The sequence below is a fragment of the Leopardus geoffroyi genome, chromosome X (assembly GCF_018350155.1).
Source record: "Leopardus geoffroyi isolate Oge1 chromosome X, O.geoffroyi_Oge1_pat1.0, whole genome shotgun sequence".
Classification (NCBI taxonomy): domain Eukaryota; kingdom Metazoa; phylum Chordata; class Mammalia; order Carnivora; family Felidae; genus Leopardus; species Leopardus geoffroyi.
Window position 1 is genome coordinate 83,261,343 of NC_059343.1, and position 72,089 is coordinate 83,333,431.

At 38.7% G+C, this 72,089-nt stretch overlaps 2 protein-coding genes and 1 long non-coding RNA gene across 8 annotated transcripts; 2 read left to right on the forward strand and 1 right to left on the reverse strand.

The window, feature by feature from the left end:
- Window positions 1-12,975: 12,975 nt before the first annotated feature.
- LOC123595466 lies at window positions 12,976-30,786 on the reverse strand. Its single transcript, XR_006711173.1, has 4 exons — window positions 30,775-30,786; window positions 25,745-25,749; window positions 18,373-18,380; window positions 12,976-13,069 (listed from the first exon to the last, which is right to left on the reverse strand). It is a non-coding gene; the product is annotated as an uncharacterized LOC123595466 (long non-coding RNA).
- Window positions 30,787-37,799: 7,013 nt separating this feature from the next.
- LOC123595465 (G-protein coupled receptor-associated sorting protein 2-like) lies at window positions 37,800-42,586 on the forward strand. Of its 2 annotated transcripts, XM_045473297.1 has the most exons (4): window positions 37,800-37,979; window positions 38,552-38,619; window positions 38,957-39,034; window positions 39,339-42,586. In XM_045473297.1, exon 4 carries the CDS (start codon window positions 39,660-39,662, stop codon window positions 42,234-42,236), a length of 2,577 nt encoding a protein of 858 aa, XP_045329253.1. In that variant the 5' UTR covers window positions 37,800-37,979; window positions 38,552-38,619; window positions 38,957-39,034; window positions 39,339-39,659; the 3' UTR covers window positions 42,237-42,586. The 2 variants fall into 2 exon arrangements, with proteins under 2 accessions (XP_045329253.1, XP_045329254.1); XM_045473298.1 differs by lacking the exon at window positions 38,957-39,034.
- A 2,289-nt stretch (window positions 42,587-44,875) lies between these two features.
- LOC123594521 (protein BHLHb9-like) lies at window positions 44,876-57,550 on the forward strand. 5 transcript variants are annotated; one of them, XM_045471274.1, is made up of 5 exons: window positions 44,876-45,156; window positions 47,828-47,989; window positions 53,551-53,651; window positions 54,033-54,124; window positions 54,865-57,550. In XM_045471274.1, exon 5 carries the CDS (start codon window positions 55,159-55,161, stop codon window positions 56,809-56,811), a length of 1,653 nt encoding a protein of 550 aa, XP_045327230.1. In that variant the 5' UTR covers window positions 44,876-45,156; window positions 47,828-47,989; window positions 53,551-53,651; window positions 54,033-54,124; window positions 54,865-55,158; the 3' UTR covers window positions 56,812-57,550. The 5 variants fall into 5 exon arrangements, with proteins under 5 accessions (XP_045327230.1, XP_045327231.1, XP_045327234.1 ...); XM_045471275.1 differs by having other exon boundaries at window positions 54,048-54,124; XM_045471278.1 differs by lacking the exon at window positions 54,033-54,124.
- Window positions 57,551-72,089: the final 14,539 nt, after the last annotated feature.

Below are 72,089 nucleotides of genomic sequence, written 5' to 3' on the forward strand. Positions count from 1 at the left end.
AAAGTAGCTATGAGCACATTTACATTTTGATGAAAGCTCCTATGTCTTTGAATATTGGTAACATAATTTGCAACTTATGGAAAAACAGTCCATATATTTACTGTGTTAAGAGCATTGCCATGGAATATTTAATTATAGGATATTTGGACAAAGATCTGATTTCTTCAGAGGAAAGCAAGTAACTCCATTTAGAAGTCCACCAGCTCTGATATTCTTAATTTATTAATTAGAAAACTTGTTATCAATATATGGAATAAAGAATTTAAATACAGAAGTCACAAAAATACAGGCTTATTGCTGAAACAGTAAATAAAGGTAGCATTTTGTTTTGTTTTGTTTATTCAAGTTTTACTTAAATTCTACTTAGTTAAAATAGAGTGTAATATTAGTGTCAGGTGTAAAATTTAGTGATTCATCATTTATGTACAACATCCAGTGCTCATCACAAGTGCCCTCCTTAGTACCCATATCTATTTAACCCATCGCCCTTGTCCATCTCCCCTCTATTAACCCTCAGTTTGTTCTATATAGTTAAGGATCTATTTCCCGATTTGCCTTTTTTTTTAATTTCCCTGTGTTCATCTGTTTTGTTTCTTAAATTCTACGTATGAGTGAAATCATACCATATTTTTCTTTCTATAACTGACTTATTTCACTCAACATAATACACTCTAGCTCCATCCAAGTCGTTGCAAATAGCAAGATTCTATTCTTTTTTATGGCTGAGTAATATTCCAACGTGTGTGTGTGTGTGTGTGTGTGTGTGTGTGTGACATCTTTTTTTTACCTATTCATCAGCCGATGGACATTTACACTCTTTCTATAACTTGACTATTTTAGATAATGCTGCTATAAATGTCAGGATGCATGTATCCCTTTGAATTAGTATTTTTGTATCCTTTGGGTAAATACCTAGTAGTGTATTTGCTTTGTTATAGGGCAGTTCTATTTTTAACTTTCTGAGGAATCTCCATACTATTTTCCAGAGTGGCTGCACCAGTTTGCATTCCCACCAACAGTGTAAGAGTGTTCCTCTTTTTCTGTATCCTTGCCAATACCTTTTGTTTCCTGTGTTGTTAATTGTAGCCATTCTGACTGGTGTGAGGTGGTATCATGGTTTTGATGTGTATTTCCTTGATGATAAGTGATGTTGATCATGTTTTCATGTGTCTGTTAGCCATATGTATGTCTTCTTTAAAAAATGTCTATACATGTCTTCTGCCAATTTTTTAATTGGATTATTTGGGTATTGGGTGTTGAGTTTGATAAGTTATTTTTACATTTTGGATACTAACACTTTATCAGATCTGTCATTTGCAAGTATCTTCTCTCATACCAAAGGTTGCCTTTTAGTTTTGTTGATTGCTTCCTTTGCTGTGCAGCTTTTAATCTTGATGAAGTCCAAATAGCTTATTTTTGCTTTTGTTTCTCTTGCCTCAGGAAACATATTTAGTAAGAAGTTGCTCTGGCCCATATCAAACAGGTTACTGCCTGTATTATTCTCTAGATTTTTATGGTTACCTGTCTCACATTTAGGTCTTTCATCCATTTTGAATTTATTTTTGTGTATCATATAATAACATGGTCCATTTTCATTCTTCATGTTGCTGTCCAGTTTTCCCAACATTTGTTGAAGAGATTGTCTTTTCCATTGGATATTCTTTCCTGCTTTGTCCAAGGTAAGTTGACCACATAGGTAACATTTGTAATGAGAGGAGAATGGAATAAAATAGCCTAGACATATTGTGACAATGGATTAACTGTTTAAAGTAAATAAACTCAGGTTTCCATTCAAAGCATACACCTAGAATAATCAGAGAAATTTTTTTCAAACCCTTTCTCCTTTGCTACAAAAGAAAACCATGATCTGTGTACAAAAAGTTATATATCATGGCCAAGTGGGATTTTACTCAGGTATAAAGGGCTGGTTCAATATTCAAAAATCAATTAATGTAGTCCATCACATCAACAGGCTAAAAAAGAAACACCACATAATCATACCAATAGATACAGAAAAAGCATTTGGTAAAAATACAACACCCATTTTTGATAAAAACTTTCAAACTAAGAAGAGGGGAAACTTCTCAACATGATAAAGAAAATCTACAAAAGCTTACATCTAGCATCATACATAATGGTGAGAAGTCAGAACCTTTCCCACAATGATCATCAACAAGACAAGAAGTCTTTTCTCACTATTACTTTTCAACTTTGTATTGGAAGTTCTTGTTAATGCATTAATGCAAGATAAAGAAATAAAAGGGATGTAGATTTAGAACAAAAAGCAATAATAAAACTTTGTTCAAAGGTGACATCATTGCCTATGTAGAAAATCTGAAATAGTTGACAAAAAACAAACAAAAAACCCTCTGGAGCTAAATGAATATAACAAAATTGTAGGATATAAGGTTAATATAATGTAAAATGGCCAGGGGTGCCTGTGTGGCTCATTAAGTGTCTGACTTTGGCTTAGGTCATGATCTCACAGCTTATATGTTCGAGCCCCACATTGGGCTCTGTGCTGACAGCTCAGAGCCTGGAGCCTGCTTCGGATTCTGTGTCTCCCTATCTCTCTCTGCTCCTCCCCCACTCACACTCTGTCTTTCTTGCTCAAAAAATAAATACATTAATTTTTTTTTAAATGGCCATTGCTTTCCTGTATACCAACAATGAGTAACTGGAATTTGAAATTAAAAACACAATGCCATTTACGTTTGCCACCATTTACATAAGTCACCCCCAAAATGAAATACTTGTGTAAAATCTACAAAATGTGTATAAGATCCATATAAGGAAAATTACAAAACTCTGGTGAAAGAATTCAAACGAGATAAATAAATGGAGAGGTGTTCCATGTTTGTGGATAGGAAGAATCAGTATTGTGTAAATGCCAGTTCTTCCCAACTTTATCTATAGATTCAATGCAGTCCCAATCAAAATCCCAGCAAGACATGTAGACATTGACACGCTGATTCTCAAGTTTATGTGGCAAGGAAAAAGACACAAAATATCCAACACCATATTTAAAGAGAAGAACAGGGCGCCTGGGTGGCTCAGTTGGTTAAGCGTCCAATTTTGGCTCAGGTCATGATCTCAGGGTTTGTGAGTTCAAGCCCTGTGTTGGGTTTTGTGCTGACAGCTCAGAGCCTGGAGCCTGCATTGGATTCTCTCCCACTCTCTCTGCTCCTCACCTGTTCTCTCTCTCTCTCTCTCTCTCTGTTCCTCCCCTGTTCTCTCTGTCTCTCTCTCTTTTTCTCAAAAATAAATCTTTAAAAAATATATTAAAAAATAAAGAGAAGAACAAAGCTGGAGAATTTTCACTATTTGACCTTAAGACTTATTATAAAGCTACAATAATCTAGACATTATGATACTGGTGAAAGAATGACAAATAGATCTATGGAATAGAATTGAGAGTCTGGAAATAGACCCATATAAAAATAGTGAACTGATCTTTGATAAAGGAGTAAAGGCAATAAAATGGAGACAAGTTAGTCTTTTCAGTATATAGTGTTGGAATAACTGGACATCCATAGGCAAAAAAAAAAAAATAGGCACAGACTTTATATTCTTCACAAAAATTAACTCAAAATGCATCACAGAGCTAACTGTAAAATGCAAAACTATAAAACACCTAGAACCTGACATAAAAGAAAATCTTGATGACCTTGGGATTGGTGATGACATTTTAGTACAACACCAAAGGCACAGTCTATGAAGACAAAAAAAAAAAAAACTTGGTAGGCTGGACTTCATTAAACTGAAAAATTCTGCTTTGAGGGGCACCTGGGTGGCTCTGTCAGTTAAGCATCCAACTTCAACTCAGGTCATGATCTCATGGTTTGTGAGTTCCAGCCCTGCATCAGGCTCTGTGCTGACAACTCAGAGCCTGGAGCCTGCTTTGGATTCTGTGTCTCCCTCTCTCTCTTCCCCTCCCCCATTCACGCTCTCTCCGTCTCTCTCTCAAAAATAAATAAACATTAAAAAAAACTAAGGCTGTAACGAGAGAAAGAAGGACATTACATCATAATTAATGGATCTATCCAAGAAGATCTAACAATTGTAAATATTTGCATCCAAATTGGGAGCACACAAATATATCATTCAATTAATAATAAACATAAAGAAACTCATTGATAATAATACCATAATAGTAAACTTTAATACCCCACTTACAGCATGGGCAGATCGTCTGAGCAGAAAATCAACAAGGAAACAGTGGGTTTGAATGACACACTTGACCAGGTGTACTTAAGAGATAAATTCAGACCATTTCATCCTAAAGCAGAAAAATACACATTCTTCCTAAGTGCATATAGATCGTTTCCAAAACAGAACACATACTAGGTCACAAATCAGCCCTCGACTGGTACAGAAAGATTGAAATCATACCATGCATATTTTCAGATCACAACACTATGAAGCCTGAAATTAACTACAGGAAAAAATGTGGAAAGCCCTCAAATACATGGAAGTTAAAACTCATCCTACTAAAGAATGGATGGGTTAACCAGGAAATTAAAGAAGAAATGAAAAAAATACGTGCAAACCAATGAAAATACACAAGAGTCCAAACCCTTTGTGGTGCAGCAAAAGCAATCCTAAGAGGAAATTACATTGCAATTCCAGCCTATCTAAAGAAGCAAGAAAGGTCCCAAATACACAACCCCACCTTAAACCTAAAGAAGCTACAAAAGGAGCAGCAAATAAAGCCTAAAGCCAGCAGATGAAGGGTAATAATAGAGGTTACAGTAGAAATAAAAGATATAGAAACAAACAAACAAAACCCAGTAGAACAGATCAATGAAACTGACAGCTGGTACTTAGAAAAAAATTAATGAATTGATAACCTCCAAGCCAGATTTATCAAAAAGAAAAGAGAAAGGATCCAAATACATAAAACAATACATAATAAAGGAGAGATCACAAACACCAGAGAAATACAAACAATTATAAGAATACTATGAAAATTATATGCTAAAAAATTGGGCAATATGGAAGGAATGGACAAATTCCTAGAAACACACTACCAAAACTGAAAAAGAAGAAATAGATAATTTGAACATACCCATAACAAGCAAAGAAATTGAATTGGTTATAAAAAAAAATCCCCCACCAAACCAGAGTCCTGGGCGAGTTGGCTTCCCAGAGAAATTCTACCAGACATTTAAAGAAGAATTAATGCCAATTCTCCTCAAACTGTTCCAAAAAATAGAAATGGAAGGAAAACTTCCAAACTCATTCTACGAGGCCAGCATTACCTTGATTCCAAAACCAAAGACCCCACTAAAAAGGAAAATTACAGGACAATATCCCTGATGAAACTGGATGCAAAAATTCTCAACAAGATACTAGCAATTTGAATTCAACAGTGCATTAAGAGAATTATTCACCTGTATCAAATGGGATATATTCCTGGGATGCAGGGGTGGTTGGATATTCACAAATCAATCAATGTGATACCCCACATTAATGAAAGAAATGATATGATCCTGTAAATAGAAATGCAGAAAAAGCATTTGACAAAATACAGCATCCGCTCTTGGTAAAAATCCTGAAGAAAATGGCAATAGAAGGAACATATCTCAACATCATCAAAACATCCACAGCTAATATCATCCTCAATGGGTAAAAACTGAAAGCTTTCCCCCTAAGATCAGACAGGGATCATGACAGGGATATCCACTCTCACCACTTTTGTTCAACATAGTACTGTAAGTCCTAGCCTCAGCAATCAGACAACAAAACAAAATAAAAGGCATCCTAAATGGCAAGGAAGAACTCAAACTTTTGCTCTTCACAGATGACATAATACTCCACATGGAAAGCCCAAAAGACTCCACCAAAAAACTTCTAGAGCTGATACATGAAGTCAGTGAAGTCACAGGATATAAAATCAATGTACAGAAATTGGTTGCATTTCTATATGCCAGTAATGAAGCAGCAGAAAGAGATATCAAGGAATCAATCCCATTTGCAATGTCACCAAAAACCATAAGATACCTGGGAATAGACCTAACCAAAGTGGTAAAATATCTGTATGCTGAAAACTATAGAGCTTATGAAAGAAGTTGAAGAAGACACAAAGAAATAGAAAAGCATCTCATGCTCATGGATTGGAAGAATATTATTAACATATCAATATGACCCAAAGCAATCTATACATTCAATGCAATCTCTATCAAAGTAACACCAATATTCTTCACAGAGCTAGGACAAACAATCCTAAAATTTGTATGGAACCATGTAAAATCCCAAATAGCCAAAGTAATGTTGAAAAAGAAAACCGAAGTTGGAGGCATCACAATCCCAGACTCTAATCTGTATTACAAAGCTGTAATCATCAAGACACTATGGAACGGGCACAAAAACACAGACACATAGATAAATGGAATAGAATACAGAGCCCAGATATGGACACACATATGTATAGCCAACTAATCTTAGAGCAGAAAAGAGTATCCAAAGGAAAAAACTCTCTTCAACAAATGGTGATGGGAAAACTGGACAGCAACATGCAGAAGAATGAAACTGGACTGTTTCTTACACCATACACAAAAATAAACTCACAATGGATGATAGACCTACATATGAGACAAGAAACCATCAAAATCCTACAGGAGAAAACAGGCAGCAAACTCTTTGACCTTGGCCACAGCAACTTCTTGACATGTCTCCAAAGGCAAGGTAATAAAAGCAAAAATAAACTATTGGAGCATCATAAAGATAAAAAGATTATTCACAGTGAAGGAAACAATCAACAAAACTTAAAGGCAACTGATGGAATGGTAGACAATATTTGCAAATGACATTCGGATAAAGAGTTAGTATCAAAAATCTATGAAGACTTACCAAACTCAACATCCAAAAAAATAGACAACCCAGTGAATAAGTGGGCAGAAGACATGAACAGACACTTTTGCAAAGACATCAGATGGCTGACACATAAAAAGATGCTGAACATCGCTCATCATCAGACAAAATACAAATCAAAACCACAATGAGATACCACCTCACACCTGTCAGAATGACTAAAATTAATAACTCCAGAAACAACACATAATGGTGAGGATGTGGAGAAAGGGGAGCCCTATTGCACTTTTGGTGGGAATTCAAATTTGTGCAGCCACCCTGGTAAACAGTATGGAGGTTCCTCAAAAAAATTAAAAATAGAACTATGCTATGACCCAGAAATTGTACTACTAGGTATTTATCCAAAGGACACAAAAATGCTGATTAGAAGGGGCACCTTCACTGCAATGTTTGTATCAGCGTTAATAATAATAGCCAAATTACGGAAAGAGCCCAAATGTTCATTGACTGATGAATGGATAAAGATGTGGGACACACACACACACACACACACACACACACACAGTGGAATACTATTCGGCAATGAAAAAAAATGATATCTTGTCAACAACATGGATGGAACTTGAGGGTATTATGCTAAGCAAAATAAGTTAGAGAAGGACAGATATTATATGATTTCACTCATGTGGAATTCGAGAAACACAACAGATTAACATAGGGGAAGGGAAGAAAAAATAAGATAAAATAGGGAGGCAAACCAGAGAACAAACTGAGCGTTGCTAGAGGGGAGGTGGGTGGGGGATGGATTAAAAGGGTGATGAGTATTAAGGAGGGTACTTTTTGGGGTGAGAACACAGTGTCATGTGTGATAGAGGAATCTCTGGATTCTACTCCTGAAACCAAGACTACACTGTGTTTTAACTAACTTGAATGTGTGTGTGTGTGTGTGTGTGTGTGTGTGTGTATGTGTGTGTTAATTATGAAACTACAATAATTAGATAATTTGGTGATGAGTTAAAAGTAGAACTATAGAACAGACTTGAAGTCAGAAACTGGCCAAAATAGATACAGAGAGTTTATATATAATAAAGATGGCAAGACAACTCTGTGGGAAAAAGATGGATTGTTCAAAAACAGTATTTGGGGAGTAGTGTCAGGAAAGATTGTGTTGTAGAAAGGGCCATGAAACCATCTCTCCACTTAGAAAATAGCTTTACTGGTAAAAATTATCTGAAGTGACTAGATTAGAACCATGGATTCTATTTGAACTTTTGCTACTTTCAGGGGAAAGCTTAACTGACAAATGATGGATATTATCAGTCAATTTCAGCTTTCAGTGTGGTAGCAGCTACTAATTCTCCAATCTCCAGGCCCATGGCAGGAAGCTATGGGACAGCAACATGCATTTGAAGCATGACTCGCTGGAGCCAGGGTGGACAATAAGGACATTGTCCTCTAAGGATTGGGGTTTGTGTTCTGATTTTTGATAGTTTCTGCTGACTGAGGTGTAGGCACCAAGGCTGGTAATTTTTTCACACCTACCAGCTAAGGTGGGTTCCAAAGTATGTAGAGGAGATGGACCTGCAGCTTTTTTTGGTGGGGGGAGGCATTAAAAAACAAATGCATGTACAGGATAATTTAGAAAGCCATAGTGCATGCCCAAGGAAAGACATAGTCTCAGAAAAGCCCCAAGATCTCAAATTTCACCTCAGCCTGATTTCCAGCAAAGAGACACCCTGCAATAATAACATAAAAACCAGTAAAATCCTGGATATTGGAAAGAGATTGTGATTTCCAGAGTTACCACATCATAAGATTCAAGTGTTCGGCTTTCAGCAAAAGATCATAAGGCATACAAAGAAACATGAGAATGTGACTCATTCAACAGAACAAAATAAATCTACAGGAAACATACCTGAGGAAGCACAAGTGTCACACATAATAGACAAAGACTTTAAAGCTAACAGAAGACATAGACAAAGAAAGAGAAATAATGGATGAATGAAATGAGGATATCAGTTAAGGGAAATAATACAAAGGAACCAAAAGGGAATTTTGGACTTGAAAGTTAAAATGACTGAAGTGAAAAATACTCTTGAGAGGTTCAGCAGATTTGAGCAAGCAGTAAAATGAATCAATTAATTTGAAGTAAGGTCAATGGAAGTTATTGAGTCTGATAAATAGGAAGAAAAAATGAAAAGTGAACACAGCCTGAAAGACCTGTGGGGCACCACAAAGCTAAACAATAGACCAACATAGACAATTGTGGGAATTCCATGAGAAGAGAGATAGAAAGGAGCAGAAATTTGTTTGTTTTTTTTTTTTTTGGGGGGGGTGTTGAGTTTAATAAGTTCTTTATATATTTGGGGCACTGGCCATTCATTAGATATGTCATTTGCAAACATCTTCTCCCATTCCAAAGGTTGCCTTTTAGTTTTGTTTTTTTTTTTAATTTACTTTGCTACTAAGTGAAATAAGTGTTGTCAGAGAAAGACAAATACCGCATGATTTTACTTATATGTGGAATTTAAGAAACAAAATAGATGAATATAGGGGGAAAGAAGAGAGAGACAAACCAGAAAACAAACTGTATACTATAGAGAAAAAACTGAGGGTTGCTGGAGAAGAGATGGGCCAGGGAATGGGTTAAATGGGTGATGAGTATTAAGGAGGGCAGTAGTTGTGATGAGCACTGGGTGTTGTATGCAAATGATGAATTACTAACTTCTGCACCTGAAACTAATATTACATTTTATATTAACCAACTTGAACTTAAATACAAGAGTATAAAAAAAGCAATCATTGAGCTATGCTTTTGGGTACAGAATGTATAAAGATATGATCTGTGATAACAATAGCAGAAAGAGGGGCAATGGAAGTGTATGGAAGTAACTTTTGTAGACTACTAGAGTTCAGTTGGGATGAATTCAGATATTGTTATGACTTTACAATATTAAATGTAATTCCCATAGTCATAAAGAAAATATCTATACGATATATCCAGAGGAAAATGAGAAGGTAATTAAGTATTTTTAAAAAATTAATTAAATAGAAAAGAAGGCAATAATGAAGGAAATGAGGGATGCAAAAGCTATAAGGCTTATAATAAATAACAACGGCAAAAGTAAGTCTATCCTATCAATAATTACTTTAAGTGTAAATGGATAAAATATTTCAATCAAAATAAATAGATTTGCAGAAGAGATTTAAAAAACATGATGCAACTATACACTCTACGCAAGAGACTCATTTTAGCTCCAAAGAGAAGATTAAAAAGTAAAGGATGGAAAAAAAATTCTATATAAATAGTAAACAATAGAAAACTGTGTTGGCTATACCAATACCAGAAACAATAGACTGAGATTTTAAAAGGTTATAGACAACAGAGAAGGACATTTTATATTAATAAAGTGTCAATACAGAAAGAGGACATAACACGTATAAACATTTACATACCTAGTAGACACTTTATGAAGCAAACATTGACAGAATTGTAGGGAGAAATAGTTGTACAATAACAGTTGAAGACTTTAATACATCATTTTCCATAATGTGTGGATAAAGCAGGCAGAAGATGAGTAAGGAAATAAAAAAAAACCTTGAAAAACATAATAAACCAACTAGACCTAATCAATGTTTACAGAACACTCAACCCAACAAAAAAGAATACACATTATTCTCAAGTACACATAGGACATTCTCCAAGAAAGACCACATGTTAAGACATAAAACAAGTCTTTGTAGATTTAAAAAGATACATATACAAAATAACTTCTTCAACAATATGGCATGAATTTAGAAATCAGATAAAGAAAACTGGAAAATTCACAAATTGCAGAAATTAAACAACATTAAACAAATCGGTCAAAAAAGAAATTACAAAGAAAATTAGAAAATATTTAAATATGAATGAAAACAAAAACACTGGACCACTTTCTCACTCCATACACAAGAATAAATTCAAAACGGTTTAAAGACCTAAGTGTGAAACTTGAAACCATAAAAATCCTAGAGGAGGACACAGGCAGTAACCTCTTTGACATCTCCCATAGCAACTTCTTTCTGGATATGTCTCCTGATGCAAGGGAAACAAAACCAAAAATAAACTACTGGGACTTATTCAACACAAAAAGCTTATGCACAGCAAACAGTCAACAAAAGTAAAAGACAACCTACTGAATGGGAGAATATATTTGGAAAGGACATACCTAATAAAGGGTTAGTATCCAAAATATATAAACAATGTATAAAACTCAACACCCCAAAAATGAATAATCCAAGTTAAAAAATGGGTAGAAGACATAAATAGACATTTTTCCAAAGATTACATACAGATGGCCAATAGGCACATGAAAAGATGCTGAACATCACTAATCATCAGGGATACAAATCAAAACTACAATGAGATATCACCTCATATTTTTAAAATGGCTAAAATCAACAACACAAGAACAACAGGTTTTGGTGAGTATGTGAAGAAAGGGAAACCCTCCTGCCCTGTTGGTGGGAATACAAACTAGTGCAGCCAGTGTAGAAGACAGTATAGAGGTTCCTCAAAAAGTTAAAAATAGAACTATCCTAAGATCCAGCAATTGTATTATGAGGTATTTACCCAAAAAACAAAAACACTAATTCCAAGGGATACATGCACCCCTATGTTTATAGCAGCATTATATTCTCTACAATAGCCAAATTATTGAAAGAGCCCAAATGCCCATCAACTGATGAATGGATAAGAAAATGTGATATATGTATACACTAGAATATTATTCAGCCATAAAAAGAATGAAATCTTGCCATTTGTAAGGACATGGATGGAGCTAGTGAGCCAAATGAGCAAAGAGAAAAAAAAGGGGAGAGAGAGGCAAACCAAGAAACAATCTTAGCTATAGAGAACAAACTGATGGTTACCAGAGGGGAGGTGGGGGGAGATGAGTTAAATAGGTAATGGGGATTAAGGAGTACACTTATGATGAGCACTGGGTGTTGTATGGAAGTGTTGAATCACTATGTTGTCCACCTTAAACTAATATTACACTGTATGTTAACTAACTGGAATTTAAATAAAAACTTTAAGAAATAAGTAAAATTATCTGTTTGCAAATTATTTGATTTTATATGTAGAAAATGCTAAAGATTTTGTGTACACACACACACACACTGATAGAACCAAAGAATGAATTCAGGAAAGTTGAAGGATGCAAAATCAAAAATTAAATATCAGTTGTGTTCCTGTAAATGAACTGTGGACAATCCAAAAAAGAAATTAAGAAAACGATTTCATTTACAATAGCATCAAAGCCATACAATACTTAGCAATAAACCTAACTATGGAAGTGAAAGACTTGTACACTGAAAACAAGAAAATATTGCTGAAAGAAGTTTTGTGGGGTTTTTTTGCTGAAAAAAAGTTTTAGAAGACACAAATAAAGGGAAAGACATCCTATGTTTATGGATTTGAAGGTTTAATATTATTAAGATGACCATACTACCCAAAGTGCTCTCTCTACTGATTCAACACAATCCCTATCACAGTCCCAACATACCTTTTTCAGAAATGAAGAAAACATCCCAAAATTCATATAGAATCTTAATGGACCTCAGATAGCCAAAACAATTTTGAAAAAGAACCAGTTTGGAGGCCTGACTTTAAAATATTACAAAGTTACAGTTATCCAAAGAGTGTACTGTCATAAAGACAGACAAATAGACCAGTGGAATAGAATAAAGATCCTAGCAATATATCTTTGTATATATGGTTAAATTATATTTAACAAAGGTGCCAAGACCATTTAATGGGGAAAGGGCTGTCTTGTAAACAAATGGTGATGGGAGCTTTTCCACCTGCTCCCCCTCCCACTAGTGCCACTCCTGCTATACCACCAGCTCAGAGCTCCCAGTTCCTGTAAAGCTAGCGCCAACCTCATCTTTCTCCAGCCAGAGTCGTAATCATCTACTGGAACCTCATTAGCCATGATGAGATGTTCTCTGACATCTATAAGATCTGGAGATCATAGATGGGCTGTGCCTGGAGGTGGAGGGGAGGACGGTCAGTAGGACAGAGGGTAACATTGGTGACTTGCTAATCAGTGGAAATGCCTCTGATAACGGCACCAAATGCAAATGTACCAAAAGCACAGTGAGACATAACTTTCAGGAACACAGCTTCACAAAAGAAGCCTACAAGAAGTAAATTGAAGATTACATGAAATCAACAAAGGCAAACTTGAAGAACAGAGGCCAGAAAGAATAAAACCTTTTATAACAAGGGCCGCAGAACAAATCAAGCACATCCTTGCTAATTTCTTTTTTTTTTTAAGTTTTATTTTTTTAATTTTTAATTAATTTTTAAAATATGAAATTTATTGTCAAATTGGTTTCCATGCAACACCCAGTGCTCATCCCAACAGGTGCCCTCCTCAATACCCATCACCCACCCTCATTTCAAAACTACCAGTTCTTTATTGGTGATTCAATTTCAAAAACTACCAGTTCTTTATTGGTGAAAATACGAATCCAGATGGCATGGTTGCTCTGCTGGACTATTTTGAGGATGGTGTAACCACAAATATGATTTTATTTAAGGATGGTTTAGAAATGGAAAAATGTTAAGGAATTTGGCTATTGCTTTGGATGTATCACCTGTTGTCATAACTGGCTGCTGCTCTTCATCCACACAACACTGGGATTTAAACAAATAGGATTGATGGCATCTTGAGCTCTTCATTTATTTTGACCTTGATTTACTTAGAGAAGCATTGTTTTTAAGAAAAAAGAAAGCCATGTAGGTTTATAATAATGAAATGCATTTAAACTCATTTGAAAGAATTCCTCTTAGTTTAATACATATTTAAATCCATCCTGTGTAGTGTCTTGGAGAAGCTAGAGCCTGGTTGTAGACTATTGCTAGAAAGCACAAGACTGCCTGCAGATAATTTCTACAGTGAAAACTACTTCTGGGACTGGAATATAAAAAACAAGAACAAAAAGTCTTACTTCTGAGTTCAAGTAAAGGGAAAGGCCATAAGTATAGCTGTGCCAACATTTGAAGTGGGTTCCTTACACATTTCATCACCTTCAAATGGAAGTATTTAATTATGGAAGCGATTACCAAAAGAAATAAAAAGAGACCAATACAAATGGAAGAAAATACAAAAAAGAAATATAAAACAAAACAAACATAAAACCAGATATGATGATGGGAAAGCTGGGTATCTATATCCAAAAGAAATTGGGGCCCTTCTCTTGTACCATATACAAAAAATAACTCAAAATAGATTAAAGACCTAAATGTAAGAACCCAAATTATAGAACTCTTACATAAAACAGAAGGAAAAATCTTTATAAATTGGACTTGGCAATTATTTCTTCAATATAACACCAAAAGTACAAGGAACAAAAGATAAAGTAGACAAATGGGACTACATCAAACATTAAAAAACTTTTGTGAATCAAAGAGCATGATCAACAGAATGAAAGGTACCCTATGAAGGGGAGAAGATAATTGAAAATTATTATGTGCCTAATAATGGATAAATATTTATAACTTTTTAATTTTAATTTTTAAAAATGTACATCCAAATTAGTTAGCATGTAGTGAAACAATGATTTCAGGAGTAGATTCCTTAATGCCCCTTACCCATTTAGCCCATCCCCCCTCCCACAACCCCTCCAGTAACCCTCAGTTTATTCTCCGTATTTATGAGTCTCTTCTGTTTTGTCCCCCTCCCTGTTTTTATATTATTTTTGTTTCCCTCCCCTTATGTTCATCTGTTTTGTCTCTGAAGGTCCTCATATTATTGAAGTCATATGATTTTTGTCTTTCTCTGACTAACTTCACTTAGCATAATACCCTCCAGTTCCATCCATGTAGTTGCAAATGGCAAGATTTCATTATTTTTGATTGCTGAGTATACTCCATAGTATATATATATATATATATACCACACCTTCTTTATCCATTCATCCATCGATGGACATTTGGGCTCTTTCTATACTTTGGTTGTTGTTGATAGTGCTGCTATAAACATGGGGGTTCATGTGTCCCTTCAAAACAGCACACCTGTATCCCTTGGATAAATGCCTAGTAGTGCAATTGCTGGGTCATAGGGTAGTTCTATTTTTAGTTTTTTGAGGAATTCCATACTGCTTTCCAGAGTGGCTGCACCAGCTTGCATTCCCAGATAAATGTTTAGAATTTATAAAGAACTGTAAGTCAATAACAAAAAGTCAAACAACTTGATTTAAAAATGGGCAATGAACTTGAATATACTTTTCGCCAAAGAAGATAGACAAATGACCAACAAGCACATGCAAAGATGGTCCACATTACTAATCATCAGAAAAATGTAAATCAAAACCACAATGTGATACTACCTTACACCTATTAGGATGGCTATTATAAAATAAAAATCAGATAACAACAAGTTTTGGCAAGGATATGGAAAATTTGGAGCACTTAAGATCTGTTAGTGGTATTGAAATAGTGAAACCATTGTGGAAAACAGTAGGGAGGGTCCTCAAAAATTTTAAAATAGAATGACCATATTATCTAACAATCTTACTGCTGGGTATATATCTGAAATAATTGACAGCAAAGTTTTGAAGAGCTATCTGCATGCTCATGTTCATGGCAGCACTAGTCACAATAACCAAGAGGTAGCAGCAATTAAAATGTCTACTGAAGGATGAATGGATAAACAAAATGTGTGTGTGCATACAATGGAATATTATTCAACATTAAATAGGAGAGAAATCCTGTCATATGCTTCAACATAAAAGTAACATTGATGACATTATGCTAAGTAAAATTAGCCAGTTACATTAAAAATAAATACGTATGATTCTGCCCACATAATGTATCTAAAGTAGTCAAGTCATAGCTACAGAAAGTAGAATGGTGGTTTCCATGGGCTGGGGAGAGGGGGAGAGGGGAATTATTTAATCAGTATAGAGTTTCAGATTTGCAAGATGAAAATTTTCTGGAGATCTCTTCACAATAATGTGAATATATTTAACCCTACTGAACTGTACACTTAAAAATAGTTAAGATGCTAAATTTTATGTTATGTATTTTTACCATAATAAAAAATTCTCAAAAGACCTAAAACAAAGATTGAATCAGTAATCAAAAGTCTCCCAAAAAGAAAGTCCTGGAGCAAATACTTTCACCAGTGAATTCTATTAAGTATTCGATGAAATATTAACACCAAGAATTCTCAAATTCTTCCAAGAAATTGGAGAAGTGCTTTCTAAAACTCTTTCTGTGAGGCCAGCACTACCCTGATATCAAATTCAGATAAAGATATTACAAGAAAAAATAAAAACTAATACATTTTATAAATATAACACAAATATCCTCAACACAAAAGCAAATAAAATCCAACAGCATATTAAACAGATTTTTCAGCATAACTATATGGGATTTGTCCTGGGAATTTAAGGATGTTTCAACATAAGAAAATCAATCAATGTAATACATTACATTCATAGAAATAATAGAAGAAAACATTATTATCTCAGTTGACAAAGAAAAATCATTTGACAAAATCCAGTACCCTTTAATAATAAAAACTTAGAAACTTAGAAATAGAAAATTCCTCATCATGATAACAGGTAATTGTGAAAATTCCACAGCTAACATGGTACTTGGTGGTGAAAGACTTAGGTTTCCTCTAAGATCAAGAACAAGATAAGACTGCCAAATTTTATTGCTGCTATTCGCCATTGTAATAGAAGTTCTATCCAGAGCTATTCTATAAGAAAAAATAAAAATAAAAAAAAAACATACTAATTGGAAAGAAAAAAGTAGTATTATCTGTATTTACTGCTGGTATGATTTTTCTAATACATATAGACACAAATAATCCAAAAGACAGCCATTAGAGCTAATAATCCAATTTAGCAAAGTTGCAGGGCACAAGGACAACACTAAAAATTCATTTGTGTTTCTATACAACAGGAATAAACTACCCAAAAGGAAATAAGAAAGCAATTACATTTACAATAGCATCTAAAATAATTAAATATTTTACAGTATATCTAACCAGAGAGGTGAAAGATTTGTATGCTGAAAGCTATAAAATATTTCTGAAAGAAATTTTAGAAGGCTTAAATAAATGGAAAGACACTGTATGTCCATGGTTACAAAGACTTAGCATTGTTAAGATGTCAACAGTATCCAAAATGATCTACAAATTCAATGCAACAAAAATTCAGCCTTCTTCACAGAAATGGAAAACCTGATCCTTAAATTTATACAGAATTGGAATGGGTTCTTAATAATCATAAAAGTCTTGAAAAAGAAAAAAAGTTAAGTTGGAGGATTCACACTTCTCAACTTCAAAACTTAATACAAAGCTACAGCAATTAAAACAGTATTGTACTTGCATAAGAATACATAGGCCAGTGGAATAAAGTAGAGAGACCCCAGAAGTAAACAAAAAATCAGTAGTCAGTTGGTTTTCAACAAGGGTGCCAGACCTGTCAATGGAGAAAAGACAGTCTTCAATAAATGATGCAGGGAAACTGAATATCCATATGCAAAAGACAGAAGTTGGACCCTTATCTTACACCATATACAAAAAATAACTCAAGATGAATTCATGACCTAATTTAAGAGATAAAACTAGGGGCGCCTGGGTGGCTCAGTGGGTTAAGCGACTGACTTCAGCTCAGGTCATGATCTCGCGGTCCGTGAGTTCGAGCCCCACGTCGGGCTCTGTGCTGACAGCTCAGAGCCTGGAGCCTGTTTCAGATTCTGTGTCTCCCTCTCTCTGACCCTCCCCCATTTATGCTCTGTCTCTCTCTGTCTCAAAGATAAATAAACATTAAAAAAAAAGAGATAAAACTATAAGGTAAAACTCTCTTAAAAAAAACAACTATAAAACTCTCATAAAAAAACATTTGAGGAAAACTTCATGGCATTGAATTTGATTATGATTTCATGGACATGACATCAAACTGCACAGACAACAACAACAAAAGTAGATAAATTGGACTTCATCAAAATTAACAACCTTTGTACATCAGAATATACTATCAAAGAAGTGAACAGATAACATGAATGGGAGAAAATATTTGGAATTGATATATTTGAAAAGTGATTAATATCAAGAACATGTAAAGAATGCCTAAAACTAAATAACAAGAAATTAAATAACCCAATTAAGAATGGGTAAAGGACTTAAGTAGACATTTCTCCCAAGAAGGTATACAAATGGTTAATAAGCACATGAAAAGATGTTTAACATTTTCAAGCATTAGTAAAATGCAAATCAAAACCACAATGAAAAACCATTTTATACCTACTAGGAAAATTATAACGTTTTAAAGAAAGGAAAATACTGGTGATATTTTGATAGAGATTGCATTAAACATGTTGATTGCTTTGGGTACTACAGACATTTTAACAGTGTTTGTTCTTCCAATAAATGAACATGGAACATAGCAAGTGTTAGCAAGGATGTGGAGAAACTAGAACCCTTGTACATTGCTGGTGGGAATGTAAAATAGTGTGGTCAGTGTGGAAAACAGATTGGCAGCTTCTTACATGGTTACAGATAGAACTACCATATGACCCAGCAATTTCACACCTAGCTATATACCCAAAGTAATTGGAAGGACTTACTTAAATAGATATGTCTATATCAGTGTTTTTGCACTATTATTCACAATAGCTAAAAGGTGTAAACAACCTAAGTGTTCATTGGCAGATGAATGGGTACACAATATTTGATAAATACATTCAACGAGAATTTTAATTAGCCACAAGAAGGAATGAAATTCTGATATATACTACACCATAGATTGACGTTAAGAAATTATGCTTATTGGTAAGGCAGGCACAAAAGTGCAAATACATATTTCCACTTGTGTGAGGTACCTAGAATGGGCAAATTTATGGAGACATAAAGTAAAATAGTAGTTAGTAGTAGTAGTAGGGGCTTAGGGGAGGAGGAAAAGGGGAGTTATTGTTTATTGGGCATGGTTTTTTTGTTGTGAATGATGAGAATGCTTTGGTATAAATAGTAGTGATGGTTATAAACCATTGTGAATGTATTTAATGCAACTGAAATATACACCTAATAATGGTTAACGTGATAAATATTATGTGTGTATATTTTACCATAATAAGTTAATGGCATTTGGTCAAGTGTGACCTATTTGGGAAAAAATAACAAAATGTATTCCCCCAAAATAAACTGTAATTGCTTCAAAGATTTAAATGCAAATTTTGAAATATAAAAGTACTAGGAGAATATATTAGAGACTTTTCTTAAACTATATTCTTGGTGAGAGAAAATTGCATTGCAGGTTAGATAGAAATCAGTGGGTACATTTGAAAAAAAGTTTGATAAAGCTGAATGATAATGTTAACATGATTCAGGGGTGCCTAGTGGCTCAGTTGGTTAAGCATCTGACTCTTGATTTCAGCTCAGATAATGATCTCATGGTTTGTGGGATCGAGCCCCACATCAGGCTCTGCACTGCAGAGTTGGTTTGGGATTCTTTCTCTCTCTGTCTCTCTCTCTCTTTCTCTCTCTCTCTCTCTCTCTCTCTCTCTCTCTCCCTCTGTCTCTCTCTCTCTCTGTCTCTCTCTCAAAATAAACATTAAAAAATAATGTTTAAAAAATAAATCAATATCAAACATGATTCATAATACCATTAACATTTGCTGGTGAATTAATCTTATATATAGAAAATTCTAAGAAATCTACTAAAAAAACTATTAAAACTAGTAAGTTCAGCAAATTTTCATGATAAAATACAAATATGCAAAAATCATTTGTATTTCTATACAGTAGTAATGAGCAAATCAACAAAAAATTTTAAAAACAACTATATAATAGCATCAGAAAAAAATTTTTAAGCCAAAAATAAGTGTAAAATTTATACACTGAAAATACAAAATATTGAAAGGAATTTAAAAAGACCTAAACACATGGAAAGATACCCTATGTTCATGGATGGGAAAACTCAAAATTTTTAAGGTAACAGTACTAACCAGGGATGCCTGGGTAGCTCAGTTCATTGAGCATCCAACTCTTGATTTTGACTCAGGTCATGATCTCATGGTTCATGGGATTGAGCCCTGCATCAGGCTCCATATGGAGCATCCCTGCTTGGGATTCTCTCTCTCTCAATCTCTCTCTCTCTCTCTCTCTCTCTCTCTCTGCCCCTCCCCCCACTCACATGCACTCATTCTTTCTTTCAAAATAAATAAACGTTAAAAAATACTAGCCAAATTGATCTACAGAGTCAATGAAATCCTTACCAAATTACAGCCTCCTTTTTTTTTCCCCAGGAACTCACAAGTTGCTTCAAAGTTTATATGAAAATTCAAGGGATCCAGAATTTCCAAAACAAACCTTAAATAGAACAAAGTTGGAAGACTCACACTATTGGATTTTGGTACTTACTACAAAGCTACAGCAATCAAGACTGTCTGTGACACACACACACACACACACACACACACACACACATCAAATAGAATTGAAACTTCAGAAAAAAGTCTTCACATTTACTGAGTTTTGACAATGGTGAGAGGACCATACAGTGGGGGTAAGAATTGTCTTTTCAACAAATGGTGTTGGGAAAACTGGTTAGACACATGAAAAAGAATTAATTTGTATCCCTATGTCACACAATATATAAAAACTTGAAATTGATCAAACACTTCAATATAAGACCCAAAACTATAAAACTCTTAGAGGAAAAAATAAGTATAATTATATGTTACCTTGGGTTAGGCAATAGTTTCTCACATATAATATCACAAACACAACAAAAGAAAGAATAGGCAAACTGGACATAATCAAAATTAAAACATTTTGTGCTTCAAAAGATACGATCAAGTAAGTGAAAAGTGAACCCACAGAATGAATAAACATTTTGCAAATCATATATTTGGTAAGGGGCTTGAATCTAGAATACATAAAAAAATGTCCCAACATAATAATATAAGGACAACTAAAAAATAAAAAGATAATTAACCTAATGATAAAATGGTCAAAGGATGCAGATATTTCTCCAAGGAGGATATTGCATTAAAAGAGGCTCAACATCATCAGCCACCAGGAAAAAGCAAATAAAAAAAAACATAAGTAGATGCTGCTTCACATCCACTAGGATGTGAAGACATAATAGTAAGTACTGGCAAGGATATAGAGATATTGGAATCCTCATACATTACTAGCGGAAATGTAAAATGGTGCAGTTGTTTTGGTAAGCAGTCTGATATTTCTTCAAATGGTGACCATATGTTCCAGCAATTCTACTCTTAGATATACATCCAAAAGAAATGGAAATGGATGCATATATCCATGCAAACTGTGCACAGATGTTTGTAGCAGCATTGGTCATAGTAGACAATAAGTGGAAACAACCAAAATGCCCATCAATTAAAATTAAATAAAATGTGGCATATTCCTACAGTGGAATAATTTTTAGCAGCAAAACAATGAAGTACTGATCATGTTACAACATGATAAGTGAGAGAAGCCAGCAGCAAATAACTATTATATGATTCCATTTATATGAACCATCCAGAACAGAAAGTAGACTAGTTGTGGACTCTGGTTTGGGAGTAGGGGCAATGGAGTCTGACAGCTAAGAGCTGAAGGATATATTCTTGGGGTAATGAAAATGTTACAAAGTTGATTTTGATGATGAATTCACTACTCTTAATATATTAAAAGTTTTTGAGTTTACACCTTAAACTGGTGAATTGTGTGGCATAAGAATTGTATCTCAATAAAGCTGTTGCAAAATACTATAAACAAGTGAAAATACAGCATATAATGGAAACACTAGTTAGAAGATAGATGCAATTTATAGACTAGTTTTCAGAATTTGCAAAGAAATGTTACAAACCAATGGAGTGAAAAACCCAATGGATAAGTAAGTAAGCAAATAGTAAGTAGTTCAGTTCATAGGAAATGAACTGAACTTGAAGTACTCAATGGCAAGATTTGAGACCCTTTTTAGTTATCAGTGTTGTTCACCAAGATTTCCTGCTGTTTAATTTTCCAAACACAGGCTTGCACTTCCCACTCCTTTTAAATACAGCTATGGCCACATACCTTGCTTTAACCAATAAAGTGGAACAGAAAGATTTTTGTCAATTCTGGGGGGGAAACTTTTAATAGCCACTGTATGATTTCTCATGATCTGTCTGCCTATTCCATGGTAATAAGTAATGTTATATATAGTGACTATTTCATCAGTTTACTTTTTAAAGTTTTTTATTTAAATAGAGTTAGTTAACATATAATAATAATAGTTTCAGGTGCATAATATGGTGATTCAACACTTCCATACAACACCCGGTGCTCATCAGAAGTGTACTCCTTTACCCTCATCACCTATTTAACCCATCCACCCAGCCACCTCCCCTCTGGTAACCATCAGTTTGTTCTCTACAGTTATGGGTCTATTTCTTCATTTGCCTCTCTCTTTTTCCCCCCTATGATCATTTGCCTTTGTTCTTTTTATTATTATTTTTAGAGAGAAAGGCTATGAGCGGGAGAGAGGGGCAGAGAGAGAGAGTCTTAAGCAGACTCCACACTCAGTGCTGAGCCTGACATGGGGCTCAATCTCACGACCCTGGGATCATGACCTGAGCCAAAATCAAAGAGTCAGGGACTCAACCAATGGAGCCACCCAGGTGCCCCTGCTTTGTTTCTTAAATTCCACATATGAGTGAAATCATGTGGTATTTGTCTTTCTCTGACTGACTTATTTTGCTTAGTATATACTTAGTATAATATATACTTAGTATATACTTAGTATAATACTAGCTCCATCCATGTCCTTTCAAATGGCAAGATTTCATTCTTCTTTATAGCTAAGTAATTATATATATAATATATATATATATATATCACATCTATATATAATAGATATATAGCTATATATATATAATATATATATTATATATATATTATATAATATATATAATATATAATATATATATTATATATATATTATATAATATATAATATATATATTATATTATATAATTATATAATAGATATATAGCTATATATAATATATAGCTAAGTAATTATATATATAATATATATATATATATATATATATATATATATATATATATATATATCACATCTTTATCCATTCATCAGTTGATGGACATCTGGGCTCTTTCCATAATTTGGCTATTGTAGATAATGCTGCTGTAAACATTAGGGTGCATTTATTCCTTCGAATTAGTATTTTTGTATTCTTTGGGTAAATACCTAGTAGTTTAGTTGCTGGGTCTTAGGATAGTTCTATTGTTAACTTTTTGAGGAAACTCCATACTGTTTTCCAGGTGTTGGCAAGGATGTGGAGAAAGGGGAACCTCACACTTTGGTCTTTCTAAGCCTAGCAGAGCTCCCAACCAACATGTGTTGGATATGTAGTGTGAACAAGAAATCTATTTTTTGGGTAAGGGGCACTAAGGAATCTACTCCTGAAATCATTGTTGCACTATATGGTAACTAATTTGGATGTAAATTTTAAAAAATAAAAAATAAAATAAAATAAAAAGAAATCTATTTTTGTTGTTTTAAGTTACTGAGATTTGGGAGTTATTTGTTACTGCTACATAATGTAGGATGATCTGACTGATATGTTCATGCACAATTGTAGAAATCCAAATCAAAATAATAGGATTCCAGTTTTTACCTGGAATATTGACAAAAATAAAAGTGGGATAACAGCCAATGCTGACAAGATGTTTATGAAACAGACACTTCCATTTATTGTTGGCATAGCATTCTATCTTCTGAGCTTGTCATAATTAAGAAATTTCTTATACCCATGTGTTTAGGTTATATCTATTTACCTATTATAAACAGTTCTTTTTTTAAAAAAAGTTTTTCTTTATTTTGAGAGAGTGAGAGAGAGTGAATGAGAGGAGAGAGACGGAGAGAAAGGGGGAAATAGGATCTGAAGTGGGTTCTGTGCTGATGGCAGTGAACCTGATGTGGTGCTCAAAATCACAAACTGTGAAATCATGACCTGAGCACTTAAGTAACTGATCCACCCAGGTGCCCCAACAATTGTGATAAACATCCCTGTGGCAAATTTCTGTTGCTAAATGGCACATTTCACTTATATACTTTTATTTGTTTCAGTCCAGTTATAGTTTTTGCTCTCTTTCACTAAGCATGGTCACCTGAGTGAATTCTAGAATATTTGGTACAGACCTTGAAAACCTGTGGATACTTAAGAAAATATAACATTCACTTTATCTTCAAATAGCATAAATTTAAAAATACTGTATCTGGAATTTTTGTTTCAGTTGCAATATATAAAGAGCTTGGAAGTCATCACTCCCAAACTTATAACAAGTAAAGCTGAACAAACTAAAACTACATGGATTTTCTGGGACTCATCAAAACACCAAGTTCATAGGTTAAACCATCACCACCACAATATCTGGAAAAACAGACAAATTCAAAATCACAGTTGAGATTTGCTCCCCTGAAGTAGAATCCACAGAAGCCATAAACTGGTAGGAATGCTTAAAATGGTAATTTTGATAAATTACTAAAAGCTGAGTGTGGACCAGCAGAAGGGTGAGATATTCTGTGTGTCATAGTGTTAGTTAGGCTTTTGTTGATTTCACCTTCAGAGAAACCATTCAATTCTCATGGTGAAGAGCCAAGAAGTACTCCCTCACAGATACAGCAGAAGGAAAGGAAGAGTAACCATTCTGAAATGTACTCACAGCATTCTCCATAACTACCTACTATGAATGGTAAAAGTCTAGAAGAGCATTACTTCACCTGGGGAACGGCATTTTTTCAATTCCAGCCCCATCTAACATTCCTGTCTTACCTTGGGAGGAAAAAAGGTAAAAAATGCTTGTGAGGTCACAGACAAGAGGAAAATACACAAATCTTGCCCACTGTAAACTTCCTGTCTCACCTAAAATGGAAAAACAAAATCTGAGAAGCACTTATAAAGATCACAACCAGGCTCACTAAAACACTTAAACCTAATAATAGAACCATAGAACGCTTCCCATTTCCCCCACACCTTTCAATAGGGCTCATGTATAGTAACAGCAGATTAAAACTAAAGAAAGTGTATATCCCAGGTCTTATTTAAGAAAAAAAAAATATCTAAAGTCATCCTTGGGTCCACAGTCCTAGCTTCATGGAATTCTGGAGTGAGAAAGAAATTCAAAGGGCTACATGCCTCACAGCTCTAAGAAGCAAGACACATAAAGCATCTTTAAATGGTTTTCTGCTTTTCCTATATTGTGTCCAAAGTTGAATATTAGATGCTCTCAAAATAATAATTTAATATTTTCCTCTCACACCCTCATCAGGAAGTCCATTTCTAATCCATCTTTCTTTTTTTTATTATGAAACTTATTGTCAAGTTGGTTTCCATACAACACCCAGTGCTCATTCCAACAGGTGCTCTCTTCAATGTCCATCACCTACTTTCCCCTCCCTCCCTCCCCTCATAAACCCTCAGTTTATTCTCAGTTTTTAAGAGTCTCTTATGGTTTGGCTCCCTTCCTCTATAACTTTTATTTTTCCTTCCCCTCCCCCAAGGTCTTCTGTTAAGTTTCTCAGGATCCACATAAGAGTGAAAACATATGGTATCTGTCTTTCTCTGTATAACTTATTTCACTTAGCATAACACTCCCCAGTTCCATCCACGTTGCTATAAAAGGCCATATTTCATTCCTTCTCATTGCCAAGTAGTATTCCATTGTGTATATAAGCCACAATTTCTTTATCCATTCATCAGTTGATAATCCATCTTTCTTTTGATGCAATTTCTTTTTTTTTAAAGTTTTTATTTATTTTTGAGACAGAGAGAGACAGAGCATGAGCAGGGGAGGGGCAGAGAGAGAGGGAGACACAGAATCTGAAGCAAGCTCCAGGCTCTGAGCTGTCAGCACAGAGCCTGATGTGGGGCTGGGACTCACAGACAGGGAAATCATGACCTGAGCCCAAGTTGGACACTTAACCAACTGAGCCACTCAGGTGCCCCTAAAAAAATTTTTTTAAGACAGGATATTGTATTTTGTCAAATGCTTTTCCTGCATCTATTAACAGGATCATGTGGTTCTTATCCTACCTTCTATTAATGTGATGTATCACGTTCATTGATTTATGAATACTGAACCAGCTCTGCAGCCCATGAATGAATCCCACTTGACCATGGTGAATAATTCTTTTAATGTACTGTTGAATTCAATTTGTTTGTATCATGTTGAGAATTTTTGCATCCATGTTCCTCAGGGATTTTGGACTGTAATTCTCCTTTTTTAAAAAAAAAATAATTTTATTGTTTATTTTTAAAAATTTACATCCAAATTAGTTAGCATATAGTGAAACAATGATTTCAGGAGTAGATTCCTTAATGCCTCTTACCCATGTAGCCCATCCCCCCCTCCCACAACCCCTCCAGTAACCCTCAGTTTGTTCTCCATGTTTATGAGTCTCTTACACTTTGTCCTCCTCCCTCTTTCTATATTATTTTTGTTTCCCTTCCATTATGTTCATCTCTTTTGTCTCTTAAAGTCCTCATATGAGTGAAGTCATATGATTTTTGTCTTTCTCTGACTGACTAACTTCACTTAGCATAATACCCTCCAGCTCCATCCATGTAGTTGCAAATGGCAAGATTTCATTCTTTTTGATTGCCAAGTAATACTCCATTGTATATGTATACCACATTTTTTTTTTTATCTAGTAATCCATCGATGGACATTTGGGCAACCTACAGAATGGGAGAAGATATTTGCAAATGTAATTCTCCTTTTTATTAGAGTCTTTGGTTTTGCAATCAAGGTAATGCTGGCTTCATAGAATGAGTCTAAGAGCTCCCCTTCTGTTTCTACTTTTTGGAGCAGTTTGAGAAGAATAGGTATTTATTCTGCTTTAAAGTTCAGGTAGAATTCCCCTGTGAATCCATCTGGCTCAGGACTCTTATTTTTTGGGAGATTTTTGATAACTGATTCAATTTCTTCACTGGTTATACACCTGTTCAAATTTTTTATTTCTTCCTCTTTGAGTTTTGGTAATGTGTGCATTTCTAGGGATTTGTCTATTTCTTCCAGATTGTCCAGTTTGTTGTCATATAATTTTTCATAGTATTGTCTAATGATTGTTTGTATTTCTGTGGTGTTGGTTGTGATCTCGCCTCTTTCATTTGTTATTTTAGCTATCTGCGTCCTCTCTTTCTTTTCTTTTGGATAGGCGTTTATCAATTTTGTTTATTCTTTCAAAAAACCAGCTCTTAGACTCTTGATCTATTCTACTCTTTTTTTTTATTCTATATTGTTTATTTCTGCTCCAATCGTTACTATTTCTATTCTTCTTCTCGCTTTGGGATTTCTTTGCTGCTGCCTTTCTAGGTCCTTTAGGTGTAAGGTTGGGTTGTGCATTTGGGACCTTTATTGCTTCTTTATATATGCCTGAATTGCAATGTATTTTCCTTTTAGGACTGTCTTTGCTGCACCCCAAATGGTTTGGACTGTTGTGTTTTCATTTTCATTTGCTTCCATATATTTTTTTAATTTCTTCTTTAATTTTCTGGTTGACCCATTCGTTCTTTGGTAGAGTATTCTTTAACCTCCATGTATTTGGGGGCTTTGAAAATTTTTTCTTGTGGTTTATTTCAAGTTTCATAGTGCTGTGATCTGAAAATATGCATGGTATAATCTCAATCTTTTTTATACTTGTTGAGGGCTGTTACCCAGTATGTGATTTATTTTGGAGAATGTTCCATGTGCACTTGAGAAGAATGCATATTCTTCTGCTTAAGATGAAAAGTTCTGAATATATCTGTTAGTCTATCTGGTCCAATGTGTCATTTAGAGCTGTTGTTTCTTTATTGATTTTCTGCCCAGATGATCTGTCCACTGTTGTAGATGGAGTAATAAAGTCCCCTAAAATTACAGTATTATTATCTACACATTATGTTTATATTTGTCATTAATTGATTTATATATTTGGGTTCTTCATGATGGGTGCATAAACATTTACAATTGTTAGCTCTTCTTGATTGATAGAGTCCTTAATTATGATATAATGCATTCTTCATCTCTTGTTACAGTATTTGTTTTAAAATCTAGTTTTTCTGACATAAGTATGACTACTACAGCTTTCCTTTGGTGTCCACTAGCATGATAGATGGTTCTCCATCCCCTCTCTTTCAATTTGCTAGTGTCCTCAGGTCTAAAACAAGTCTCTTTTAGTCAGCATATAGATGGATCTTAGTTTTTTGTCCATTTCTACACCCTATGTCTTTTGATTGGAGCATTTAGTCCATTTACATTCAGAGTGATTATGGAAAGGTATGGATTTAGCGCCATTGTGTTATTTGTAGGTTTCCTGTTTCTGGTGATGCCTCTAGTCCTTTGTAGTCTTTGCTGCTTTCCACTCACAGAGTCCCCCTTAGGATCTCCTGCAGGACTGGTTTAATTTCATGAACTTTTTAAGTTTTTGTTTGTCTGGGAAAGCCTTTATCTTTCCTTCTATTCTGAATGACAGCCTTGCTGGAAAAAGGATTCTTGGCTGCATATTTTTCCTATTCAGCACATTGAATATTTCCTGCCACTCCCTTCTGGCCTGTAAAATTTCAGTGGACAAGTCTGCCACTACCCATATATGCATACCCTTGTAGGTCAAGGACCATTTGTCCCTAGCTGCTTTCGAAATTATCTTTATCTTTTATTTTGACAGTTTCACTATGATATGCATGGTGTTGACCTGTGTTTGTTGATTTTGAAGGGAGTTCTCTGTGCCTCTTGGACTTGGATGCCTGAGTCCTTTCCCAGATTAGAGCAATTCTCAGCTATAATTTGTTCAAATGAACCTTCTGCCCCTTTCTCTTGCTCTTCTTCTTCTGAACTCCTATGATATGGATATTTTTTTCATTTCATTGAATAACTTAATTCTCAAATTCTCCCCTTGTAATCTAGTAATTCCCTTTCCCTTTTTTCAGCTCCTTAATTCATCATGACTATTTCTTAGGCCTTTGATCTCTGCAGCAATAGATTCTCTGCTGTCCTCTATGTTTTTTTCAAGCCCAGGTATTAGTATTATGACTGTTTTTCTAAATTCTTATTCAGATATATTTTTTATATCTGTTTTGAACAATTGTCTTGCTGTCATTTCTTCCTGAATTTTTATTTTTGAGGAGAGCTCTTCCATTTCATCATTTTGGCTAGGTTTCTGTCTTTTACATGTTTTAATATCTTGTTATGTGTCCTGCACCTGCAAGTACTACTGTATGAAAAAGGGGTCATACACTGTCCAAGGTCTGGCACTTAAGGAAGTGTTTCTGGAGTGTGTTGCATGCACTCTGTTGTTGCATTTTGACTATTCTATCCCACTGGTCAGTCTTATGCAAAGCTTCTCCTTTTTTGTAGTGGTGGAGTGTTTGGACCTTCACCCAGGTGTGCTTTGATTTGTTTGTTGAAGTAATCCTGGAAAAAAAAATGAAACAAGGTTGGGGGGAAGTGTGATCCCATGCAAAGAGAAAAATGAAAGGGGAGAAAAGAAGACAAAACAGAGAGCTAAAAGAACTATAAGGCTACATCCAGAGAAACGAATCAGAAACTATGAGCCTGATTCCAAAAGGAAAAAAAAAAAAAAAAAAAAAAAAGAAGGGGGTAGAAAGAAAAAGTAAAGAAAAGAGGAAAAAACAGACAGATAAAAACAAAAAAATAGTTGCCTGTTGGTGTCTGGGACCTGTGGCTGTGCTGGTTTGGAGGCAAGGCAAGCTGTGTTGGGTCAGTCTTCCTGCAGTAAATAAGCAGTTGCCAGGCATGGAGGGGCAGGGTTTGGTATAAGTGGGTCCCGCCTCCACTGGGGGTCACTGTGCTGCTCCCTGAAGCCCCACTGTATTGGTGTTGGAGAGAAAAACGGTGACACCCCAATCTCTCCTTCCCCGGACTGGGTATCTCAAACCACGATGTTCAGGCAGCCCTCACAGAATAGCACAGGCAGTTGGCTTGCCTTGGTCCAGGGCCAAGGCCTTCTCCTGCGCCTTCTTGGCACTCGGCTCAGATTAAAACCCAACGTCTTGGGGCACCTGGGTGGCTCAGTCAATTAAGCATCCAACTTCGGCTCAGGTCATAATCTTGCAGTTTGTGGGTTCAAGCCCCACATCAGGCTCTGTACTGAAAGTTCAGAGCCTGGAGCCTGCTTCGGATTCTGTGTCTCCCTCTCTCTCTGTCCCTCCTCTGCTCACACTCTCTCTCTGTCTCAAATATAAATAAACATTAAAAAATTAAAAAAAAAAACAACACTGTCTTAAAGTGCCCTGCGACATGCGGACCCTTTTCTGATGTAGCGCCACTCAGCCCTACCAATTAAGGCCTTTGGCTGGCACCTGCAGGGTCTTTTTTCCTTGGGGACGCAATTAATCCTCTTCCCACATTACTCAAGGAAGGCAACTATTCTCTCCCAGTGTGCCCTTGAGATCACTACAGCGCCCCAAGGTCGGTTCTTTCACCCAATGGTGTGCACACACGGTACGCTCTGGTCCAGAGAAAGTCACACACTTTTGAAACCTCTGAGCTTAAGTTCCTAAAGCTGTTTGCAAAATAGAACCTGGCACTTTCTGTATTTCTCATTCCTCAGTCCGTGGTCTGGAGAGGTTTTCCTCTTGTGTTAACTCAGTACTGCAATTTCACAGCCCCATTGTCTTTCTCTCCCTTTTGTCTCTCCACAGAAGGGGTTACCTCCCCTCCATGCCTACGCTGTTTTATCTCCCCCAATTCACATACATGCATCTCAATCCCACCAAGCTGTCCTCTCCACCTGTGGAGACCCTTCTACCACTCTGCAGATTGATTTCCTGGGTGTTCCAAGTGATCTGACCTCTATATAGCTGTGTTTGAGGGAAGAGAGAAATTCCAGTCCCCCTACTTCTCTGCCATCTTAACTCCTCCCAAATACTTGGATATTAATCAACACACTTCTGAATAACACATGGGTCAAAGACCTCTCAAGGGAAACTAAAATATTTTGAAAAAAATTATGAAAATATATTTTATCAAAATTGTAGGATGCAGCAAACAATGCCTAGAGAGAAATTCATAGCATTGAATATATTAAAAAATAAAAAGGATCTTAAAATCAATAATTGAAGCTTCCACTTAGGCAACTAAAGAAATAAGAGCAAACTAAAGCTAAAGTAAGCAGAAGAAAATGATAATAAAAATTAGACCATAAATCATTGATATGAAAACAGGAAATCAAGAGAGAAACTCAATAAAACCAAAAGTTGGTTCTTTAAAGATTAATAACATTTATAAGTCACTAGGCAGCTTAAGAAAAAAGAGAGAAAGATAAATTATTACCACAAATGTTTCTATGGACATTAAAAGGATAATGAAGGAATAGTATGAACAACTTTGTCCAAAACATTGATAACATAGAAGAATTGCAACAATTCATTAAAAGACATAATCTACCAAAAATAACACAAGGATAAATAGATAATCTGCATAATCCTATAACTATCAAAGAAGTTGAATCAATGCTTAACAACCTTCCAAAAGATAAAGAACCAGGGTCAGGTTTACTGGTGAATTCTACCAAATATTTAAGGAAGTAATTATACCAATTTTATCTAATCTTTCAAAGAAAATAGAAGTTGAGGGAATAATTCCCCCCCAAATTCTGAGACCAGCATTATCCTAATACCAAAACCAGGCAAATACATTACAAAAATGGAAAACTATAGACCAATATATTTCATGCAGATAGGTGTAAAAATCCTTACAAAATATTAGCCAGTAAAACCTAGCAATGCATAAAAAGAATATACACCACAGCCTAGTAGAATTTATTCCAAGTATGCAAGACTGATTCAACTTTTGAAAATAAATTAATGTGATCAATGACATCAAAGGCTAAAGAACAGAAATGATATGATCATATCAATAGAACAGAATAAAACATTTGGCAAAATTCAATACCCATTTATGATAAAAACTCAGAAAACTAGGAATAGAGGAAAATTCTTTATGCTTAATAAGGAGTATCTACAAGAAATTTACAGCTAACATAAGGGTGAGATGCTTTCTGCTAAGAACAGGAACAAGGAAAAGATATCCCTACTCACCATTCTTCTTTAATACCACACTGGAAGTCCCAGCTAATGCAATAAGAGAAAAAAAGGAAATAAAAGTATACAAATGTGGAAGGAAGCATTAAAACTGTACTTCTTCCCAGATGACATGATTGTCTCTATAGAAAATCTCAAATAATCAAGAAAAAAGCTGTGGAACTAGTGAGCAATTGAAGCCATGTTGCAGGATACAGGGTTAATTTACAAACCTCAATTTTTTTTCTTATATACCAGCAATGAACAATGGAATTTGAAATTAAAAACATAATACCATTTATATTAACACCAAAAATGAAATATTTACGTATAAATATTTAAAAATATGTACAAAATTTATTTGGGGAAAAATACAAAATACTGATGAAAGAAATCAAAGAAGATCTAAATAAATGGGAAAATATTCCATAAGCATGAATAAGAAGGCTCAATATTTTCAAGATGTCAATTCTTCCCAACATAATCTATAGATTCAATACAATGCCAATCAAAATTCCTACCATTTTGTGGATATCAGCAAACTGATTCTAAAGTTTATATGGGAAGGCAAAAGATCAAGAAGCAAACAAAATACTGAAAGAGAACAAAGGCAGAGGACAGACATTACCCAATTTCAGTACAGTCCATAAAACTACAGTAATCCAGACAATGTGGTATTGCCAAAAGAAAAGACAAGTAGATCTGTGCAACAGAAGACAGAGGCCAGAAATAGATCCACACAAATATAGTTAACTGGTTGTTGACAAAGGAGTAAAAGTAACTCATTGGAGAAAGTATACTATTTTCTACAAATGGCGCTGAAACAACTGGTATCTACAAGCAAAAAAAAAGTGAATCTAGACACAAATCTTACATCTTTCAAAAATATTAACTCAAATTATATCACAGAGCTAAAGGTAAAATGAAAAACTCTAAAACTCTTAGAAGCTGAAGTAAAAGTCTAGATGACTCTGTTTAGATACAACAAAAAAAGTGTGATCCATGAAAGAATATATCGCTAATTTGGACTTCCATTAAAAATAAATCTTCTCGGGGCGCCTGGGTGGCGCAGTCGGTTAAGCGTCCGACTTCAGCCAGGTCACGATCTCGCGGTCCGTGAGTTCGAGCCCCGCGTCAGGCTCTGGGCTGATGGCTCAGAGCCTGGAGCCTGTTTCCGATTCTGTGTCTCCCTCTCTCTCTGCCCCTCCCCCGTTCATGCTCTGTCTCTCTCTGTCCCAAAAATAAAATAAAACGTTGAAAAAAAAATTAAAAAAAAAAATTTAAAAAAAAATAAAAAATAAAAAATAAATCTTCTCTGCAAAACATTCTGTTTATATAATGAAAAGACAAGCAAAAGATTGAGAGGAAAAGCTTTGTAAGACAGACATCTTCTAGAAACCTGGTATCCAAAATATACAAAGAACTCTTAAAATTACAGTAAGAAAACTATCAACCACATTAAAAATGGGCAATGATCTGAACAGACAACTGACCGAGAAAGCTATAAAGATGGCAAATAAGCATATGAAAAGATGCTCAACATTGTATGTTATTATAAAATTGCAAATTAAAACAACAAAAAGAGCCAAGTTAAGCTAAATGGACAAAAAAAAAAAAGTCATTGTCCATAATGATTGAGATGGACAAGGAATAGACCAGGCCTGGTGAACATGTGAAAGTTTACCTGTATGTTTGTAGGAAGTGGGGGTGGGGCTGGGGACAGAGCTGTAGTTATAATGAATCAGCACAGTTGCTTCTATATCTCGGGCTTAACAATTGGTGGTTATTTGATTCTGAAATTTAGATTTCAGGGGCAAGTTGGGTAAACACAGGTGTTAGTGCAGTCACTGGGTAGTAGAACCATGGCTGTTGAAATGTGTTAGACGGTAATCCATTGTAGGGTAAACTAAATATTGTTTGGCAATTAGACATAGGTCAGTAACCTTTAATCTTTTAATCTTTTTTTTCTTGTTTTCTGACATTACAGATGAAATTTAACCAATTTGAGCTGGTTTCCTCGCCTGTTATATGAAGGTAGTAATAGTATATTTTGATAGTAGTCCCTATTGTCCAGTATTGTTGTAAGTTAATATGCATAAATACCTTAAAATAAGGCCTCTCTCAGTTCAATAAGTGTTAATGAGTAATAGTGGCTGTTCTATAAATGAATTTACAATATATTGTTCAACGGGCATTTAAATGTCTTACAGCAAAATCTCTCAGCTATTGGTAGATCCACCCCTCTGTCACAAAGATCTTGGAATCAAGATTCCACCGCATCCACACTTATCAGAGAAGCTTATGCTTGTATGATTTTGAATATACCTGTAAACTTTTAGGATAAGAAACTGCATAAGACATACACTACAAGTAAATGTGGCTTCCACAAAACAGAGATTTCTTTCACTTTTGTTTCTACTGTATCTCCAGTCCCTAGGATAAAAAAGGTATTCATATGTATTTCTTTTTTTTTTTTTTAATTTTTTTTCAACGTTTATTTATTTTTGGGACAGAGAGAGACAGAGCATGAACGGGGGAGGGGCAGAGAGAGAGGGAGACACAGAATCGGAAACAGGCTCCAGGCTCCGAGCCATCAGCCCAGAGCCTGACGCGGGGCTCGAACTCACGGACCGCGAGATCGTGACCTGGCTGAAGTCAGATGCTTAACCGACTGCGCCACCCAGGCGCCCCTCATATGTATTTCTTGAATGAATGAAAGTCACCAGAGACTTTAACAAAGTGAAAGAATAGTTCAGGGAGGCAGGAAGATTCACACACACCCACAGATCCCAGCAGAGCTCAGACACTTCTTCAAGCCTGGCATTCACCCAAGATAGTATACTGTGGAATAAGGAAAATGATCCACAATTCAGCTTAAAACCATTTAAACAGTACAGTAAAACTGGCCCTCCTCTGGGGGACCTCGGTGGCTTAGTTGGTTAAGCATCCAGCTTCTTCTCAGGCCATGATCTCAAGGTTCATGAGTTCAGGCCCCACATCACACTCTGCTATCAGCACAGAGCCCACTTCAGATTCTCCATCTCCCTCTCTCTCTGCACCCCACCCCAAACTATCTCTTTCTTTCTCAAAAATAAATATTTTTTTAAAGTGGAACCAACTTGACAATAAATTATATTAAATACATACATACATACATATATACTTACATAAAGTGGCCCTCCTCTGATAATTGACATCTGTTGTCAGTCCAGATGCTGTATATAATCATCTCCAGATTTTTTTCCTGTCACCTAATATTGAAGTTATAATACATATAATACATATTTATCTAAAATAAAAGCTGAAATAAAAATACATGAAAGGTCATAGTAAGAATATGGTTCCCTTTTCATCCTCAAAAATGTAAGTGATTTTCAGCAAATGGGGATTTGTTCCAAGATGTACCTCAAAGGCCCTTGCATAAATCTTATATGGAAAACAGAGACAGGAGATTGCTAGAGAGGGTGGTTATAGTGGTAAGAAATGAGCCCCCAAAGTGATCCTCCCAGGGGTTGAGGCACAAATAAAGAAGGATAAGGAGAATGGACCATCATGATGGTAAGTAAATTCAGTTCCTACCACTACTATAACACATTACCACAATCTTGGCAGCTTAAAATAACACAAATATATAATCTTACAGTCCTGTATGTTGGGAATACAAAAAAGGTCTCACTCGTCTACAGTGACAGCAGGGCTTCATTTTTCTGAGGAACCCTGGGAAGAATCTGTCTCCTTGCCTATTCCAGCTTCTGGGAGCTGCCTGCCTTCCTCGGACCATGGCTTTGTTTAATCTTCAAAGCCAGCAAAGGCCTGTCCTGTCTTTCTCATGCTATTTCACTGTCACACTGACTCTTCTGCTTACCTCTTCCACATAAGATGTACCCTTGCAATTACAAAGGCCAGGAAGACCCAGCATATTCTTATTATTAAAGTCAGCTGGTTAGCAATCTTAATTGCATCAGCAATCTTAATTCTTTTTGCCCTTAACATCACATGTTTACAGGTTCTGGAGAATAGGATGCAGATATCACTGAGGGAACTTTATTCAACCTACCACAGTGAAAGTGCCATTTAATTGAGTTTAAAAGTTTTACAATGGGCACCAACAGGTCTGTGCTCAACCACAATTATGCTGAAACACGGTTTCTCTGTTTGCCCTATGGAGCACAGAAAGGAAGGGCTCAAGACTAGAGGAAGGATGTAGGGTTAAGGGAGTCAGAGGATTCAAGAACCACCAGGCTTCTGTCTTGTACAAGTGGGTACATGATGGGGCCTTCTCCAAAGAATGTCTGGGGAAACTAGATAGATGTGCAGGCAGATGTGCATGGCATCCAAGCTGGTTCTAATCCCTGCCACATATCCACATTGCCAAAGATCATGAGAGCTTGGACATGACTACAAGCAAAGACTTGATAGATAGGATAGTGGAAAAGGAGCCAGGACTATCCTGACACCGGACCATGGGGCAACAGACAGGAAAGATCCTATGACCCAGTGCAAGTCCTGACAGGGAAAGGCCCTCCTTCTTGGGCAACTGTGGGGACTGCGAAATGGCAAAGCATATTACCAGTTTGAATGAGGGGTGGGGGTGGGAAGCAGTGTGGCAGAAAGGGTGGGCACAGAGCAGTGGTTGGTTTTCTCAGGTTAGAGGTGCAGGTCTGCCTCTCTTTAGAAAAGGCTCAGTGGTGAGGCCTCCATGAGAGCCCCCTCCCACTTCCTCCTCTCCGGGCCCCGTGAAACAATGAAAGAAGGACTCCAGGAGGGCCAGGTGGTCTGGCCTTAAGTCGCCTCTCCCCTCTCATCCTGCTGTCCTCACAGCCCCTAGCCCATCAGCCTCCAGGAAGGAGGGCGGGCGGGATTGGGTGGGGGGGTGGGAGGCGGGCAGGCTTGGGTTGGGGGGGTTGGAGGCGGGCAGACACTGAACAGGCTGGGGATTCTCACAAACCGAAGGACGGTTGATATCCATCCGCTGCTGCCTGCAGCACACTACCACCACCACCACCCTGAACTAGAGATCCTAACCCCCACTGCCAGGCGTCCTCAGGTCCCTTTTATTGCGGTGCCAGCAATGAGGGGGTGGTCGCCTCGGAGGTCTGCAGAGGCGGGCTGCTGTGAGCCCGCCCCTTAGGCTGGCGCACCTCCTGGCCCCGCCCCCCGTGGGTCGGAACTAGGGTGGGCCAGGGAGGGGGCGTCTAGCCCATTCGTGCTGTATCCCTCCGCCCCCCTTCCCGACACCCTTGCTGAGAGCGGTTCGTGCCGCATCCTGCGCAGCCCCTGCCCAGTTTGGTGCTGCAGCGCGGGGGGGCGGGACGCCTTTTTGCGATTCTGACAGCACGCTAGGTGGTGGGAGTCCGAGTGAGGAGCTCCGAGAAGAGGGGGAGGACAACAACCTGCACCTTGAGCCTGTGAAGGCAAGTGGGTTGTCGTGGGGAGGGGTGGGGGGACCCCTACTGTCGTCCGGCTTACAGCCTGCCCGGACCCCAGCCTCTGGCAGCCTGGCAAGGGGGAGGCGACCGGGTCGTACCCTGTCCGTGACAGAGGTGCGCAGCGCCGCGGGACCCCTGGTGAGGAGAGGCAATGACCGGTGCGGGCCGGGCCCAGGGCATGGGGGCTGGCGGGAGAGGCTCCCTCGGATCCTGTGGAGGCGAACTGCGCCAGCCACTCCGCAGCCAGCTTTCCAGGCGCCCATGACCCGCCCTCGACGGTGCTGTGCCGGGAGAGAGCTGTGGGGGGAGCCTGCTGCGGAAGAAATGGCGGAGCGGGAGCTGGGGTGGGGGGCACCTGGAGAGGCCGCCGGGGCAAGAGCGGGTGGGGGGTGGCGTTCGAGTTATTTGCCCAACTGGCAGGAGCCTGGGTTCGGTGGCGTCGGCTGTTCCGGGCCCTAATTCTGTAAAGGGGCCTATTGGCCCCTGGACCCTGGGTGCTGTCTCTTAGCACAGGCTCCTGGTTGATTCGAAAGTCTTCTCTCTGCGAGGTAGGTCTGGTGGTTTCATCCCGCAGGGTGCATCTGTAGAGGAGAGGCTTGAGAAAAAGGAAGAGCAGGACAATGGCCTGGATTTCTGGAGGTATGTGGGGCTGGGGGTGCAGGGGGGGAAATGAGCAGCAACCATTGAGTGGAGACCCAAATCGGGGTGGGGTGACTGCGATCAGAACAGGTCAGGTGCATCCAAGAGTACCTTCCAAATTTCCCCTTTTTACTAGCTTCTAAGTCCTTCCTTTGCCTTTCTCCTTCACCTCCATCCGAAATTGGTGGCAGGAAAAGATGAGCTAGGAGGTGAGGGTGAGACAAAAGTCATAATTACAAGTGTCACTGCAAACCTGTTTTCTAGAATATACGTAGGGGCACCCTTCCCCCAATTTATGCTGCGCAAGGCAGTGGGATGTGGTGCACCTAGTGGTGAATCCTCAGAATTGGAGAAGGGAGGCATGTGAAAGTGTGACGTCAAGAGAAGATGTCGTTGTCTGCAACCCTGAAACTGAGAGCTTAAGTAATAGAGAACATTCTACCAAGAGGACTTTAAATGTTGAAAGACAAATAATATGTGGACTCCTATCCTTGGTGTTTGTGGGTCCACCCAGAACTCAGTTGCTGCCATGGTCTCCTGACTGTCATGCCTTTTCATCTGTTTGTCCATAGGCCTGCTTTAAAGCTGCTCACTTCTGTAAGGAAGGGAAGGAGGAATATACTGGCCCAAATCTTTGGAGGTTGGTATGAAGGACAGCAATGCAGGGGATAGTGGCAGAGTAAGATCAATAGCAGGTGTCTTTGATCCACTTGGGTGTGTTTGATCCACCTCTCCTATCCTCTGCCATATTTGCACACTGTCACAGCATCTTTTCCTCATTTCCTGCAGGAGGTATTAGGCATATTAGTGTAGTTACGGATTGGGCCATGAATGGGAGGAGACAACCAGAAAGCAGGGACCATTAGATAGGAAAAAATTAGACAAATTAAACAGACGTTTACATCAGGGGTCAGTGTGTCAGTCTGTCAACAAGGCACTCAGACTTCATTGTCTCCTGTGTGTTTACTTCTCCGTAGGACTGCCTGCTCTCTGATGTAGAGCTTAATACCACTGAAACAAAGCAAGGAGGGGGAAATTGCACCATATCCTTGCAGGTTGGTATGAGATTGGGTACAAACTTGAGTGGGGAAGTGGAGATCAACACTGGCCCAAGAATGACTAGGGTAGTCTGGGGGCTCCTAAGCCTCTCCCATTGCCAACACTCACCAATTTCACACCTGTTTTGTAGCAGGCAAAGTAATGTGGCAAAATCTGGGGTAAAACGTGGGTGAAATGAGGGTGATGGAGAGACTTTCCATCTGTTCGCTAAGCATTCAAGGTCCAGTCTCTGTGTGAATCTCTGCATGGAGTGATGCAATTTGAAGAGATTCAAAGCCCTATGTCATTCTCTTTCCTTAGATCTACCTCCAGTGGCATCTCTGGTGGTGTTGGAATTGCTGCTGACCACCACCCTCAACAGGTCTGCACCCACCTGGGAGCATCCATCATCCCCCAGCTTGGTTGTGCCTCTTCTGCGCTTTGTGATATTGACTGAGGCTGGGCTTTGGAAGCAGATCAATTGACTGCTGGACTGGTGATTGACTCTAACTTTTGTTTCCAACTATATCACATGAATCACTGAAAGATCACAGTGTGAAGATACAAAACTGTGAGAGATCTGTGGTAGAGGCTGAGACTGGGGTAGGGGTACTTAACTGGGCCTCCTCTGTAACTTACACCATGACTGGGGCTGAGATTGAACCTGCTGCCCGGGCAAAGCCTGAAAAGAAGGCTGGAGAAGAGGTTGGGGGTGGGGCTGAAAGAGAGAATGAAGTCCCAATGGTGGTCAGACCCAAGGTTAGGACCCAGGCACAGGTAATGCCTGGAGCAAGGCCCAAAACTGAGTCAAAGTCTATGCCTGGGGCAAGGCCCAAAACTGAATCCCAGGCAATGGCTGGGGCAAGGCCCAAAACTGAGTCCCAGGCAATGGCTGGGTCAAGGCCTAAAACTGAGTCCCAGGGAATGGCTGGGACAAGGGCCAAAATTGAGTCCCAGTCAGTGGTTGGGGCAAGGCCCAAAGCTGAAGCCAGGACAGTAGGGGGAGCACGTCCTAAGACCGAGGCCAAGGCAATCCCTGGGGCAAAGCCCAAAAATGAAGCCCAAGCTTGGCCCCAGACTGAGTTTGGGGCTGAGGCAATGCCGCAAACAGAGGGGTTGGCCCAGACCAGTGCTGTAGCCTGGCCACTCGTCAGTACTGAGTCTGGGCCAGTTGCTAAACCTATGGCCCTATCTGTGGATAGGGAACTGGTCGGTGTGGACACTGAGACATTTCCTGGCTCCCAGGTTCAGACAGGAATTCAACCCTGGTTTGGATCAGGGGAGGAAGTTAATATGGGGTCTTGGTGCTATCCTAGGCACCGGGCCAGAGAGGAAGCCTCTAACGAGTCTGGATTCTGGTCAGCAGATGAGACCTCTACAATGTCCTCTTTCTGGGCTGGAGAAGAGGCCAGTATCAGATCGTGGCCCAGGGAAGAGGCCAATACCAGATCCAGGCATAGGGCTAAACATCAGCCTAACCCCAGGTCCAGGCCCAGATCCAAGCAAGATCCCTATGTTGATTCTTGGTCTGGGTCTGAAGAGGAGTCTGGCAATCCATTTTGCTTGTGGGCTGGAGAAAATACCAATAACTTGTTCAAGCCCAGAGTCAGGGATGAGGAAACTATGAGGTCCAAGCTTAGGACAAAGAGAGAGGACTTTTTTGAGTCTGAGTCTGAAGATGAGTACTCTAAGGAGTCCTGGTTTTTGCCTGGAGAAGAGACCAATGGTAGATTCAGGACCAGAGACCAGGAAGAGCCTAATACTGTCTTGAAGCCCAAGGGCCAGAAAGATGTTAATAACAGTGGTAGGGTCAAACAAGAGCCCAGGTTTGAAGAGGAAGTCATTATTGGGTCCTGGTTCTGGGCAGAAAAAGAGGCCAGTATGGAGGCTGGGGCTTTGGCCATCTGTGAATCTACACCAAGGTCTGAGGAGGGGGCCATTGGTGGATCCTTGCTCTGGACTGAGGAAAAGTCCAATTTGGGGGCTGTGGCCAGAGAAGAGGCCAGGCCAGAGTCTGAAGAAGAGGCCATATTTGGGTCCTGGTTCTGGGATAGGGATGAGGCCTGCTTTGATCTAAATCCCAGTCCTGTGTATAAGGCTAGTTCCAGGTTCAGAGATTCAGCTGAAGAGGAACTTAAAGCATCATCCAGGCCCCAAACCTGGGAAGAGGTCACTGTTGAATTCAAACCTGGTCTTTGTCATGGGGTTGGCTTCCCATCCCCAAGCTCCTTTAGAATTCCTGAAGAAGCAGCATCTGTATTCTCTGACATGTTTGAGGGAAAGCCCAAGAATTTGGAATTTTCCCCAGAAGGGGAAGGACAGGAATCTTTGCTTCAGTCTGATCAGCCTGAACCTGAGTTCCCATTTCATTATGATCCATCCTACAGGTCAGTCAGGGAAATTCGGGAGCATCTTAAGGCCAGGGAGAGTGTAGCACCTGAGAGTTGGTCCTGCAGCTGCATACAATGTGAGCTTAAAATTGGTACTGGAGAATTTGAAGAACTCCTTCTATTAATGGACAAAATCCGAGATCCTTTTATTCATGAAATATCTAAAATCGCAATGGGTATGAGAAGTGCTTCTCAATTTACCCGAGATTTCATTCGGGATTCAGGTGTTGTCTCACTTATTGAAACCTTGCTCAATTATCCCTCCTCCCGAGTTAGGACAAGTTTTTTGGAAAATATGATTCACATGGCTCCACCTTACCCAAATCTAAACATGATTGAGACATTCATATGTCAAGTGTGTGAAGAAACCCTTGCTCATAGTGTGAGTTCTCCTGAGCAACTGCTTGGATTAAGGATGCTTAGACACCTCACTACAACTACTGACTATCACACACTGGTTGCCAATTATATGTCTGGGTTTTTCTCTTTATTAACCACAGGCAATGCAAGAACAAAGTTTCATGTTCTAAAAATGCTATTGAATTTGTCCGAAAATCCTGTCGTGGCAAAAAAACTATTCAGTGCCAAAGCTCTATCAATATTTGTGGGTCTCTTTAACATAGAAGAGACAAATGATAATATTCAAATTGTTATTAAGATGTTTCAGAATATCAGTAATATTATAAAAAATGGAACTATGTCTTTAATTGATGATGATTTCAATCTTGAGCCACTTATTTCTGCATTCCATGAATTTGAGAAGTTAGCTAAGGAACTACAAGTCCAAATAGACAATCAAAATGATCCTGAGATGGGACGACAAAGCTAGTGTGAATAACCACCTGCCTTTGATCAGCCTTATGTTCCCAAAGAGCCCTGAGTAGTGCTTTGGTTTTCACAGTCTGGTTTTATGTTGTAACTTATATTTTAATGCTGATGTTAACTTTGTCCAATCCTTGGTTTGAGCTGGATCATTTTGTGGATGCCAAATGAATATTAGAGCTGAAAACATATTTGTTGATATTTGTCTTGCTGTCCAGATTGCAATATCTTTTTTGGTATTGAGCTTCCAGTGAACTGAGTCGCCTATGTAAGCTACCCTGCTATTTGTTGTTTAAACATATGGTTCTCTATTCAAGTCTGTGTTTTCAATAAAGGTCTATGTGAAAATTGGCAAAAGTGACCCTTCAGTTTGAAATCCAGGTACAGATACATTGTGCACACTTACAAATACAGATAACTAGTAGTATGACAAACACCCTCATTGGAAAATCCCATTCCTAGAGTTTGAGAAAGGAGAGATTACTGTGTGCTGGTGGTATTTGAGAAATGCTTCAACAAAGAGGGACCCACTTAAACTAGTGTAGGATAAGACAAACCATTAGGTCATTCTCTGAAGTGAGGAGTGGGAAGAAAAGTGTGAATAAATGTGCATGATTGGGAAACCTGTCCTAGTAGCATGGATTTAGCCTATCTGCCTGGAATAGGTTAAGACAAATTTAGTGAGGGATGCAGTTGGAATGAGGCCAGCTTGGAGAACTAAGTCAGCCAAATCTGCACATTTTACAAATCCTAGTACTGTTGTTGCTTCATTGCCACCTAAAGAGTGAAAGAGTACAATGGCACACAAATTGAGTCAGGAATCATATTTCCTTTGTGTTCCTAGTCCAAGGAAGGTATTAAGGAAATTAGGCAGCTTTAAAAAAATTATTTATTGGCATGAAATTATACTGATGCTTTAATGTCAAGTGAAACAGAAGATTGTGATATCTGGAAAATTGGATCCCATTTTAAAATCTTGTGTGTAAATACACATAATTTCTATGTAACCTCAATATGCCTAAGAAACTTCATAAATTCAATAGTCTGGAATAAAATACCATAGTAAAAGAATTTTCAGAGACAATCATTGGGGAGATACAAAAATTACTAAGGGTTTTTCCTTTTAATATGCTTGTATCTAGTGCCTCAAGTTATATGTGGACATATTGGAACAGACACAGTTACATGAAAAGATTGAGCTATCAGTGTTAAAAAATGTTTAGAGATAATAACATTTAGAAAAGTTGGAAAGTAATGAGACTTCTGAAAGACTAACTTTAATGAAATGCTTCAAAAAATTATCAAGTTTACTAAGTTTATAGTAGTCTTTTGAGTGTACAAAGATGGTAATATTTTCACATGATAGTTACACTCAAAAGATCATGTTTCCTTTTAGAATAACAATAACACTCAAAATAGTGGTGCTTGCACAGCATTGTGAATATACTTAACACCACACTGAATTGTACACTTTAAAATGGTTAAAAGGATTAAGTTTTACTTTGTGTGTATTTTCCATAATAATAAGTAAATAGATTATGCCATACCATCAGACAGAAGAATTGTATAAGTCAGGGACAGAGTTGGTCCCAGACTTGCAGGAAACATCATATTTTATTATTTTTAGACATGGTGAAAATGTTTTGTCTGAGGATGCTAATTTTTGAAAAAGTAATATGACTTGTGAATTAGAAATGTTTATGTGATTTTTTCAACACAATTAAGGAACTGCTAAGAATATGAAAATGGTTAAAGGAGATATGTATATATCACATACACAATATAATAATATAAACAAAATATATGTATATTAAGTTTAATACACAGAAAAATAGTAAATGTTAGGATAAAATTTCTAGGTTAAATACAAAACTAGTTAGTATTCTAAGGGCAATACGTTGTAACCATTGATGTTATCTGTCCACTGAACGTAAATCATTTCCATATCCGTTAGACAAAATATCTACAAGTTAACATTGGCCTCTCAGGGTTGAAAACTTGCTCAATAGAGAATGAAGCCCAGCACTACTGGAATAATATCCAGCACCCATGTTGTCTTTACTCAAGTTTTGTATAATTTTTCTGACCGTGCAACATGTTTTTTCCCCACTTGATTCTGATATGCAAGGTTTATGGAAGTAGGACAAAGTGGCAGTTTTGCCTACCTTCACAAACCACAAGTGTTAACAGAAATCATCCTGGTAGTGGACATGGTAATTTGAATGTTTGTTTTACTTATCAATATTTTTTAAGACAGGTTCTGTGTGTGTGTGTGTGTGTGTGTGCGTGCGTGTGTGTGTGTGTTAATATGTCGCCCGAGTATCACACAGATTAATAAAAATCACTTCCTCTTCAAACTCCTTTCTCATCGAGTATTCCTCGCCAGCCCTGTGCTCCTAAAGAGCAAGGCCCAGGCCTAGCGCTAGCGCTGGAAGCTCCGGCTCTAAATCCAGCCTTCCTTAAGCTCTCTATCTTCACCTGGAGCGTCAGATTCTTCTAGCAAGCATCTCAACCTCAGGGGCAGAAGATTCTGCCATCCATGATGCAGGGATGCGGCAGACCGACCGACTACACGGTCACGTGAAGCTAGTGGTGGGTCACGTGACCATGCTCTCTCTTGCGCAAGCACAGAGGTGTGTCGTACTGAAAGCGGATAGGAAGGATATACACCTGACGACTGACAGACGGCCGTGGGAGGAGTGGTAGAATATTGGGCTGAGTGGGTGGGTGTTTCTCCATGCTGCACTAACCTGAAAACGGATCTCTCAGGCGAACGCAATTACAGCATTTGTTGGTAGAGGGCACAACCCCTCAGCCTATTGCCAGCGTCTTAGCCGGGGTCAGTCTTTTGCCCAGGAACTCAAGAGGCAGGAAGTCATCCTGCAGGAGGCAAACGTGGAGAGAAGCAGCGGTTGCTGTTGGAGGAGGTGGGTGCGAGGCTGGGAAATGGCATCCATGGGATGTGGTGGCTGAGAATAAGTCCTGGTGCAAGAAGTGCCTCGGACCTTACTGGGTCTCTGCTTCTGCCTTCTGAAAACCCCTCCCTCACTCCCAGGCTCCCCGCCCAGCCCAGCTGTGTGTGGCTTTGTTACTGTGTGTCGAGTAAGAGAGGTGGACACAAGGAGGGAGTTGGTTTCAGGGAGACCAGAGAAAGGAAACGGTGAGGTGACAATTCCTGAACTCCTGAGGCGCTGGATTGTGACAATGGTATTGGGAACTAGGGCAGGCTGCCCCAAAATATGCCATTTTGGCATGCAGATTATTTGGAACTGAAAACAATTTCCCAAAAGGCTCAGGAGGAAACTTTGACCTCCTCCACTAATTGCCTAAGGAAAATTTAGGTTGAGGACCTGCTGCAGGAAGACAACTACTTCCATAGATAACCACAGTAGTTGACAGGGAGGAATTTAGCAAAGTATCTGTTAAAATTCCTTTGTATGTCCTATTGTTTGTGTATGTACTCCCATATTTGGTTACCAAATATTCATTCTTTTTTGAATTGCTTTCCTTCCCTTTGAAGTCCCAAATCCCTACCTTTCTTCTTAGTTGGGTATGGCAAATTACCTCATTTTACCTGTCTTTGGAATCTCCTGTCTGTGTGAGTTCCCTATATGTATGAATTTAAATCTTATTTCATTTTATTTTTATTTATTTGATCTGTCTCATCAATTTAATTCTTACTCCAGCTAGAAAAATCTTGAAGGTTAGAGGGAAAAAAAAAATGCCTCAACAATGGGAACCATGAGCTGCACTCCCTTCCTCTCACCTAGTTGGCATTCACTCTGTCTTCCAAATGTTGGGGATGACTGAGACCAGACCAAATTTGGGGGGATGGTGGGGGAAAAGGAGGCAGGGATATATCTGCCTTATATTCCAAGGTTCCAGCTTCCAACAGATGCAAGAGTAGAATAAACCCCAATCTGAGAAGCTCTAAGGAATGGGGAAGGGAACAGACTCAGGAGGAGGGAACCTAGGGGCTTTGTGCCTTTCACATGGGATTTCTCATTAGGAAACCATCAAGTTTCTCCTCTCCCAAGAGGATCCTTGGATCTTAGCCCCAGGCAGCAGCTCCTTCCCTCTAGGAACACAAAAGTTTCTTTTTGGTCTGAGCCTCCCTCCCACTGTTGTCCTGGGTCTCAGAAGAGGTTCTTTCTGGGAATCACTGACAAAAACTCTTGATCTCACATGATTCCCTCTGTAGACACTTTGCTTTCTTCCTTGCACTGTGTTCTCTGCTCCCTTCTTAGGGCTTGTTTCTTTGGTCTCATCCTAGGTACCAGCCCTTGGTAAATACTTAACCTCTTTCTATTTGAATGCCCCCCCCCCACCCATGCCTCCACTGGATAGTTTAGGAAGTGTCACCAGGAAGTAATGAGTTTTCCTAACTAAGCCTTCTCATATCCTTATTTTTGTACTCAGTATAGAGTTGAAATCATGTCATAATAATATTTCAGGCCCACCTTTTTACATTTAAAAGCTAGGATTGAGCAGAAGGCATGTGAGATAAAATTATAGAGATTGAGACCTGGGACTACCTCTTCCTCTCTTACTTCTTGCCTGCTTTGTTATTATCCCCTTCCCTCCACTCTCCAGAATTCTGGTAATACATGTATTGGGTTCAATATTCAGGTTATAGTCTTTCCCCTCAAGCTCTGTTTTCTATTGTCTGTGTGTTTTTAGAATTTGACAAACGAGAATACCTCAAACATAGTGTGGTATAAGAAAGAATATATTTAAACTTTGTCCCTGGTTTCTGGCACAGAGCTTCAAAAAACTTAACAAATTTAGTGAGTGACAGGAGTGTCTTTGTTATAATAACAAAGTGACTTTTGGCTTCAGATTGTGGTCTGGTCACCAGTAGGACCAACCATGTGACTAGATTTGGAACTTTAGGCCAGCTGGAACTCTCAAAGAGGGGAGGTCTGAATTTTGGGTTCAGTCACATGGCCAGTGATTTAATGGATCATGTCTACATAAGGAAACCCCAATGAAAACTCAGGGATCAGTGGGGCTTCCTGACTGGTAAATGCACTGATATCCAGGGAGGTTGATATGGCCTAAATCCATGGGAAGAGGGCATAGAAGCTGTGTGTCTAAGAACCTTCCACACCTTGTCCTGTGTGTATTCTTTATAATAAAACTATAATCCTAGGTATAGAACTTTTAGTGAGTTCTGTGAGTTGTTTTGCTAAATTATCAAACCTGAGGAGATCATGGGAAATCCTGAATTTATAACTGGTCACTCAGAAGTATGAGTGGTTCCCATGACTCGTAACTGGCATCTGATCTGAAATGGGGCAGTATTGTTGGGGACTGCACCTTTAAACCTGTGGAGTCTGGTGCTAACTCCAGGTAATTGGTGTCAAATAACTGATGTTGGAACAATGATGTTACACGTCTCTATTTTTAGCAGCCACCGGTAGATTAATATCTGTCTCTGATCCTATTTATCATATATAAACAAGTTAAAAATGAAGAAGGCAGAACCTACCAGTGTATTATGGGTGAAAAAATCAGCATGTGTTTTTGTGGCAAGTGCATGCAATTTAAACTATTTTTAAAGTTCTCTATAATTTCTGTATATTTTTTTCTCATTAGAGCTCCCTCAGCCTAGAATTCCTGTTGGGAGTACCACATTTATATTTGGGGAACTTCATACTGTGGCCTCACTGGATACCGCCTAAGTCCCATGTGCAACCTGAAGCAGATACTTAGCCAATTAACACCTGTGTATTTTTTCAATCTCAGGAAAGAGGCAGGGTAAGTGTGGTGTGTGTGTGTGTGTGTGTGTGTGTGTGTGTGTGTGTGTGTATGTGTCCCTAAGTATAAGGATGATTATCTCTGTTCTGATCACCCCTTGGGTATGACTTGTAGGGGCCAGGATCATCCATCAATTTTTTTACTCACATGGCCCTTTTGTTTATGCTCCTTTTCTGGATAAATATTATGGGCTATCTCAAGTAATGAATATCAGGGCCCATTCAAATATCACTTGACTTAAAATGTTGCTGCCTGAGGATAAAATTAGAGCAGATTTGTCATCAATCCAGTCATGAATGAAAGAAAGGTATCTTCTTATAGTACAGCTGAACTGTTATCACTCACTGACCATCTACTGTGCGCCCAGTTTCAAAAGAGCAACTTTCAACGGGATCTCATCTTTAAAATGTTCCCAGGTTCTCTGGAGAGTTTCAAGGCCCTAACTTTCTATCTCCATCTCTCAACACATTCTTCCAAGTCAGGGCCAGCACTAGAATGAGATAAGGACACAGTTTTAGGAATCACTCACTTTCAGGCGCTTCACCCTAGTCCAAGCCCTTCTCCACTTTCCCTGCACTCAGGCCACATTGGTGCCGAGGTCCAGCCCCAGCAGGTCCAGGGGTTCCCAAAGGATGAACAGCATCGGCGAAAAAATAAATAAATAAATGGACACAGACAACAGCAGTGTGTTAGACTGGCCACTTTATTGTAACAAGCGTAGCATTATATTTTTTAGCAAATTCCTTGTAGTGTGCATTATCTATGTTTCTGGGCATTACCTAATTCTAAAAATGTTCCTTTGTGTAGTCACCCATTAGGGAACAACATAGTTATTTTCTTGTAACATTCCCTCCTGCCCTTTCAAGGTCATCTAGCTGTCAACACCTCAAGTGGAATGTTTTACAAGGACAGGACTTCTTAATTGTTCCTTTGTGCCATTTGCAGTACAAGGGACAAAAGTATTTGCTTTGGTCTGAGGTGCCGGGAGGGAACCAAGAGGGCCCTGAGAACCCAGGGTTAAGGAGACTGTTTCCTGATGGCCTTTTCTTATGAGTGAGGACACTTTGCTCAGAAGTCCTTTTGCAATCTTCTAATGCCTCAATGAGTACTGTTATATCGCCACCCCTTCCTGAACCAGAGAGTACCAAGGGGATGGATTACCCCTGGAGCAAGTTGACTTACCCCTGGAACAGGGATCAGCCTCCCTGTGCTATATGACTACAAGGAGAGGGGGGACATACCTTATGCAAAAATGACATTATTTTTGTAAAGGGCCATGGTAAGCAACACAGTATACAAAGTACTGACGTTACAGAGACAAAGAGCACAGTGGCAATTTCTTATCATTTATGACCACGAAAAGCCACCATGGAGTTCTCATCTACTCTTTTCTACTTTCCCCAGCCCACCTCATAATATGGCTAGATCACAATTTTAAAAGGAACTAGAAAGACCTGATAACCTGCAGGTATTTCAGAATATCAGATACTTCCTAATTTAGTGTACACAAGAATCCTGTGAAGTAGTTTTAACCAGCCTCTTCTGAGACATGAATTAACACAGATAAAAACATTAAGTACCTTTTCCAAAGTGACACAAATAATTAATAGTAAAAAACTCTCTATTCAAGTTCTGGACTGCCTGGCTCTGAAGTCTGGCCATGTTTCAAAGGAGAGACTCCGTTTTTTAAATTTTTAAAAAATTTTTATTAAAAAATAAAATTATAATTTAATTTACTTTTTGAGAGAGAGTGTGTATGTAAGCAGGCAAGGGGCAGAGAGAGGGAGACACAGAATCTGAAGCAGGCTCCAGGCTCTGAGCTGTCAGCACCCACCCTGACACGGGACTTGAACTCATGAACTGCGAGATCATAACTTGAGCCGAAGTCAGACGCTTAACTGACTGAGCCACCCAGGTGCTCCAGTAGAGCCTCCTTTTAGAACCTGCTTCCAGGACTCAGAAACTGGCCATTCTAGTCTAAGCAAGCACCTATTAGTATAGTAATCTGCTTCTTGGTGGTGATGGTAACAGAGATGACTTTTTTCTCCCAGGGTTAAGTCACAGTTGCTCAGAGCTCACCACCAGGAACTTTGAATCTGGAAGTATGAACTCTAATCTGCACTCCCAAGTTATGAATTTGGGGGCTGAGATGCCAGATTCAGGGAGCCACATAAATATTCTATATATGGGAGGGAAAAGAGCCAATATTTATGGAGCAGCTTGGTTTTCAAGGGCAACTTAATTCCCAGATCTAATATATAGCTGAAAGGAAGAGGACAAACACTGTGTTCACTGGTCTTTAGCTACCCTATTAAAATCCATAAGCCATATTTCCAGATTCAGTTAGGACATGTAAAGAGTTTAGAAGTCATTCTTCCTGTATTTCTAAACAGAAAAAAAAAAAGCTGAACAAACTGAGAAGCAATGATTTATCTTAGACCCATCAAAGAACTGAGGTCACAGGGCAAATAATCACCCCAAATTCTGGAGAAAAGACAAATCTGGAGAGTCAAGCCTCTCTCTCTACTTACACAGAGCAGAAACTGCTAGAAACATAAACATAAAAATAGTAATTTTGACAAATTTCTAGGTAATGAGTGTGGAATAGTTTGAGAGTAAGAAACCCCATGGGGACGTGCTGGCTTAGAAATTTAGTGGGCTTTACCTCTAGGAAGTCCAGCAGGTTCTCACAAGTAAACATTTCAGAAAGATCACCACATGGCTCTAGGAGGGGGAAATAGACCCAGAACCTTCTCCAAGATAAAGGTCCACTTTCCAGTGGAAAAGCCTTTCCCTGAACTTTATCCCAGCTGAGGAAAAGGCATTCCACCTATTGAGTCCATTCTAGACTTCCATTCTCACATAAGGAAGACAAAGACACTAAGAAACACTTGTGAAGGTCATAGCTTAGGGACACAGGTCCACAAAACACTGGAATTTAATCATAAGATTATAGAACACTTGCTCTCCTCCACACATTGTCACATTGCTAACAAGCCTCCATTGTCATAACAGTAGAGTATAGTTAAAAGAGCTGCAAGATGTAGACTCTGCAAGGAGTAATTAGGGAAGCCCAGAGTTTAGAGGGGAGGTAAAAATAAAGACACTAGACGAATTTGAAGACCATAGCACTGAAAGCTACAGCAAACTACCCACAGCCCAACTGCTAACCAGCTTAACTTTAAAACTTCTCACTAAAGGACTGTTAACTTCAGTTCCTATCACCTAATGCATAATATCCAGCTTTCAACACAAAATTATAAGCCATGCTAAAAGGCAAGAAAAAGCACAGTTTGAGAATACAAAGCAAGCATCAGAACCAGACTCACATATGATGCAGAATTTGTAAGTATTGGGGAATAAAAATAAGTAAGCTTAATATGTTAACAGCTCTAATGGATAAACTAGGCAAGTGTGTATGGCAAGTGGCTGAGATCCAAGCTGGTTCTAATCCCTGCCACATATCCACATTGCCAAAGATCATGAGAGCTTGGACATGACTACAAGCAAAGACTTGATAGATAGGATAGTGGAAAAGGAGCCAGGACTATCCTGACACCGGACCATGGGGCAACAGACAGGAAAGATCCTATGACCCAGTGCAAGTCCTGACAGGGAAAGGCCCTCCTTCTTGGGCAACTGTGGGGACTGCGAAATGGCAAAGCATATTACCAGTTTGAATGAGGGGTGGGGGTGGGAAGCAGTGTGGCAGAAAGGGTGGGCACAGAGCAGTGGTTGGTTTTCTCAGGTTAGAGGTGCAGGTCTGCCTCTCTTTAGAAAAGGCTCAGTGGTGAGGCCTCCATGAGAGCCCCCTCCCACTTCCTCCTCTCCGGGCCCCGTGAAACAATGAAAGAAGGACTCCAGGAGGGCCAGGTGGTCTGGCCTTAAGTCGCCTCTCCCCTCTCATCCTGCTGTCCTCACAGCCCCTAGCCCATCAGCCTCCAGGAAGGAGGGCGGGCGGGATTGGGTGGGGGGGTGGGAGGCGGGCAGGCTTGGGTTGGGGGGGTTGGAGGCGGGCAGACACTGAACAGGCTGGGGATTCTCACAAACCGAAGGACGGTTGATATCCATCCGCTGCTGCCTGCAGCACACTACCACCACCACCACCCTGAACTAGAGATCCTAACCCCCACTGCCAGGCGTCCTCAGGTCCCTTTTATTGCGGTGCCAGCAATGAGGGGGTGGTCGCCTCGGAGGTCTGCAGAGGCGGGCTGCTGTGAGCCCGCCCCTTAGGCTGGCGCACCTCCTGGCCCCGCCCCCCGTGGGTCGGAACTAGGGTGGGCCAGGGAGGGGGCGTCTAGCCCATTCGTGCTGTATCCCTCCGCCCCCCTTCCCGACACCCTTGCTGAGAGCGGTTCGTGCCGCATCCTGCGCAGCCCCTGCCCAGTTTGGTGCTGCAGCGCGGGGGGGCGGGACGCCTTTTTGCGATTCTGACAGCACGCTAGGTGGTGGGAGTCCGAGTGAGGAGCTCCGAGAAGAGGGGGAGGACAACAACCTGCACCTTGAGCCTGTGAAGGCAAGTGGGTTGTCGTGGGGAGGGGTGGGGGGACCCCTACTGTCGTCCGGCTTACAGCCTGCCCGGACCCCAGCCTCTGGCAGCCTGGCAAGGGGGAGGCGACCGGGTCGTACCCTGTCCGTGACAGAGGTGCGCAGCGCCGCGGGACCCCTGGTGAGGAGAGGCAATGACCGGTGCGGGCCGGGCCCAGGGCATGGGGGCTGGCGGGAGAGGCTCCCTCGGATCCTGTGGAGGCGAACTGCGCCAGCCACTCCGCAGCCAGCTTTCCAGGCGCCCATGACCCGCCCTCGACGGTGCTGTGCCGGGAGAGAGCTGTGGGGGGAGCCTGCTGCGGAAGAAATGGCGGAGCGGGAGCTGGGGTGCGGGGCACCCGGGGAGGCCGCCGGGGCGAGAGCGGGGATGGGGCTTAGGAGCTCTGTGCTCAATTGGCGGATGTGATGGGCCGGTGGCGTCTGCTATTCCAGGTCTTGATTCTGTAAAGGGGTCTGTTGGGCCCCTCGCCCTGGGTGCTGTCCCTTCTCATAGGCGCTTGGTTGATGCCAAAATCTTTGCAGGGTAGATCTGGCACATTTAGCAAGAGGACATTTGAGTGGGTAGATTATGAAGACATCAAAATGAAATGTTTACCCACCTCTTAATACAGCAGCTTTATTGCCTTCCATGTTTATATCTTGCAGTCAGTTAAATGCAAGGAAATGACAGAGTAAGGAGTAGATCACCTTTAACAGGAAGGGTCCTTCTAAAGAAATAGTGTGGTATAAAAAAATAGTGTGGTATTAATCCACCTTTCTCCTTCAGGATCAGTTTTCTCAACATCCCAGCCCACTTAATATGTTGAGGTGTGGGAATGGTGGGTCAGAATAGAGGGGAGTATTTTCTGAAGGGTCATTTTAGAGCCTGTCATTTATTTACTTATTTCCTGATTCTTCAAAAGGTAGTGTCAGGACCTGATTTCTGGGTATCTGTCTTATTAACCTGATATTTTCCTACGATTGTCAACATATTCTCTTGGTGTTTTGCTGAATGTTCCTCTTTGTTTTTGCAGGGTGTGACTCTTCTCCAGCTAAAGAACTGTTCTTTGGTGTAAAGGATAGAATTGCCTGAGGACCTCTGCTGTGTGGGCTGGCTGAAATAGGTGGCAGTGAGGTAGGATATATGTTTGCATGGGGAAAGTGGAAGGGTAGGGGCATGCAAAGATGGTATTAAAATAATAGTCCTGTTATCTTCACTGACTGCTTTCAAAATACGGTTGCTCACTATCTACTGTTGCATCTCATATTTTGTTCAGGAAAAGAGGTGTAGTCTCTGCTGGGAAAATAACCAAATTCAAAATTGGAAGGAAGTATAATTAGACAAGTTGCAGGTCTTGGGGGGAATTGATGTGGAATCATTTGGTAGGATCAGACAGGTGGGAGACATTTAACATGGCCTTAAATAAACAAAAGTCTGTATTATAATGCTTGTGATGGCTGTTGGGCTAGCTCAATCTCTTCTGGTTTCTCTTTTGTCTTTTTATCTATTCTTAAGTTTGTTCCTTTATAGGTTCCTGTAGAAATATGTAGATAGTTGTTCACTTTGAATTAAGAAAAAAAGACGCAAACTATTCATTTGGATTCAAGGTGAGTGTGAGCATGAGCATGTGTAATGATTGGGGATGTAAATAGGCTATTGGCAAGCCTAAAACATATCTCGGAGCCATTGTCTTCCAACTTTACAGATAACCTCTATCCTCACATTTGGGTATAGAAAATGAGGATAAATGAAGCCAGTATTGTGCCTACAGGGTAATTGATAGATACCCAGGAAATGGGGTAGGAAGCCATGAGGAGGACCAAAGAGACCAGAAATGTTATATAACCAAAGTTCTAGATTTGGAAAGACAGACACTTGGTTTACAATCCAGAGTAAATGTCTGTCTACCAAATGCTCAGAATTCCAACTCTCCTGTATTTTTGTCCAAAAGTCTGCCTGTGAATTGGCTGTAGGGCTTTTGATCCTAGAAGTAAGGAAGGAGGAGGAAATCGCACCAGATCAGTACAGGTTGGTGTGAGACCTACCGGGATAGACCTGTAGCATATAGTATACCAAAGGGCCTGGATGTTTCTTAGCCTCTTTCACTTTCAGCAAACTTTTCCATCATCCCTGCTCCTATGTGTTGTAGAGAAAAGAGTGCGTTAGTGCCTGGGTAGGATATTGTTGGGCATGAGTGTGGGAGTGTGGAAGGGATAAAATGAGGGAATAGAGTTTTCTACTATTCTACCTCACAGTCCATTTCTATTTTCTCATATCATGTGTGGCTCTCTGCATAGTGAAGCACAGTTGGAAGAGACTTAAAGCTTGTTTTCTTCTTCCACCTCAGGTCCATCTCCAGTGGTGGCTGTAGTGGCCTTGTAGTGGCAGATCATCACCTTCAACAGGTCTGCACTCAGGAACTATCGTCTTCGCTCAGACTAAGTGCCTCTGTCTTTTCTCTGTATTGTTGACAGAGGTTCTGTGTTTGGAAAGGGGACTGTGTGACTGCTGAGCTGACGACTGACTCTTGCCACAAAGTTTATGTCTGATCCAGTGAAAGAGTGTTAAGACATTGACCTGGGACACATTGAAAACCAAGGCCAAGACTGTATAGAGCTATCTATATAACTGATCTTTAACCATGACTGGAGCTAAGAATGAGACTAGAAACAAAGGCAAAGCTCAAAAAAGGGCTGGTGTGCAAGCTGAAGCAAAGAGGGAGACTATTGGCATAGTCAGACCTGTAGCTAAGACCCAGGACAAAGCAGTAGCCAAGGCAGGGTCTCAAGCTGATGCAACAGCAGCGATGAAGGCAAGGTCTAAGAACAGGAGTGTTCCTGAGATAAAGGAAAGAGGCCTGGCATATTTTAGTCCCAAAGCTGAAGATGAGGCCACTAAAGTATCTGGGATTTGTTCTGTGGCTGAGGCTAATGCTGAGTTTGGGTCCACCTGTAAACGTAAGGCTGGTATTGATACCTGGTTTTGGAGTGGAGAAGAAGCCAATGTTGGTTCCTGGTTTTGGAGTGGAGAAGAGGCCAATAATCATTCTAATGCTAAGGATGAAGGTAAAGCTGGTATTGATCGTCTGTCCTATGCTGAAAAGTTGGAATCTGTGGCCGAGGCCAGCTGCAAAGCTAGGCCAGGGGCTGAGGAGGAAGAGGAAGAAAATGTTATTGGGAACTGGTTTTGGGATGGAGATGAAACTAGTTATGACCCTAATCCTAGACCTGTGAGCAGGATAGTTAGGCCCCAGCCTGTGGATGAAATTAATGAAAAAAATAGGCCCAAGGACTGGTCTGAGGTAACTATCTGGCCCAAAGCCCCTGCTGTAACTCCAGCAGTGTTAGGATTTAGATCCCAAGTCCCATTTGAGACAAAGCCTCCTTCATATATTGTCCTGGCCTCAGCTGAGGAAAATACCCATTCTTTACCTGTGGCAACAACATGCCCTTCTAGGAGCACTACTTCATGCTCACAGCCTGTCCCTGACTATCCATTCGGTTCTAACCCTTGCATCCAGACCATAGAGGAGATTAGACACCAAATCAGGATTAGGGAAGTGAATGGGATTAAGCCATTTGCTTGCCCTTGCAAAATGGAATGCTATATGGATTCTGAGGAATTTGAAAAACTTGTTACCTTACTTAAGTCAACTACTGATCCTCTCATTCATAAAATAGCTCAAATTGCAATGGGGATCATTAAGGTTCATCCCTTTGCCCAAGAGTTTATTAATGAGGTGGGTGTAGTGACGCTTATTGAAAGCTTGCTCAGTTTTCCTTCCTCTGAAATCAGAAAAAAGGCTGTAATTACTCTGAATCCTCCTTCTGGGGATGAGAGACAACGCAAGGTTGAATTACATGTTAAGCATATGTGTAAGGAAACCATGTCTTTTCCCTTGAATTCACCTGGACAACAATCTGGATTAAAGATACTAGGACAACTGACTACTGATTCTGACCATCACCACATTGTTGCCAATTACTTTTCACAACTTTTCCACTTGCTGTCCCTGGGAAATCGTAAAACCAGAAATCTTGTTTTAAAAGTACTTTTGAATATGTCTGAAAATCCAACTGCAGCCAGAGACATGATCAATACAAAGACATTAGCAGCATTAAAACTCATCTTTAACCAGAAGGAGGCAAAAGCCAATCTCGTTAGTGCTGTGGCCATATTTATTAACATAAAGGAGCATATCAGAAAGGGCTCAATTGTAGTTGTTGATCACATGAATTATAATACACTGATGGCCATTTTCCGTGAGGTTAAAGGAATTATTGAAACAATGTAAAATGAGCCAGAAATAAAAGTGAACACTGAACAATCTTCAGACTCTAAAAGGCTGTCCCTATAGGCCCTTGCATAATGTTTTGATTATTACAGTGTGTATGTTATAAATTACATCTTTAACATGATATTACCGGTGACAGTCTCTAGTTTTGAGCTATACCATTTTTGAGATACCAAATGAATATTGTATCATATGCTGAAAACATCTGTTGATTTTTGTCTTGTGTAGATGGGGAACTTTTTAACATTTTACTGAAGATAGTGAACCAATTCATCATAAGTATACTAAGTTCTTCATTAGTATTTGTTTAAATATATTTGTGGCTTCAAATGGCAAAAAAAATCATTGAATTTGTAATCTAGTTTGCAAAAATAAGGCATATATACACAAAAAGATAACTAACAGCACTCACATATATCTGTACACATACACATTCATTGCTGAATGTGCACTCAACATGTAAAGAAGGCAGGAGTTGCTATAGGCTGTTTAATGTAAGAGGAGTTACCGTTTTTCCCTTATTCTACCTGCATCAGATAACTTATGGTAGGTATTTAACAACCACTGGTGTAAGCTGAAGAAAATGTCTCAGCATGTGAAAATATTAGATTATATGCTTTTAGATTTTTAAATAGTTAAGAAACTAAAACAAGATCATACTGTAAAAGCTGTTACTTTTTCTCTCACTAACTGTAAATTGTGATCATCTTTCCATATCAATAAATACGCTTCTATAACATTTTTGAATCACTTAATATTTCTTCTGTGTTAACATTTAGTGCATAGTGCCCTAATATTTCATCGCATATCCTCTTTTTTCTAAAGTTTATTTATTTATTTTGAGAGAGACAGAGTGTGAGCAGAGGAGGGGCAGAGAGAGAGGGATAATCCCTAGCAGGCTCTGCATGGTCAGCATGAAGAGCCCAAAGTGGGGCTTGAACTCACAAAACCAAGAAATCATCACCTGAGCTGAAATCAAGAGTTGGATACTTAACCATCTGAGCCACCCAGGTGCCCCCATTGTATATTGTCTTTAATAACATGCACACATGTTTTTTGCGGAAGCAAGAGTATAATATTCTGCAGCTTGCCTCACTGTGTTTATAATTATCTTTCCAATTTAGTATTATGCAGATCTGCCACAAGCTTTTTATTTATAGCTTTATTGAGGTACATAATCCATTACATTAATCCATACATATTTAAAGTATACAATTTAATATATTTTGATATACATATACACGTGTGAAACTATCACCACAGTCAAGATAGTGAACATATCCATCATCCACCCCCCCAGAGTTTATTTATGCCACTTTAGTCCCTCCCAACTTTCCCTATATCTCCCTGCCTCCAGGCAACCAGTGATCCTTCTTTTGACAATATAGAATTGTTTTCATTTTCTGTAATTTTATATAAATGAAACCATACAGCATGTTTTTTTTTTTGGGGGGGGGAGCAGAGGTGTGTGGCTTCTTTCAGCACAATGACTTGAGACCTATGCATGTTACTATGTGTGTATCAGTAGTTCATTGCTTTTTTATTGCCAAGAATCTACTATATGGCTATATCACCATTTATCCATTTACCTGTTGATGGACATTTAGGTGGTTTCCAGATTTGGGCTATTACAAGTAAAGCTGCTGTGAGCATTTGTACACACTGTTTTTATGAACATGTGTTTTGCTTTTCTCTTGGGTAAATAAATACCTAGGAGTGGAGTGGCTAGATCATATAGTAGGTATACACTTAAGTTTTACATTTTCCAAAGTGGTTGTTCTGTTTTATTTTACACTCCAGCAGTGTATGAGGGTTCTGATTCCTCCACATAGTTTTTAACACTTGGTATGGTTGGTCTTTTTAATTTTACCTGTATCTCATTGTAGTTTTCTTTATTTTTTTTTAATTTATTTATTGTGAGAGAGAAACAGTGCAAGCAGGGGAGGGGCAGACTGAGAGAGAGAATCACAACCAGGCTCCACAGTGTCAGCACAGAGCCTGACATGGGGCTCAAACTCACAAAACTGTGAGATCATGACTTGAGCCAAAATCAAGAATCAGATGCTTAACTAAGTGAGCCACTCAGGTGCCCCTCATCGTAGTTTTTTTTTCTTAATTTAAGCACAGTTGGCATACAATATTATACTAGTTTTAGGTATATGATATAGTGATTCAACATTTATATATGTTACAAAGTGATCACCATAGTAAATCCAGCTATCATCTGTCACCATATAAGTTGTTACATATTATTAGCTATATTCTCTATGCTGTGCTTTATATCCTTGTGTCTTATTTTATAACTGGAAGTTTGTACCTTTTAATCCCCTTCCCCTGTTTTCCCCACTCTCTTCTATCCCCCTCTCCTCTGGCAACTACCAGATTATTCTCTGTATCTATTTTTCTGTTTCTGTTTTGTTCATTTGTTTTTTACGTTCCACATATAAGTGAAATCATACAGTACTTGACTTTCTCTGACTTATTTCACTTAACAAAATACTCTCTAGGTCCATCTATGAATGGAGTCATGATTGGAAAGATTTCATTCTTTTGTATGACTGAGTAATATTCCATTGTATATATATCACATTTTTATTCATCTATTGATGGACGCTTAGATTACTTTCATATCATGGTTATTTTAAAGAATGCTGCAATGAACATAGATGTGCATATATCCTTTTGAATTAGTGTTGTCATTTTCCTCAGGTAAATACCCAGAAGTGGAATTGCTGGATTGTATGATAGTTCTATTTTCAATTTTTTGAGAAACCTCCATACTGTTTTCTATAGTGACTGTACCATTTTGCATTCCCATCAACAGTGCAAGAGGGTTTCCTTTTATCCATATCCTCAACACGTTATTACTCCTTTTTGATACTAGCCATTCTGACCAGTGTGAGCTGATACTGTGGTTTTGATTTGCATTTCCCCAGTGATCAGTATTGTTGAGCAACTTTTCATGTTGGCCATCTGTATGTCTTCTTTGGAGAAATGTCTATTCAGGTCCTCTATTTTTAACTAGATTGTGTTTTGGGTTTTTTAAATATTGAATTGTATGAGTTCTTTATATATTTGGGATATTAACCCCTTATTGGTTATATCATTTGCAAACGTCTTTTCCCATTCAGTAGGTTGCCTTTTTGTTTGATATAGTCCCATTATTTTATTTTTGCTTTCCTTGCAAAAATAAGGAGAAAGACCCCTAAAAAGATTGCTCAGACTGATACCCAAGACTTTCCTGCCTGTGTTTTCTTTCTTATTTGTAGTTCTAATTTGCATTTCTCTATTGACAGTGGTGTGGAACATCTTTTCATATGCATGTTTGTCATCTATATGTATTAGGTGAAGTTTATGTAAATCTTTTGCTTTTTTTTTTTTTAACTGGGTGGTTCATTTTTATTGGTGTTGATTTGTAAGAGTTGTTTTTATATATACTGAATACAAGCCTATTAACAGATATATGTTTAACAAATAGTTTTTCCCAGCCCATGGATTGTTTTTTCACTGTTAAAAATGTCTTTTGATATTAACCCTTGGGGTCTCAGTCTATTAAAGTGTCCTACTTCAGCTCAGGTCATGATCTCCTGGTTCGTGAGTTTGAGCCCCACATCAGACTCTGCGCTGATGGTGCAGAACCTGCTTGGGATTCTCTCTCTCTCTCTGTCTCTCTGCCCCTTCCCCACTTGTGCTTTCTCTCTCAAAATAAATAAATTTTTTGAGTGTCTTTTGAGGAGTAGAAGTTTTAAATTTTGATAAAGAACATTTTTTTACCAGTTGTATTTTGCTGTTATATAGGAGAAACCATTGCCTAACCAAGATCACAAAGATTTTATCCTATATTCTAAAAGCTTCACAGTTTAGGTTTCACATTTACGTCTGATCCATTTTGAGATTTTGTGTATGGTCCAAGTTATAGGATAAAGTTCTTTATTTTGGCATAGTGATACCCAATTGTTGCAGCATCACTTGCCTAAAAGACTTCTCTTTTGAGTTGTCTTTGCATCTTTGTCAAAAAATCAGTTGTCCTTGAATGTATGGATCTGTTTCTGGACTCTTTATTCTGTTTCATTGATCTACTTGTATATCTTGATTGCAGTGCCACACTGTCTTGATTACTGTAGCTTTATAATGTCTTGAAATCAGGCGGTGTGAATCCTTAAACTTTGTTATTTTTCAGTTATTTTGGTTATTTTTATTTTTGCTTTTCCATATAAACTTTAGAATCAGCTTATCCATTTCTATAAAAACTACTATAAAAAAAATCTTCCAAGGTGTTGGGAGGCTAACAGGAATACATACATTCACAAAACAGCCAGAACTCAAGAAACCTGATCGACACAAACACTATAAGTATATATTGGGAAGAGAAAAGCTTCTTTGTTCTCTGAGGGAGTTGGTCAAGGGAAGTGGAAGTTCGTAGATGGTCGTTGAATATATTAGGCAATGCAAAGAATCATTCCACATTCAGACGTCAGACTTTCTACAAAAGTGACCATATCAAATCTTGTCAGAAGCAAAGGATAATAAAATCATTATGTGTTATCTTTATTTTACCAGCCACAGAAACAACTGATCGGTGAATGTCTTATGACTTTTTGTTAAGTTGTACCTCCCTAGACATTTGTGATTATTCTGTGATTGGGATAAAAAGTAACTAATGAAGACATCTCTTCTTTCCCCTGAAACTGACATTCTTTACGTTCTTTGATTAAGGCAATAATATGGTTTCAGCATCAAGGGGCATTATTGATTAATACTATTAATACTTGCCATAACATCATCATTTACTATCTAAAATTCTACAGTGTAAAAAAACTGAGCACTTAGTCAACTGAATGTTCCTTTACTGAATGGATGAATGAGGTGCAAGGCCGTAGATATTGAAAAAACACTTCTTCATCTTTTTTTTTTTCACTTCTTCATGTTTAAAATGTAAGTTGAGAACTAAACATTAGTTTCTTGGACAGCCTTTGCCACCAAGAAATGCAAATATCTCTTGAGTGAAATGTATGGTCTTTGATATATTTCAAACTGTGATAGGAACAATGCATTGAATTTGAGTGGCTCCCTTCTTCAGTCATCATTCACACATCACATTACTGATCAGGAAAATTTCATGTATTAAACAAACCAACTGAAACTACAATTGTGAATTTCTTCCCAAATGTTTTGTATGTATAGGTACAATAGAGGTTTTGTTTGCTTTTTTTAAATTAAATATTGGCATCTTTTTTTTTTTTCAACGTTTATTTATTTTGGGGACAGAGAGAGACAGAGCATGAACGGGGGAGGGGCAGAGAGAGAGGGAGACACAGAATCGGAAACAGGCTCCAGGCTCTGAGCCATCAGCCCAGAGCCCGACGCGGGGCTCGAACTCACGGACCGCGAGATCGTGACCTGGCTGAAGTCGGACGCTTAACCGACTGCGCCACCCAGGCGCCCCAATATTGGCATCTTTTTAAAAAAATACATTTATTTTTGAGAGAGAGAATGAGTGGAGGAAGAGCAGAGAGAGAAGGAGACAGAGGATCCGAAGTGGGCTCTGCACTGATAGCAGGGAGCCCGATGCAGGGCTCAAACTCATGAACCAAGAGATCATGACCTGAGACTAAGTCCAATGCTCAACCAACTGAGCCATCCAGGTGCCCCTTAAATTAAATATTGGGATCTTAATTAATATTTTGTTTTAAATAATACTTTTATCATTTGACATATCCTGCATAATATGCTGTAAGGAATTAAATCTAACTACTTTCTTTTGAATATTTAATAAAACAATTAAAAATTATTTTCTTTACCCAATGATTTTAAAATGCCACTTTTGGAACTGCCATCTTCCAGCCATATGCCAAATGACCAACACAAATGGAAAGAGGAGAGATACCCACTGTAAGTTCTCTAGGCCTTTAATTTAATTTAATTTAATTTTTTGTTAATATTTATTTGTTTTTGTGAGAAAGGGGAGAGAGAGAGAGAGAGAAAGAGTGGGGAGGGGCAGAGAGAGGACAGAATCCAAAGCAGATTCCAGGCTCTAAGCTGTCAGCACAGAGGCCAACAGGGGGCTCGAACTCATGGACCTTGAGTCATGGACTTGAGCCCAAGTTGGGCTCTTAACTGACTGAGCCACCCAGATGCTCCTGTTCTCTAGGCCTTTTAGAAAACATGGAGTTGTCAGGGCACCTGGGTGGATCAGTTGGTTAAGTGACTGACTCTTGGTTTTGGCTCAGGTCATGATCTCATGGTTCGTGGGATTGAGCCCCATGTGGGGCTATGTGCTGACAGCACGGAGCCTGCTTGGGATTCTCCCTGTCCCTCTTACTTCACCTCTCTCTCTCTCTCTCAAAATAAATAAAATAAATAAACTTAAAGAAAACATGAAGTTGTTCCTTTGGCCACATACATATGAATCTATGATACGATATTGTGGACATTAAGGGAATGGGCACTATTCAAAATGGAATGCCCCACAAATGTCACCCAGGCAAAACTGGAAGAGTCTACAGTGTTATCCAGCATGCTATTGGCATTGTCATAAACAAAGAAGTTAAAAGCAAGATTCTTGACAAGAGAATTAATGTGCATAGGGTGCCTATTAAGCACTCAAAGAGCTGAAATAACTTCCTGAACCGTATGAAGGAAAATGATCAGAAAAAGAAGGAAGCCAAAGAGAAAGGTATTTGAGTTCAACTGAAGTGCCAGCCTGCCCCACCTAGAAAAGCACACTTTGTGAGCACCAATGGAAAGGAGCCTGAACTGCTAGAACCCATTCCCTATGAATTCATGCCATGATAAATGTAAAAAAAATAAAATAAAATATCTCAAGACTGTAAAAGAAATGCCACATTCATCATAATAAGAACTTATATATAATTTGGTCTCTTTCTGGGCTTTCTATTCTATTTTATTAAATTATATATACTTGCATAAATCTTAATTATTCTAACCTTGTAATTACTTTAGAATAAAGCAGAGCAAGTTTCCCTTCATTATGCTTTTTCTCAATGACCTTCAGGGCTAGCTGGTAGTATTAGTGTTTCTGATGGATGTAAGGAGTGGTGGAGTGACTTACTCAATATCATAAAGTGAAATTGTGGTGAATATAGCCCTGGGACCCAGGTTTCCTGCCTTTCATCATGGTGTTTTGTTTAGTAAAATCATTATTTTGCTTTTTTCTTTTGTAGGATTCTATCTTTCTGTAACTTGAAGGATAGAACCAACATTCAATTCTCTTGCTTCTCTGCTGCTGACCAAGAGGGTACAAAAACAGGAAACAGGAATATACACACACCTTTTACATGGAAATGGGTGATTTTTTCATCCCTGCCCCACTTATATCACCCTAATCATTCTACAACCCAAAAATGGTGCTGAAGTTTATATATAATGTAAATGTGTGCTTATTTCCCTTCCTGACTACAAAATCTCTAATATATTTATTATCTTTATTTGATAGATGGAGAAACTAAGGCTGAACAAAGTTAAGGAAACTTTCAGAGGTTATTGCTAATTTGTGACAGCCAGAACTCCCATATAGTTTTGTTTAATTTCAATGACTGTGCTCTTAACATTCAATGAATTCTCCCTATATATACGTAGAGTTTTTCTGTGGTCCAGGTACTGGCTGGTTTAAACCTTAGCTGATACTGCCTATGCTGCATCATTAACATAGATATTCAAACAACCTAGGAGAATGACAATTCTGGTAATGTGCTTAACTCAATCTGGGAGACATATTTTATATTCCCCAAATACCAGGAGATGTAGCAATGAGATCACAAAAAACAAGGTTGAGGGCAGAGCAGATTTCTTGATTATCTTCCACATGCCAGGTACTATGCTAAGCACTATATGTATGGCATCTCATTTTACCATTTTCATCTATATTCCCTAAAGGAAACTATTTTAGAAACAAAGTTGTTTGCCCAAGGTTATGTAGCTATAAGTGGAGACCTAACTGATACATCATTATATTTTATGACCCTGAAACATTTTGTATTACATTTATCATGTTATCTTTCACTGCTCTTTTGTCACTGGTGGATGCTCAGTAGATATCTACTGGCTAGTGAGTCACAAAAATGGGGAAATTCACTTATTGTGCAAAGAATGGGCTACAAATTAGATGCTACTGAACAACAAAATATGAAGGTGTCCAGAAGATGGTGGGGTAAGAGGACTGTAAGCTCACCTCATCCCATGCTTACAACTAGATATCACTTACATCCCAGTAAATAAACTGCAGAGCAATCTGAAGACTCCACAACTTCACAACTAAATGTAGAAAAGAAGCCACATCAAAGGGTTTAGGAAGGGCAGAAACTGGCCAGGAGCTGCATGCTGGAGGGAGGGAGCTGTGGGGCATGGAGAGCTGAAAGCCCCAGGAAGCCCACAGGGGAAAAACAAGTCCCCAAGATGTCTGGCTTTGAAAACCACAGGGGATGAATTCTGTGAGTGTATAACCAGCAGGATTTGGAGCTTGGAGCTTTAAAAGTCAGCTGACTCAGCACTGAGCTAGCCTGGAAAGCCAGTGATACCTGGGTCCCCACCCTTAAAGAGACCACAGCCCAAAAGAGGTAACATAGAATCTATAGCACAACGACTGGGGCAAACTGGAGGGTGATCTGTTTATAAGTGTTTCAGAGCATGCTGGGGGACTTTACCTGGAACAATGGTGCTGGCAGTCACCATTTTCCTCCCTAGCTCCCCAGCATAAACACAGAGCCACCTGCAGGAGGCACAGACACTTGTTACCCAACCTGCTAACAGTGTGCCTGAGCACTCACCCACTCCAAGCCTGCTCACCTTGGCCTTGGGCTCAGCGCAAGTCTTTTTAACACTGGGTGCCCTGCACAACACCTGCCTCTGCATGCCAAGGTGTCAGCAACCATCATGATTTGGGGGATCCTGGCTAGGACTAGTGACTCAGCACAAATTTTGCTAATGCTATGTATGCTTTGCTCAGGCATTGCACACCCATGTCTGCCACCACTCCCACTAACTAACATGCACCATGCCCCTGACTGTAGCAGTGTTCAAAGGATTAAGCCTAGGTCTAGCAGCTCAGTGAAAATTTTGTTAAAACCTCTGTCCTGCTCTCCAGCCCTCCTGTGGTCAAAACCCCTCAGAGCTGGCCTGCCTGGGTCTCACTAACAACACAGAGAGCAAGCACAGCCCATAACAGGCAGGGAGTCAGTACAGAAGTCTGGACTGAAAGGAAAAGTGACTCAGATGCAATATCATGACACAAAACACACAGGAGACTCCCCTGAAGTGCCAGGTTATGGTGAATAAGGGACACTGCACTGCAAGGCCCTACAGGACCTCTTCTTCATAAAGCCACTACTTTCTAGAGCAGAAGACATAGCTGACTTTCCTAACACAGGGAAACAGACAGAGAGGTAGATAAAATGAGACAGAGAAATGTGTCCCAAATGAAAGAACACAACAAAATCACAGGAAGAGATCTAAGTGAACCAGGAATAAGTGGTATGCCTGATAGAGAATTTAAAGTAATGATTATAAAGATACTGGACTTCAGAAAAAGGTGAATGACATCAGAGATAAGACATAACATATCAGAGAAGAAGAACTCAATAAGTAAAATTAAAAATAAAATATATGGAATAAGTAGTAACACACAGGAACAAAGGAATATAACAGTGACCTGGAGGATAGAGTAATGGAAAGCAATCAAGCTAAACAAATGAGAGACATATAATGAATAATGAGAACAGGCTCAGAGAAATTAGTGACTCCATCAAGAATAATAACATTCTCATCATAAGGATCCCAGAAGGAGAAGAAAAAGAAAGGGGGCAGAATATGTATTTGAAGAAATAATAGCTGACAATTTCCAAATCTGGGGAAAGAAACAGAGATTCAGATTCAGGTAGAGATTTCCCAACAAATCCAACCTAAGGAGGTCCATACCAAGACACATAGTAATTAAAATGGCAAAAAATAGTGATAAAGAATTTTAAAGGTTGCAAGAGAAAATATGACAGTTACATACAAAGAAAAGCTCCATAAACCTATCAGCTGATTTTTCAGCAAAAACTTTGCAGGCCAAAAAGGAGTAGCATGATATATTCAAGGTACTGAAAGGGAAATCTACAGCCAAGAATACTGTATCCAGCAAGGCTGTCATTCAAATAGAAAGAGAGATAGAGTTTCTCAAACAAACAAAAACCAAAGGAGTTCATGATGAGCAAACTAGCACTGTAAGAAATATTAAAGGGACTCTGTTTTTTTCCTATTTTTTAATATTTATTTATTTTTGAAAGAGAGCAGGGGAGGGGCAGAGAGAGAGGGAGAGACAGACTCTGAAGGTAGCTCCAGGCTCTGAGCTGTCAGAACAGAGCCTGACACGGGCCTTGAACCCAGAAACCACAAGATCATGACCTGAGCTCAAGTCTTATGTTTAACTGAGTGAGCTACCCAGGTGCCCCTTAAAGGGGACTCTTTGAATGTGGTACGGTAAACATTGAATGGAAAGGAAATACCATAATTGGGAGTGTGAAAATTAAAACAACACAAAATCAGTAAAAGTATTTCTGTAAAAATCATGCATGAGATTCGTAAGATAAAAGGATGTAAAATATTCCAAACATCTGAGACATGGAGGGGAGAGGAATAAAGAATGAGTTCAGATTAAGTGACCATCAGCTTAATGGTCTGACTACTATTTGCATAAGATGTTATGTATAAAACAAATGGTAACCAGAAATCAAAATAGTAATAGACACACAAAAGATAAAGAATCCAAGTATATCGCTAAAGAAAGACAAAAAATCATTAGCAGAAATAAATGATATAGAAACTACAAAAATAAAAGAACAGATCAATGAAACCAGGAGCTGGTTCTTTGAAAAGATCAACAAAATTGATAAACCTATAGCCAGACTCATCAGAGAGAGAGAGAGAGAGAGAGAGAAGAGAGAGGACTCAGATAAACAAAATCACAAATGGAAGAGTAGAAACAACAGCCAACACCACAGAAATTACAAACAATTGTAAGAGAATATTATGAAGAACCATATGCCAGCAAATTAGACAATGTAAAAAAATGGATAAATTCCTAGAAACAAATAACCTACAAAAACCAAAGCAGGAAGAAATAGAAAATTTGAACAGACCAATTACCAGCAAGGAGATTGAGTTAGTAATAAAAAAATTTCCCAGCAAACAGAAGTCCAAGACTAGAGGGCTTCACAGGTGAATTCTACCAAACATTTAATGAAGAGTTAATACCTATTCATCTCAAACAATTCCCTAAAATATAAGGGAATTTTGTAAATTCATTCTATGGGGCCAGTATCACCCTGGTATCAAAACCAGATAAAGATACGACAATAAAAGGGAACTGTAGTCCAATATCTCTGATGAACATAGATGCAAAAATCCTCAACAAAATACTGGCAAACAGAATCCAACAATGCATTTAAAAAATCATTCACCAAGATTGAGTGGGATTTATTCCTGGGATGCAAGTTTGGTTCAATATTTGCAAATTAATCAGCATGATACATCACATCAATAAAAGAAAGGATAAAACCCATATGAGGGGTGCCTGGGTGGCTCAGTCGGTAAAGCATCCAACTCTTAATTTTGGCTCAGGTCATGATCCCAGGGTCATGGGATTGAGCCCCACGCTGACTGTGGCCCTATTTGAGATTCTCTCTCTTGTTCCCTCTATCCCTTTCTCCCATTCTCTCTCCCTAAAAATAAATAAAAAATAAAAATAAAAACCATATGATCATGTCAATAGACAGAAAAAGCATTTGACAAAGTAAATGACCATTCATGGTAAGAGCCCTCAACAAAGTAGGTTTAAAGGGAACATACCTCAACATAATAAAAACCATATATGAAAAACCCATGGTGAACGACATCCTCAATGGGGAAAAACTGAGAGCTTTCCTCCTAAAGTCAGGAACAAGACAAAGATGTCCATCTTCACTACTTTTATTCAGCGTACTATTGGAAGTCCTAGCCACAGCAATTAGAAAACAACAACTGGGGCGCCTGGGTGGCGCAGTCGGTTAAGCGTCCGACTTCAGCCAGGTCACGATCTCGCGGTCCGTGAGTTTGAGCCCCGCATCAGGCTCTGGGCTGATGGCTCAGAGCCTGGAGCCTGTTTCCGATTCTGTGTCTCCCTCTCTCTCTGCCCCTCCCCCGTTCATGCTCTGTCTCTCTCTGTCCCCCCCAAAATAAATAAACGTTGAAAAAAAAAACAACTAACTAACTAACTAACTAAATAAATAAGATACCCAAATTGGTAAGGAAGAAGTAAAACCTTCACCATTTGCAGGTGACATGATACTACATAGAAAACCCTAAAGACTCCAGCAAAAAAAAACTACCAGAACTGATGAATGAATTCAGTGCAGTCATAGGATACAAAATCAGTGTGCAGAAATCTTTTGCATCTCCATACATTAATAATGAAGCAGCAGAAAGAGAAATTAAAACAATCTCATTTATAATTACACCAAAATAATAAGATACCTAAGAATAAACCTAAAAAGACATGAAAAGACCTGTACTCTGAAAACTAAAACATTGATGAAAGAAATTGAAGATACCACAAAGAAATGGGAAGACATTCCATGATCATGGATTGGAAGAACAAATACTATCAAAATGTCTGTACTACTCAAGGAAATCTACACATTTAATGCATTCCCTATCAAAATACCAATATAATTTTTCACAGAACTACAACAAACAATCCCAAAATTTACATGGAACCACAAAAGACCCTGAATAGCCAAAGCAATTTTGAAAATGAAAAGCAAAGCTGGAATTCCAGATTTCACAATTCCAGATTTCAAGTTATATTACAAAGCTGTAGTAATCAAAACAGTATGGTACTGGCACAAAGATAAACACATAGATTAATAGAACAGAATAGAAAACCCAGAAATAAACCCACAATTATTTGGTCAACTAATCTTTGACAAAGCAGAAAAGACTATCCAATGGTAAAAACTCAGTCTCTACAACAAATGATGCTGGGGAAACTGATTAGGTACATGGAAAAGAATGAAACTGGTCCACTTTCTTACACTATACACAAAAATAAACTCAAAATGGATTAAACACCTAAATGTGAGACCTGAAACCATAAACATTCTACAAGAGAACACAGAAAATAATTTCTCTGACATGGGCCATAACAAATCTCTCTATATATGTCTTTTGAGGCAAGGAAAACAAAAACAAAATTGACTGTTGGGACTATAGCAAAATAAAAATCTTCTGTACAGTGAAAGAAACAATCAACAAAACAAAACGGCAACCTCCTGAAGGGAAACGATATTTGCAAATGACATAACTAATAAAGGGTTAGTATCCAAAATATAAAAGGAACTTACACAACTTAATACCCCCAAAGTATTCCAATTTAAAAATGAGCAGAAGACATGAACATTTATCCAGAGAAGACATCCAGATAACCAACAGACACATAAAAAGATGCTCAACATCACCCATCATCAGGGAAATGCAAATCAAAACTACAATGAGATATCACCTCACATCTGTCGGAATGACTAAAATCAAAAACACAAGAAACAACAAGTGTTGACAAAGACGTGGAGAAAAGGAACCCTCCTGCACTGTTGGCAGGAATGCAAACTGAGGCAGCCACTGTAAAAAATAGTATAGAGATTATAGAGATTCCTCAGAAAGTTAAAAATAGAATGGACATATGATCCAGTAATCATACTACTGGATATCTACCACCAAGATAATAAAAGCACTAATTTGTAGGCATACATGCACCACTGTGTTTATAGCAGCATTATTTACAATAGCCACATTATGGAATCAGTCCATGGGTAGATGAATGGGTAAAGAAGATGTGGTATATATGTAATGCTAAATGAAATAAGTCAATCAGAGAAAGACAGATACCATATGATTTCACTTATGTGTCAAATTTAAGAAACAAAACAAATGAGCAAAGGAAAAAGAGAGAGAGGTTGAGAGAGACAAACCAAGAAACATAGAAAAAAATCATGGATATCTGAGGGGGGTTGGGTGGATGGATGGGTGAAATAAGTGATGGAGATTAGGAGTGTGCATGTGGTGATGAGCACTGGGTGGTGTATGGAAGTGTTGAATCACCATATTCTAAACCTGAAATGAATATAACAGTGTATATTAACTATACAGCAATAATAATAATAATAATAATAATAACTAAAACACTTATACCTTATAAATAAATACATAAATAAATAAACAAATAAATAAATAAATAGCAAAATAACCTAAGATTTTTTTCTCCTTTTCCCAGTTTCCCAAAATAGGCAAAAAATCCAAATGTGGATTTTTTTTTTTTTTTGCCAATTATACTCGTATTAACTCTCCCATCTAACTTTAAAACAACTGCTTCAAGAGGAGTGACTTGAGGGGCGCCTGGGTGGCGCAGTCGGTTAAGCGTCCGACTTCAGCCAAGTCACGATCTCGCGGTCCGTGAGTTCGAGCCCCGCGTCAGGCTCTGGGCTGATGGCTCAGAGCCTGGAGCCTGTTTCCGATTCTGTGTCTCCCTCTCTCTCTGCCCCTCCCCCGTTCATGCTCTGTCTCTCTCTGTCCCAAAAATAAATAAACGTTGAAAAAAAAAATTTAAGAGGAGTGACTTGAAAATAAAGTGAGACAAAGGAAAAGATTAAAAAAAAACAAATTACCTCTGAGAAAAGAAGAATGGTCAGAACGTAATTTCCTCTCAAAACCTGGTGATAATAAAGTGGAAAACTCACAGAAAGCATGCAGCATTCCCTGGTTAATGGTGATTTTCCCTAATTCCCTAGAAGAAAGGGGATTCTTATTTTAGGTGACCTTTGTATTCTACTTGCATTAATGGAGCTCAATAAATAACATTAGTAATAAGAGCTAATAGGGACGTTGCACTCCTCAATGCTCCTTCCTTTCTTTCTATCAATATATCAGAGTAAAAGTTGAATGTAACTTTCCTTTTGTTTTGTTAAACTGTTTCATCCATAATTAAAATAATTCTTTGGCTTTAACAGAGCTCCTTCTTTCCTTCCTTCCTACCCTGCTGAGAAAGCAAAAGTGCTTGCCTAGCTGGGATCTTGTGGGTCTTCACAACACTCCAGGACCACTGGGAAGGCCACCTGATCTCATCCTACTTTGGACCTGTAAAAGGGAATTGACTCACTCAATGTCTTGTCATTGGCAATGCCTCTGGCTATAGGACCTAGGAAACTCTTCTGACCCTTACCCCAGCATCTTTCCCAGCAGATTTATCA

Coding starts and splice junctions, on each gene's coding strand:
- LOC123595465 (XM_045473297.1), top strand. CDS start 39,660: ATGACTGGGGCTGAGATTGAACCTGCTGCCCGGGCAAAGCCTGAAAAG.
- LOC123594521 (XM_045471274.1), top strand. CDS start 55,159: ATGACTGGAGCTAAGAATGAGACTAGAAACAAAGGCAAAGCTCAAAAA.